We start from the raw sequence: 72,089 nt of genomic DNA, 5'->3' as shown, positions 1-72,089 counted from the left end.
CAAAGAATTTTACCTGAACTTTCTTGTAACTGCTGTCAACATCTATTTATTAAGAACACCATTTGAACTTAACGGATGTCCAGTGCAGTAAGTTCCAGATGGCGTACGGAAAATTACATTTTTTTTACTTTACTTTTTAAGTATTAGAAATCATTATTCGTAATTGTTTTGCATTGTTCAAATGGAACCGACAAAAGAACTATGTACAAGCTAACATTGAGCTAGATTTCTAGTAAGGTGTAGATGATCATTCGTAAGTTTTCTTTCGGTGGTAAAATAAATACTGAAGTGAAAGGGCATAGTCTGACTACTTTTGAAGCTTGCAATGCAAGTCTGCCACGTCTAGTAGGAAGTTGACTTCAAATTTGATGCTTCATATCGGGAAAGGCAATGCAGTCAGAAGGCTTTTTCAAATCAACAAACCTTCAGGGTTGCAAGTCAAAATGTCTGTTCCTATATAACATATGACAAAAAAAAACTTTGAACAGTTAAATTCAAGCTATGTTATTATTGTTTCATAACAAATATAAAAAAAAACTATATATCTTACTTAAGCTGGGTCACACATTGACGATTTCTACTATCGTCATTGATTGGGTTTATTCCAGATTAAAATTTGTAAAAGGTCTGATTTAAATCTTGTAAATCATGGTATGAAATTAAAATTCAATTAACAATTCATTTGATTATGACAACAACAAGATATTGATAAGGAAACGTAAAAAGTGAGGCGTTAACAGCCTTATTCGAGTCGATTATCCCTTTTCTTATCCGATTATTATATGCTGCAGCGTCCCGATTTAACCGAATATGATCCGTCATAGATCAGATAATGACAAGACAGTAGACGGACGCTGACGGAAGATATTAGAACACTGTTGTCATATTCGGGAAGAATAGGTACTATCGGAACGCAAACTTATCACAGTTTGTTGTACCGCACTGCAAACGGCTTTGTCTTGACTCAGTCGTATTGTGTTCTATTATTGTCCCCACTCTGACGTAGGTATTATTGCCGAATATCTTATTATTAACGGAACCGTTTTAGAACGGTTTTGCATTCGGTATGATCCGGCTGGAATCTGGACGCTTGATGTCTTGTATAACAGAAGATGTAACAACATTATCACGATTTAAACCTGACTAGACACAATTGGTTTACCTGAATGTAACGATACGCACCTAACTGTTGGGTGCTTTGCCTACCTCGCAAACGAACGTATTCGACTGTTTTCAGATACAGATAGTACATTCCAGACCATTTAGGATAATAATCCGATTTTTTCACTTTTTGTGGCCTAGCGATGCATCCGCGGTCTGATCTCAAACCGGAATCATAATCGGCACTGTTAAAACATCGCATAAACAATTATCTTTATTGCACATATAGTCCTAAATTTAAGCTAAAAACTGATACATACCAATTTTTTTTTTTCAAAATCACGAATACATTGAAGTTTAATAAATGGACGTCATCTTAACCCATTAAGATTAGTTTATTTTTGCCTTTATTTAACTGAAACGTTTCGTTAGTTTAAACACAATATAAATCTATTGCATCTTACATAAATATATGATACTTTCTTTCATTTAATAACAAAGATATGTTAGCCCTATATTCAGTTTTCATTCTATAAAAAAATAGTAAACCAATGTATCAGCCTAAATGTATATAATAACAAATCAAATATATACAAGACATAAACTATTTAATTCATAAGGAAATGTTCAACTCGACTTCCAATGTGCATAGTTCTGAACGCCAGCACGCACACAATTTATAAACTCGATAACACTTTTACGCGTTAATATACATGTATATGTACCAATATATTCGATTTTAACAACATCAACTGTTAATCATGAACACAATATTACCAAATAATACTTGAAAAAATCTAAAACAAAAAACAAAACAATTTATATCAATAATCATAAAAGCTATACAGAACCGCCCGCAGAGGGAAATAGTGCCGTGTTTCCATAAACAATACGCTTATGGTTAAAAATCATGGCAAATACACATCAATTACGTAAGTAATGTCGTAAAGTGTAAAAAAATCAAACGATAACATTATTTTCACAGCAAATTACATAATACTTCACGAATTGTACTCATGCTAGGTTGGTTTTTCAATATTTTAATATTTTTGTCACAAAAAGTCATAATACAGTCAAACCAAAAGAAATACAACTACAACTACGAAGGGGCTAAATAAAAAGCAAAAGCAATAATTTGATCTATACACCAAATATCTTTTCGGCATGTGGCGAAACCAAAGACATATTTTATATAAACAAATGACAGAGATACATCGTTCCGTGAAATGTTGCTTGTCACTCTCCAAAGAGGAATACAAATTTTATTAAACAGAAAATACATCGTATCTGTTTATATTTTGGGAAATACGTAGTACGCAGTCGTTTGTAACTGTTCATACGAATTTTTATCATGCAAGTTCTCATGAGATAGAACAGTGTTTTCATCACTGTTTTCGGTTTGTATTGGCTTGATTCCATCCTTGTTGCCTTCGTTTTGTTCAGTTTTTGTAAACACACTTCCCGTCATCTGAGTTACGTCTATTTCATCATACACACGTTCTTCTAGCTGGTACGATTGAGAATAGTCCTTCATTACTGATTTTTTCTTTGTCTTGCCTTGTTTATTTGTCCTCTTTTTTATCAAATAAATTAAACAGACTATCACCAACATAGATACCAAGGACACAGAACCAACAACACCGTAGACTGTGGCCTCATTCTTTTTTTCTACAATGTGAAAAGAAACATAAAAAACTATTTATATATATTTCATTCTGCCATTTAAAAACACAGTAATGTTAATTCTTAAAAAAAAATACCTTGTATTTAACAGACAGTCACAAAAATAAGGTCCAAATTACTGAACTATAAGGGATATAACATAAATATGTTTTTTGATTGGGAATGCGAGATTTACATAAATACGATCGGCGAAAGATACAAGAGGGATATTTAAACTCGTCATACAAATCAAGCTAGAAATCACACGACTAAAGAAAAAACACAAGCGACGATAATAATAAACGCACACAAAATACAACATAGAAAACTAAAGATTAAATGACACGAGGCCTACGAAAAATCGAGGATTATCTCATGTACTTCGCGAGGGTAATCAGATTAGCATCCTGTTACTCATGTAAGTACAAATCCGGTTGTAAGTCTATAACGGTATGCCTTCCTTAAAATAGGGAGATTGTGGTTACGCTACATAATAATAGTTAATACCTACATAGCTATATAATAATATAACGGTTACGATGTTCTAGCGAATAACATGAGTAATATTATAATATCCACAAAGCTCATACAAATCTTTAGCCGGTGTCGGTGTTTTATTGTGTATTCATGTAACATATACCTTTGGTAAGACACATTAAAAAAAATATGTGTACACAGTTGATTAATTATCAATTATAAATTAATATATAAATTAACTATACAAACATATACAAAACATCTTACTAAAGATTTTCAAATCGAACTCCTCCGTTTTATTACTGTCTCCAATTATATTTCGGGAAAACATTCTAAAACTGTATGAACGATCTTCATGAAGATTGCCTATCGTCCAAAACATTCTGTTATTCAAAGTTGTGGGTAAAGTTTTCACTTTTTCCCATTTCTTATCTCCTTGCTCACGATATTCTACAAAGAAGGATTGCTTGAACCCACCATTGAAATTTGTTGTCCATTCTACTCTGGCTCCGTTCGCAACAGGAACGAAGGTTACATTTAAAGGCGGTTCAGGAGTACCTGCAATATGATAGAAGTATTTATTTCGCAACATTGAAAAGTTTAGTTACAAAACTAATCTAGTGTAATTTCAAGACGCAAAATCCTTCATTAAACGGAAATCTAAAACTGAAACACATCATAACGAAAATGAAACAAGTGTCATATTTATAAATTGATACAGGCATTTCCTTCAGCAGAAAAATGTTGATTGAACCTAGTGTTATGGCTAGTTTGGCTAATATAAAAGTTGCATAGAATTCCATTATATTGACAACAGTTACAATTTGAAACGTTGATATTGTAGTAAAACATCATTATTACATGATTCTTCGTGAATGTAAATACAAACTATAGAAAGGAGAGGCATTGGTATTCGGAATTGATGTGTATTTGTACTCTGTCAGTCTGTTAACCTATATTTGTATCAAATGATTAAAACAAATAATCTTCTAATGCACGCCAAAAGTTTCATCCTTATTTGGACAGTATCTAATTAAACTCATCATGGATACCAGGATTAAATTTTGTATTTACGCAAAACGCGCGTTTAGTCTACATAAGACTCAAAATTATGATTGTTTTCTACTGAGTTGAAAAGGAGAAAAAACGTTTAACGCACACAGTACAGACATGTCCATCATTTATAGCAAGGCAAACAATTGAACCATATTAACACACTGGTTCATTCTTATTTGTTTTTGTAATTCGGCATTTTTACTGTGGAAACCCGATTAATGATATGCCACAATTTGAAAATTTGTCCTCTGATTGAGATTTAAACTCTTATTTTTCGACTATTAACACATGCATTTCAGAGAACGATAACAAAGAAAAACATGTTAAAAATGTATATGAATAAAAAACTTTAGACTTATGAGAAATTGCTTACCTGCAGAGAGTACTGATATCATGTGCACGCTTTGTCCAAAGTCGTTCTTTACTTTGAAAGTGTACGTGTCAATATTGTCATTTGTTAGCCGTTCTATTTTTACTGTTATTTTATAGCCTATTACTTTTATCTCTGTTCCAAGAAACCGATCCATCACTGACGTATTTTCTTCTATAAGTCTAAAATTACTTCCAAAAGTGATAGGTTGACTCCTTCCACCAAGCACTTCCAATTTGGTGTATTTTGGGATACTGAAGATGTTCACGACCAAAGAAATGGGACCAAGGTATGTACCATATACTTCGTCAACGTTGTCAGAAACAAAAACAGGTTTTCCTGAAATATGAAATTGACAAATAGAATAGAGAATGAAAAGGGGGAATTGTGTCAAAGAGACAAAAAAGGGAACCAAAGAGCGACAAAATTCACATGGCCCAAAGGGTTGAAAAAAACCCACACATGTCCCATTAACAGTAGTGTAGACTAGTTCAGCGAAATGGAAAGCGCAATAAACGCCGAAACATTACAATGACCCACAATTATTAAATCTCATAAGACAGCAATGTATTCTTTTTATCGATTCAACAGAACATGATTGAACTATTCAGTAAAACATTACAAAAAGGCATTTGAAAATGACCATATACTGTCCTCAGCATTTGAGGAATAATAATTAAACTACAACCATACATAAATTCGTTTTAATATTCCTTATTGTGGATTACTTTAATCATTTCAGCTGTAGTATTCCTATTTGTTCTCCGTGTTGGCTAAACTAACAAATTTCAAGCGTGTTTTATTGTACCTTCAACTACCAAATACACCTCAGCACTTTGTTTCACACGACCATTGGTGTCAGATATTCCGTTACTAGCAGTACATTTATAGTAGCCATTATCTTGATATCCAGAGTCTCTTACAGTATCTGTTGGTAAAGTGAGAGAACCACTTTGATTCCCAGACATATAACGGATATGGTCACCATAGTACGACTTATGTTCCCATTGGTAAAAGGTGTACTCCTCGGGAACTCCTTTTACTTTACAGACCAAGCACCTTTGCTTCGTGATTTCTGTATAATTTGTGTATATTATATCTACTTTCGGTGAATCTGTAAAGGATAAGAAAAGAGAGAGACGTTTTTTTACTGAATCTATCTAAGGTTACGATTGAAATAATAGAAAACTAAGTCCTCAATGTCTTTTATAACACTAAAAATCGCCACAAGACTTCTGTAGTTTTGGTTTGTTTCGTCGTTAGGTTTGATGTAGTCATTTGTAGAGAACTAGTAATATTTATATTACTTTGCGCCGTTTTCTTCATATCTAAAATTGTCGGTATACTTTCGAAAGTATACTGGTTACTTCGATATCTTTCTCTCCTGTATAAGAAGAAAGAGAGGTGTGTACAAGTGAAATACCGTAGCAACAATTTTTTGGCATTCGATGTATTCTATGATTGTCAAATGAGCATGATAATAGTAGAAATAATAGAAAGTTTCATGACAAAAGACACTACAGAATTTATATTTGAAAGCACTATACTTATACTGGTTGGCGATGTATGTGTACACGAGGTCAATTTAGACGTTTATGATATATTATTTGTTTTCTGTCTGTAAACTCTGCTAAAAGGTTATCAAAGGTACCAGGATTATAATTTTAATACGCCAGACGCGCGTTTCGTCTACATAAGACTTATCATTGACGCTCATATCAAAAATATAAAAAAGTACAAAGTTGAAGAGCATTGAGGACCCAACATTTCACAAAGTTGTGACGAATACGGTTAAGGTTATCTATTCCTTGGGTAAGAAAATCCTTAGTTTTCGAAAAAAATTCAAAGTTTTGTAAACAGGAAATTTATAAAGATTACCATATAAGTGATATTTATGTCAACACCGAAGAGCTGACAACTAGGCTGGTGATACTCTCGGGGACGAAACGTCTACCAGCAGTGGCATCGAACCAGTGGTGTAAAAAGTTATCAAAGGTACCAGTATTATAATTTAAAACGCCACACGCGCGCTTTGTTTACATAAGACTCATCACTAACGCTCGGATCGAAAAAGTTATATGCCAAGCCAATCATACAATTGAATATCTCATCTTCATAATTTTAAACATGCTTCACTTCATCCGATGTTGATATGTTTCGTCCGAACTTATAATATCATTCTCTTTCAATTTGCACATCAAACATGATAACTATGTCTATATCACAAAACAAACGAATACAATGAACTATATGATAGCCCATATAACATAATAGACCAGCTATATAAGTTTGGAAAACTGTCAGAAACTATCAATGATAGGTCATCCAAATCATATGTGCTTCATGATCAATAATTAAATATACAAGAAAATAACAGTCAACGTATCTGATATATTATACAAATGTTGTGTTTTTTTTCAAACTGACAAAGTCTAAACGTAATACTCGACTAAATCACCAACGTAATAGGTATGAATCTATCCTATTCCCGACTTGTTAAACGTGTTTACTACATTTTGATAAAGAAGATAAAAATAGAGGGTTATTCCTAATTAATTGGTGAAAGTTTTACAGATTAAAAAGGATATGTCAGAAATAAACAAAAAATAGAGTAAATACTTACACATTACAACAACATTTGTGTCTGCTCTTCCACTTCCTATTTTATTCGTAACAACACACGAATACAGCCCTGCATCTTTTCTTAGAATGCCGTTCATGATAAATGCAGGCAACGTTGAAATCAGCCGTGTCGTCTCACATATCTTAGTCCATGTATAATTGTAGGGCTTCGGGTTACCTTCAGCAATACAATTAACAGTCAGGTTGTTCCCTTCCTTAATCATTAATGATTCTCCAACTTTACCCAAGTTCACCTGTGGAGCATCTTTAAAATACAATATTAACAAAATTAGCACCAAACATTAAACGTGTCAGTCGTTAATCGTTAACTAACTGTACATTATATGACTACATGAAGTCTTATTATCAAGGCTGCATAATTTTATATTTCAATTTACTGTCATAAATGAATTTAAATGACTTAAAAATATTAAAAATATGAATGAAACACTAGATTGATAAAACACCCATGGCATTTGCTTTAAAACACAGAAATTAATCAGCTGCAATTTGAAAAACATTTCATAAATTATGAATATCCTTATACAAGAGATATATATGACACATGAACTAATCTTGACATAAAAATCATCATCTTCTTATTGAAAAAAACACACTTTTTTGTACACTTGTGTTCCTCTTTTTGAATATTTTTGGGACCAGCAGTCTGTGACTATCACAAACAAACAAAAGTATGCAAACTATGAAAATGCTGCATACTGAATGCTATTTTTATATCTTTTCAAATTTCAGTCACTAAATTGAATTCACTTAGGGAATACAATTGGAATACAGATAATGTTGGGGCTAGGGATATGCAATATTGTAAAAGAAGTTTTTAAAAACAAAAAGACGTGAATAAAACATTTACTAATCGTATCTGAATTCTCGGAACAGAATTATCGTCTTGTTAATTTATTGTGCTTGTTGAAATTTTTTTTTCAACAAAATGCACTGTATTTATAAAAATACAAATCCGGGTTGTCGCTGGACTAGAACAGATCAACTCGAATTGATAATGGTTGAGCAACGATACTAAATTTTGCTACACTTGGCTATAGTTTAGTTTTCTATCGTACATGGGAAACCGTACCATTCAGTTCCAACAATGTCTTCCTGATTTGATTTCATTAAATTGCACAATCAATATTGTTTTGCATACATTTCCTTCCTTTATATGATGTTGACGGTCTACCTACTTGTCTGATAAATGTAAACAATCCATAAAGTGCAAATTTACAAGTCGGATTCACAATCGATTTTCAAAAATTAGAATTCAAACGGAAATCGAAAATCAAGGATTGACTGCACAAGATAAATTCGGTTTCGTTTTTTAACATAAACGTTTAATAACATTTTTTTAAACAGAGTTTGTTTATATTTTGTTTATTTTCCAATCTGATAACTTTGTGAAAATACCAATTTTAATCTTATTTATTTAGCTAGGATTGTTGTTATTGGTCACTTATCGCATATTTCAGCAATTTGCTATGCATGTCTTAACGATGAATTACATTTCTTCATTCAATTTAATAAGAATAAACATAATGCAATCTTAACCTATGTATATATCATTTATATGACGATAAATAACCGTTAGACGATAAAAATACTCACAAAAAACATTAACGGTAATAGTTTGAGAAAGTGACACATTCAAAGCAGTGCTAATGGCTTTACAAATATACCGACTCTGGTGGTCTGTATGGCTTAGGGTGACAGTTAAATTTACAGTACTCGTATTACTTTCCTTGATGATGTTCCCATTCTTTTCGAATCGCAGGATCTCTTTTGGTTGACCACTTTCCACCGTACATTTTAATATTAATTCTTCTCCTTCTTTTTTTTGAACTGTGCTTTGATTTTCAAAATTTTCTATTCTTAGGTTCTTTGGGGGTTCTATAAATGAAATATAAAAACAAGTAACTTTCCGTATCAACCGTATTGAAACTACTACATTAACGGAAGCGGTCAATGTAAATCAATTAAAAGGTGTTATTCTTTTCCAGAAATTATTAGTTAAATAAATGGAGATCAGTTCACTGCTGATACAAAATCTACAAGAATACTTTCTTTACCGGTACAATCCAAACATGCATTAGGCATACAATGTTCTTTGATTTATAGGGGTTTACTTTTACAAATTATGACTTGGATATAAAACCGTCTCATTGGCACTCGTTTCTCATCTTCTTATATCTAGTTATAAAATAATTCAAAAAATATAGTCTTGATTTAAAAACCTGTACTTATCTTTATTTCGACAAACAAGACAACATTGTATGGCATCACAGTTTGTTTTTATTTTTATTACGGAAAGGTATATATTTTGTTATTTGTTGGAGGCCTTATTGCAATAGATATGATCGTTAGTTGTTCAAATGCTTGTAATGTGTATACATATTTATGATTTATTGGCAAGTATACTACGCCTTCTTTTTTTTCCATATATAATGCACACACATACATTTACACTACTGTTCAAGCTAAACTTGTAGTGTAACAAATAACACATTGAATAATAACAATATTTGCTCATAAGGTTCAAAGTTACTAAATAAAAGCCCGACATATCATTGTTTACTGCTAAAAAAACATGTTAGCTTATACGATCCTTATTTATGTTCAAGAAAGTCATTAGGATGTTTTAGAATAGTAACTTACTTCCTATGAGCAGGTTAAATTCATGCTGATAGGCTACATTCTGAATGGATACAGTACACTTGTAGATTCCTACGTCTGAAGTTTGAAAGTTTAAAATTCGTAGATTATATTCGCCTTTTGTGGGGTTACCAGTGATTCTAATTCGGTGATTTTCAGTATATAACGTGTTGTCTTTCGATATCGGGGGCACACTTCCGGGAACAAACCAATTCGTTGATGCGCTAGATGAATGGGTCGGACATTTCAAGTTAGCAGCTCCATTGATAGTCACTAGTACATCTAGTTTTGCATATGCTTATAATAGAAAAATAGACTTTTGTTTTGAATATCAATTAGAAAAGTCGGTCTATGAATTTGTTGACAAAACAACTTGTAAGTGCATTTTCAGCGTCATATTTAACTCTTGTTCAGATATAAAAAGAAAATACAATCTGATGTAAAAAAAAAAAAAAAACCACAACCGACGAGGGCATTGATTAACATCAAGTTTATGGTGTTTATTATGCATCCATCACATGTCCGGCTCCTCCACACTTTAAATTTCATTAACTGTAATAGAACTAGATCAGCTCATTTACACATATATCGACTTTTCGGTCATTTACAGATCAAAGATTTTTAACCATGTAATGGTCAAACTACAATGAACTATTTTAACAGATAAATCGATAATAGTTTGAAAAGGATTAGTTCATTCCATTGAAATGTACACCTAAAAACGATACATTATTTAATTACATTTTTCTCATTATGACTGATAAGGGGTTAACATCAATAGGCTTTATCCAGTTGTTTTATATATCAATCAATTTTGTATATTTATATATGAAGTAAATAATTACTCAGGAACATAAAATTCACTTCATCGTATACTGTAAACCGCATATTTTCGCGAATAATATTATCCTTTCTAGTCAACTTCACGGCTTTTTAATTTCGCGTTTTTATAATCAACACGATCAACTTGTCAATGATGTATTTTGAAAAGGAAAAATCTAAGTTTTACATATTCGCGGCAATGTATATGCGCGTTATTTTTTTACTCGGGAAATTCGCGAAAATAAAGAGCTCACAAAAATAAGTTGGTTTACATTATGCCTGGAATAGTCGTTGATTTGTAATGTCATTTTATATTTGTGGTGTTACGCTAAAAGATGAAACATAATGTTATTAACAAGTTTTATTGAATTTCGGGTCATATCTATAAAAAGAAAAATCACAAAAATACTTTACTCCGAGGAAAATTCAAAACGGAAAGTCTCTAATCAAATGACAAAATCAAATGATAAAACACATCAAACGAATTGACAACAATATATAACATGTATAAGTGAAACGAATTCTAATTACTTTTATATTTATCTATATAAGATATTAAGTCGCACATGCCTTATTTATTTTCGTAACAACATGATATCGTATGTAACAATATAATACTTATATGCTTTTAACATACATTTAACAGTATGAACTCACCGCAATATGACCATTGTTACTATTTTGGACCGTTAAAAAAATGTTCATATAAGATATATATATGTCGTAAATGAAAAAGAAATACTGAAAGCAATGCTTTATTTGATAATGATAATAAAGATCATATTTACATGTATCAATTGTTGACCATATAAGCAGTAATATCATGTGCTCCATAGATTTCATCTTCTGAAAAATGTGAAAAGGACAACAAGATTCGTTCATTTGTGTCAGAATATTACTGTTTATTCTGATAGTTAAACTAATATTAATCAAGGGATGTATTTTAATTCAATTTTTGATGTAGCTAAAATGCATGATGGTTGAATGCTAGCGCAAACAATATCAATACAGTTTCACTTATTATTACGACTTTTCAGGGTTTCTAAAGAGTAAAACAATAGGGTCCTATTGACGATAATGCAGTGTTGATTGTTTACTTGTGTTAAGATGATGTAATTAGGTACTAGCATTGACATATTGATATTTTGAAAAAAAAATATTATAAAAGAGGGACGAATGATACCAAAGGGACAGTCAAACTCATAAATCTAAAACAACTGACAACGCCATGGCTAAAAATGAAAAAGACAAACAAACAACAGAACACACGACACAACATAGAAAAATAAAGAATGAACAAAACGAACCCCACCAAAAAACTAGGGGTGATCTCAGGTGCCCCGGAAGGGTAAGTAGATCCTGCTCCACATGTGGCACCCGTCGTGTTGTTTATGTGATAACAAATCCGGTAAATAGTCTAATTCGGTAGGTCACATTCATGAAAGGGAAGGGGATTGTAGTTACGACGTAAGGAACATATCCGATATCATTTGTGAAACGGTTATTCCATAACGGTCAACCAACTCGTGATGGCGTCCGTAAAATTTACGAAGGGATGATTTCAACTTCACCATTTGGAACTCTTGGTTTAATAGCTTCCTTGTGAGCAGCAACCCTTTATCAAGAAAATCATGATAGGAAATGCAAGCACGGGAATATCGTATCAATTGGGAGATATATACCCCGTATGCAGGTGCTGTTGGAATGTTGCTACTTAGAAATGGAAAGTTCACGATTGGAAAGCTGAAATCGTCTCTTTTGTCGTAAAGTTTAGTTTTCAACCGACCCTCAATGTCAATTTCTAGATGTAAGTCAAGATATGAGGCCGACTTAACTGTATTTGTAGTATCCTTTATCTCTAGCTCGATTGGATAGATGCGTTCCACATAGTCACCAAATTTTGAATTATTTAGTGAAAGAACATCATCTATATAGCGAAAAGTGGAGTTAAAGGATATTACTAACTTCTTATCTTTCTTCCTAAGAAGTTCCTACATGAAGTCAACCTCATGATAATATAGAAACAAGTCGGCAAGTAGAGGGGCACAGTTTGTTCCCATTGGAATGCCGACAGTCTGTTGAAAAACACGTCCTCCGAACGAAACAAATATGTTGTCAATCAAGAAATCAAGCATCTTGATAATATTAGTTTCAGAGAATTTTTTGTTGGAATCAGAGTGATCCTTTACAAAGTAGGATTTATCCCTCCCTAAAACAAGATACTTGTATCTACGTTGGCCATTCCTTTTTACGAAGCAAAGAAATACCAACTCTTTCAATTTGTCTTTTAGTTTGGAATGTGGAATACTAGTGTAAAGAGTAGAAAATTCAAATGTTTTAATACTGTTACAAGATGAAAGAGAGTTAGATTGTATGTACTCTCAAAGATCTTTGGAATTTTTAAATATCCACATCTGATTCACGCCCCCTCTAGAATAGGCAGTTTCACAATTACTTTGAAGCCCGTCTTTGATTGCTGATAAAATAGATGTTAATAATTTAGAAAGAGGAGCGCTTTTAGCTATTAGTTACACAGTTTGTAATTGTCCTAATACGAGAATTTACCGGGTCAATAAAATTCATATCGGGTGAGGCGAAGCCAAACCCGATATGAATTTTATTGACCCGATAAATTCCGTATTAGGACAATTGAACACTGTGTAATGAATTTATCCTGATTTTGTTATATTACATATTATTATATTTAAATTCAGTATAAGGACAATATCAACCAAATATATTTAAGGTATTTAGTCATGTTAATCTAAAACTGTGAAAAATTAAAAAAATTAGGACTATAAAGCAACTCATTTTTTAATTTTTTTTTATTAGGTCAATGGTATAAGGGAGATAATCCCAATTGACGTAATAAATAAGGGAGATAATTCCTATTGACGTAATAAAAAATTGTACTGAAATTTATTAGGACAATATCAGCCAATCAAATTGCGAGAAATTACTCTAAATCAGGATAATGTTATTTATAAGGACACTTATTTAGTTTAGGTATCCAATACAGTGATGGCAGATCCAGTTCTTCATCTTTGGTTGAAATTCCAAAGGAACACAGAACAGACCTATGATTATCCAGGATTTCCTCTTTGGTAAGTGTCGTGAGGGTATAAGTTGAGTTATCAAGTGAATTATCAATACCTAATTCGTTTATCAAGCAGTTAATGTAATGAGTTTTACATAAAAAAACGATGTTGTTTGGGGCTTTATCTACGGGGACAACAACAGTTTTGTCATGGAGGTAGGATAGGTGTTTTGCAACATTTGGGTCTTTTAAAAATTGACGTAGCATGGGCATTGATAAATGATTTAAAACATTTGAAATTAACGAAGTTTCTTTTAGGAAGATTTTTTGTCTCAACAATGTATGATGTCCAGTTATCCTTAATATCTTTTCTTTATTATGTTAATTATACAGTTTCTAAACAACTGTACTTTTGTTTGCTTGCCAATTATTGTTTTCATAACTAGCAGATTTGTTGTCAACTTGTGAAACTAAATTACACAACTTGATGTAGTAGCAATCACGTGTTGATCCTCCTTTTGAAATGATTGGCCGTCATTTTCTTTTTTATTTTATAACTAAAAGTATGCATGTTGGCATCTGCAGTATATAGGAAATCCTTGTTTCTGTTATTGTATGTGTAAAATAATTTTGAGGGCCTGTCATTATTGATATATTTGTAATCACGTAAACATATTTCACACATGCAAGACATGTGCAAATTGAATATTTTTTATGGCAACAATTACGCATCGCTAGATCAAACAGTTTGATAAAACTAATCGAGGTGACACAATCAAACAATGTGAGTCGCAATAAATCCAAAAGTGGCGAGGCTATGCTGAAATGATAGTCGGGTGTATCATTGCGGTAAAACAATTCGAAATATCAGTCGAGATAACGTATGTAAGATAAATTGATGCAGTGTTGCTTTTTAAGGAGCAAAAGAATCCAGAGATTGTTATAAACTTAGAATGAATACCAGACTAAACATTGTGTTCGCTCGACGTGCGTTTTTATTATAAATCATTCAGAAAAACGGTATATACGAACCGTTAAATTATCCACATTTACATAATGGTCTTGAGAGGAAATAGATAATAGGTGTGTCCCAAGTAAACTTGTTTGATCTCACCATATCTTTTTGTTGTACCGGAAAAGGATTTGACATTTTTTGTTATGATTGTTCTTTTTTTAAACGTGTTTTGCATGGCATGCAATACTACAAGCATGACTAGTGTTTGTGATTTATGTATTTTGTTGAACTGCCCTTTATGTTATAATGTGTTCCCAATCTCTTGTTCAATTTGACTGGTCTGTCATCGTGTAGATGAATGTGTGGTTGTCCTAAATACCCACATATAAACACATGTATGATTTAAAGCATAGTTTTCTTCTTTTCCGTTTTCGAAAAAGATTTGTTTTTGCATAAGTTAGCACAAACTGAAACTTCAAGTTATTTAATGTATGGCTATTTTAGATATTTGTCTTCGAAACACATTTTGTAGCATCAAAAGAGGATATACAGATTATGTTCATAACCCTCCCCCCCCCCCCAAAAAAAAAATAAATAAAATACTTACTATTTTACAGTCATTGCCGTTTTTGATAATTGAATGAGTATCAAACATCCTTTTGGAGTGTTATATATTTTCGTTCAGGAAACATCACTTAATGTTTTTTGAAAATCATTCAAATTGAATAATTAATGTTTTAAGATGATTATCAAATTAGGCACCAAATATGGTGAACATTATTAATACTTTCATGAAAATATTTACATAAAAACATTTTGCGATTTGGTTCTGCGATGTTTTAAAACTGATAGCATGGTTTATTGACATTAACCATGTAATATATACTATCCTTTTTTTATGGTAAAATCTTTGTTTGCCGAGTGTGCATAATTTGTACTTTTTGATAAGATAAGATATTTTATACTTATAACGTAATGTATCTGTATTCAGTTATCTTTTTGAATCATGTATAAATGTTATAAGTAATATTTTATATGTAATACTTAAATTTGAAATCTCGCAAACAATCTGTTTTATCTATACTTCAAAAGGCGTTGAATAGAGATTTTGGAATGTTTATTAAATAAAAAATTATATCAATTTAGACTGAAAACAAATTTTTCATAGATCATTTAATAAAGTAAGATTGCAAATAGACCGTACTCCAAAAAATAATCGAACAGAAAGTCTCTCTTAGCAAATCAAAAGTTTAAATATATCAAACGATTAGAAAACAACTGTGGTATTCCTCACTTGGACGAAGCATGTCCTTGTGTAGTACGTTTTTGAATTAACCTGGTTTTCTAGCTGATTAAACCTCTCACATATAAGTCAGTCGCGTTAAATTCCATTTTATTGATTATAATACGTATGCAAAACAAACAGATATAATAGACAAACATGTACACATTTGGATAATGCAGTCAGCAGCAATGGATTAAAAAAACAAAACAAAATCAACTACATGTATGTGATCAAAGAAACACAAATTGGCATTTACCACTTAATGGACAGAGTACAATAGCACAAACATAAAGTAAAGACTACCAAAATTGACTTCCGCAAAATAGCATAATGACGGGATGTACATATTCCGAGTAACACAAATTGGGATACCACTAAAATTGGATTAAATAGTAAAGTGTAAATTATACTTGTTATACACTGGTGAAGTTTTAAAACGTTTGAGAAGCAGCTGCAAGGTCTCGAATACTGAATGAGAGGGAAATCTTCTCACTTCCCCGGAGCAAAGTCAGGTGTTAACAGTACACAATTTTGAAATTGTATGTTGCTTTCAGTGTATTTTGTTTAAAGTGATGGATATGACTTGCCTCCCCCTGGTTTTCAAAACATCACATACAATTTGACATAATAGATTATTTTACATTGGTGCAAGACTATGTTGTTCTTATGAAATTAAATACCCACTGTTTCGGTTCTTGGCTCTCAAACATTTGGTTTTATCGTTACTAATGGAACTTGAAAACCGCTTTCAATGCATACAATAGCTAAAGTGTTGTTTTCCTTTTTTGTGTTAATCAGAGCATGTGCTAGTTTTATGATGTCACTTTTGTTTAATCTTTCAAATCACCATTATCTACATTTTCCATAAGAGAAAAGAAACTTATTACCTTCAAACGACTCATTTCATTATTGATCTATAATGTCCTGTACCAAGTCAGGAATATGGCCATTGTTATATTATAGTTCGTTTCTATGTGTGTTACAATTTAACGTTGCGTCGTTTGTTTTCTCTTATTTTTGAGTGTAAATTGACATTGCGATAAGACGTGTCACGGTACTTGTCTATCCCAAATTCATGTATTTGGTTTTGATGTTATATTTGTTATTCTCGTGGGATTTTGTCTGATTCTTGGTCCGTTTCTGTGTGTGTTACATTGTAGTGTTGTGTCGTTGTTCTCCTCTTATATTTACGCGTTTCCCTCAGTTTTAGTTTGTTGTTTTTTGTCCATGGATTTATGAGTTTGAACAGTGGTATACTACTGTTGCCTTTGTCTATAAGGAGACCTTTTGTTTTTTTAAGAATATATATACACTTTATATTTTTCGTAATGATTTACCTGATTGAAATGAATGTTTTTCAATATTTAATGTGTCTAATCTTTAAGTTTAAATTGAGTCCTAAAACTAAAATTGTGTGTTCCTTTCCTTTACTTCAGATAACTGAATTGATTAGTAACTGCTCATATGTCAGATTATACCATGATCATTATTTATATACGGTCTTTTAAAATTACTTTTCTATGTGTATTTATTTGTTATCTATTTTATTGTTTCTAAACGATTATTGTTTTCTGTGTTTTTAAACTGTTTACTATCTTTGAAAACTTTTATGATTTTGGTATTTAAAACTGAGAGTAGATCATTTATATTTTTCCGTTTCATACAACAACTTGTGCTCTTCAACATACTAATATTATAATATTTGCTCTGTCTCTTTAATATGATTGATTTAATTGTAAGAATTTCATTAGGTTTGTACACGTTTCATAAGGTAAATATCTTATTTGAATATAAAATTACATTATTCTCCTTCATTGAAGAACAGTTTATGAAATAACAACGTTATTTGTTTATATTCCCCCTTTCTATGCCTTTTTACTTGTTGTATAGACTGGCTATTAGTCAGTCCAGGTCGTTGAAAACTTTATCATCATTAATATACTTTATCATATCTTTTGACAAGTAAGTTTCTTGTTACATTGAAACAAAGTATTTGTTATTATGATTCTGAGTGAACAATCTAATAAAATCAAATATCAAAAGCCATCGTGACCCGGATAAAAGCAATGTTAATTTTCTACCTTTAAATAGGATCGGTAAAGTTAATTTCTATTTTTAGCTTCATGTCTGACTTTCCGAAAATCATATTATCAACTAATAACATAATTATTTTTGTATTGACCTTGTCATTGACCTGGTTTCGACATAATAATACCGTTTAAATACAGTGTTTTCCTTATTTTTTATATCCTTTCACAATTTTTTGACATGTTTTAAATTGAACTTTCTAAATCTAAGTATTGTCATAATCTGCAGAGTCTGGTGCTGTTTAGACATGTTTTCTACATTTAATGATTACTTGTTTACTCTTTTCAGTCCCTATAAAGTGTTAAAATAAAGAATCAAACCCCAAACATAAATAATAATTGCAAATGTTATATATGTACCATTGCACTAATGGTAACGAAACTAAAGGTTAGATAAAACTAGGAGTCGGACATTTGATTATTATCCATTCAACAAAGAAATGAACAAAAGATTGAAAATCATCATCCTTCAAAAATTCATATACCTGGTTCGGGTTTAAAAATTGATACTTCACAAAGTACACAAGAAAGAAAATATCAAATTGAAATGCACCAATTGAACTGATAATTTTGTTTAATAGTTTTAGAATAATCTATGGTTTCGTTGCCCAAATTTTAAACAATTTTATTTACTGCTTATAAAATAGTTTTTAATAAATATGGCCGTCTTCAGCATGACACATTGCAACACCAGACATTTCGGCATTGGCACGGTAGGTATAAAAAAACAGCTTCTTTCAAACGACAGTTTGCATTGAGTTTGTGTTTATCATGACTCTCGATATAAAGGTAGAGACGTTCTTGAATTCTGTATAGACCGATTCAGAAGTCAGCAAATACGGCAACTATTCAAAGTGGAAGAATTATGTTGTATTGGCTTAGTTTGCTCTTGTGGAAGCAAAGAAAGTAATCATTATATAAAATCTAATAACAGAGTGTTAATAAATGAAACATATAATTATGTAACATTTTCTTGATATCAAGTTACAACCTGAAATTTCTGTAATATCTATCTTCATGCGTAATGATTTACAAGTTGCTTTTGTCGTCCGATATGACATAAATCGTACCTAATGCACTTACTTGAAAAATGGCTTTACACACATGTATATAATCAAAATGTGCAGTGTGAGCAATATATTTAGGGAACTTGTTTAACTAAGGAAAATACATTGTAGATTCAGCCAATACATTTTAGACTGATGACTTCAACTGATGTTTTCTATATATAAGAAATTGACGGTTTACATCATGAAGAAAATTACCTCCAAATTTGGACATTTGCAGTTAGAACTCTCTCACAGTCATGATACATTCTAATTGTTTGCTGAACTTAAAAATTGAGTTCAAGCTATAATTATTTTTTAAAAATGAGTGCCTCACAATAGAATGATTTCTGAAAAATAATAGTGAACTTTTTTAACATGTTGATGGTAAATATCTGGATTTAAGGTATATTTGTCTTTTGCTCTATTACGTTTTTGTAATGTCATTTGAATTGGAATTAATACCCTCTCGTTTACATATTTCATACGTGTAAAATAAAATGTCCCAATTATACATTACAACATGTACATGGCAAGCACGGACCTTAGAAAAATGTAAAATGTCATTGAAGGTTCAAGTTAAGTCATTCAACCCCTAATGTGTATGTGCATATGTACCTCAATGACTTTCAAATGAATTCAGAAAATTACATCGGACAGAACAAAAATGTTTAACATTAAATCAACCACGAACTCAGATATTTTGATTTATACAACACACTTTTTTTTATTTAGACGGTCTATCACATAATACTAAAATCGCAATTCGCTTAATAAACTAGTGAGACAAGTCGTTGCCGAATTGAGTTATTGTATATCTCTCTTCGTAATTAGTGTTAAGAATTGCAATTTTGACTCAAATATTGTGTTTTTCCAAATTAAAGTGAAAGTAAACTGGTACTATTTTACGCGTTGATTTATCATCTTTTAAGTCCGCATTCAAACACTTTAAGTATCCTGGGAAACTGAATTAAAATTAATTATTAAAATTTTCCTCAGTTTTAAATTGACGACAATTTTAGTCAACTGAAAGCAATATACAGCTAGCTTATATCATATCGGAAACAGTATGACCATATATGCAAAACATTTACGTCATGTATGTAGTCTTTACGCAGTGAAGTATGTAGACAAAAATAGAATGACAGGTATTTTCGAAGTACCTGAACCTAATGGACGATAATGGTTTGAATGTTTGCTCTATTTAGCTATCGATCAGGTAGGATACATTGTTTGACGACTGTATTGTATTGTCTACTAACATTCAGATGGTAACAGTTTGTTTTTCAGTATACGATTTCATCAAAAGTATTAATATAGTATATGAAAATATAAGATCATATTTCAGATGTCTTAAAATAGCAACAATGATATCAAGTGATAACAATGATATAACAATGAATAAAGACCATTTATTCATAAAATGTATTAGAAGAATATATAAAAAATTCACAAATAGGTTTATGTTATGCAATGCAATATAATAATTCTAAGTATTTGATATTACCGTTAAGGTTGGTTTTAACAATTATCGATTTTGACACCGACCATTTTTAATAAATAACAAACATATGGGAAATAATTTGATTTCTGTTGAAATATATTACTTCCCAGTCAATTTAATTGTTTATGTAAAAGTCAAGCTATAACAATATAGACTATATCAGTTGTTTTAAATATGTTGAACAATTAAGTTTACTCTCTGTTTAATAATTTTTGTTAGTCTACTATTAATTAAACGGATAAAACTATTCATCCCAAACAGGTTAAATCGAATATGTCGACACTTGTTTTTTTTTGGTTTTTTTTTTAAATCGGAGGTATTTTAAAATAAAATAGATCAATGTGTATAAGAGACGTGTGAATTATAGGTGTGGGTCATTTATGATACGGGTTGACTTTGTCATTGCGCAACCTTATTTGTGTGTTTTTATTATGAATCATTATGTAGTAAGTAACAAATAATAGTCAAAAATGATTTAATGTTAGCCTGACAGAGTCAGTTGATGGGATACAAACAATATACTTATAAATATGAAGACTTAATCAATGTTTAACAAAAATATTGAACAAATTAAAAGTTTCTTATGTAGCTGTCAATAGTTTAGCTTTGTATGTTAAATACACATTGTTTTTGTTATGCTTTTGTCCATTTGTCTGCTGTATTTGTTCATTATTCTCTAATCTGTAAACCCATTCTAGATTGTAAAATATCTTATTATATAGATTGTTACTTGTTTGTTGTCATTGTTGAAGGTCATACTATGACTTCTAGTTACTCACTTATATGTCATTCGGTCTCTTGTGGGTAGTTTACTCATTGTCAAAAGTATTTCATACGCCTTCGTTTATGAAATTGTTGCAATTTGATTACTGTAAACACATGGTTTTGTTTTCTAATATTACTTATAAAAAAAATGTGGAATGAGACAACTCCACAAAAGACCAAGATGACACAGAAATTTACAACTTTAGATCACTATACGGCCTTCAACAATAAGCCAAGCCCATACCGCATAGTCTGCTATAAAATCATCCCTCTTACAGGCGACATCACGAGTTGATTTACCGTTATGAAATATGTGTTTCACAATTATTATTGGATGTGTTTCTAATGTTATTACCACACTCCCGTTGTTTTTTTTCCGATTTAAAACTGATAATTAAATGGTGTAGGCGATATATATTTTCGTCATGTTTATTAAAAAACAATAAAAAGAAAGTTATGTCAACTTTTCACAAGTGTGACCTACCGAATTAGACTATTTACCGAATTTGTAATAACAGATCCACGCAAAGGGTGCCACATGTGGAGTAGGATTTGCTTACCCTTCCAGTTCACCTGATATCACCTCATGCCTGTGTCGGGGTTCGTGTTGCTTAGTCTTAGTTGTCTATGTTGTGTCTCGTGTTGCTTAGTCTTTAGTTATCTATGTTGTGTCTTGTTTCTTATTATTTTTCAGTTTCTGTTTTTCTTTTTTAGCCAAGGCGTTGTCAGTTTAATTTGGATCTATGAGTTTGACTGTCTCTTTGGAATCTTTCGCTTCTCTTTTGATGTTATTAACATATGGTGAAAACACTTTCTTTTTATGATAATTATAAGAATAGCCTATATAAACCAGAAGTGTAATTTTGATGCACGAAAGAAGCAACGTATTTGCCTGATTTGAAGTAAAAGTAAATATCAAATATTTGTTTAATTATTTAAAGTAATAGTGAACAAGTGATTGGTGAAAAATAATTTTTATCGAATTATTGAACCAATGCATATATATATCATAAACTCAGTCTTCTGTGCACGATTTAATCATTTTTTACTCAAAAACATATCGTATAGTCATCAATTTTATTCTCTCTATCTGTAATAATGTGAAGATATGGCAGCTATCTTATTGTCGTGTTTTTAAGTTGTAGTTTACCGATTGTCACCGTATATATTGTAAACAATACACAAAGAAGCATGGATATTGAGCAAGTGAATAACATTTACAATTAGGTACAAGTTATCCAGATCCATGGGAATTGCGATCACTGGATTTTACGAGAGGGGTCACTTTAAGGTTACTTGCATACGGAAACGATGTCGGCGAATTGCTTCCTCGAAAACTTCTTTTAAATAAGGACAAAGTAAACAATTTTTCTTCAGTAAACAGTATATGTACATAAGTTTTATAGTGAACACTATCCATTTAGTTATAAAAAACATAGGCATCATTTTTTTTGTTAAATTGAGGTCTCATGACTTTAATAATAACATGCATATTATCTACTATTCTCAGAAAACAAAATCACTAAATATTACAATTTTAGAACCAGTTTAAAATAATCTATCTTAAATCCCCTTGACCTTCAATTTTCTATCAAAATGTTCCGGATCAAAACGTGTTTGTCTACAAAAAAAAAAGACCTCTAATTGTTCTCTGAATAATTGTTTATTCATCTATTGAAGTTAAGCAAATAGTTTGAATATATCTACAACTTGGAAAATAGCAATTCAAATCTAAGTTTTTGGAACTATGCCATTCATGAAATATTTTGTCAAATATTATTAACAATGTACTTGATTTTATTGAAAATTGTGAAATTACTTAAATTCTTTAATTGGAAATATTAAAATCTTTAAAGTCAATAATTGACATGTTTCATTTTTTTGGGGCTTCAAATTCAAAAATGAAAAATAAAGTGCGGAAGATGTTGATTCCCCCGCTTTACATCGTGTTTTATAATGCAGCTTACCATAGGATGATATGCATGTACGTATATACTACACACTACATTTATATCCTAGTAGTTGTTGATAAAAAAATCCCTTACATGAACAGAAACAGTTTTGTAATACTTGCTCACAACTGTACCAATCAAAGTAACTATATTCATTTTTTTCAGGATGGCAGTCCACACAAGTAAGAAAAATATAGGAGCTGTAGGATGTTTTTCATTTATACCGATATGCCTTAACCTAGGTGAATATGATGTATAGCTGTAAAACTGTTTAAAAGTAAAATGAAAATACAAATACTGAACTACGTGGAAAATCAAATCTTAAAACACATCAAACGAAAGGAAACCAACTGTTATATTCTTAACTTGGTGCATGCAATGTCTTAGGTAGAACATGTTGGATTAAACAGGGTTCATAGCTTGCTTAACCGTTGACTTGTATGGCAGTCGTATACAATTCCATTATATTGACAACGATGTGTAAACAAAACAAACAGATGTTATAGATAAAATGTCACAGATAGGGATACAGTAGTCAACGTAATGTTATTATCCTAATCATTCTAAAAATAAATAGATATATGAACAAACATATACTATGACATAATAACCCAATGACGGAATGTTTCAGTACAGAGCACCGGCAAATACCAGAACTGATCAAGATACTCATACATGTTGAAAGCCTTGCATTGCATAGTCATTTAAGTTTTTTTGTTATAATTGTTATTGTTTAAAAGTTGTAAACGTTATGAGCGAAAAAACGTCCTTACTTTTGTTTGTTAAATAGGGGTATTGAAAATGAAATACAGAACTGGAAGCAACTTTTTATTCTGAAAATTTTCTTTATGGTGAAATAGGACAGTTGCAAATATACAACAAGGAAGGTCGTGTAACCGAAGACATTTTTTACGAGCCCCAATGGATCACAAGGGACTTATCAAATTAGCACTAGTGCACACATTGTAAAATTGTTATTTACATTTTGTTGTAGTCGTTGCCACTTCGCACTGCGACATATGATAACGAGACTCACAAGAGCCTTTGACGCTTACCTCTCATACCTTGGTTTAAGAAATAATGTATCAGTAGGTTACGATCATAACATATACCCAAATATTGATTGAGGCCAAGTTTGTTTTTATATGGACTCGGTAATTCAATCAAAAGTAGGAGACTTTTGTAAATTTACAGATACTACCAATACATTCATTGAAATTGTAGAAAATTACAAATCAGCTACAAGATATCAAGACTTGGTCAGCACATAAAAAAATACGCACCACATGTTTGATTTCAATCTATTAAGCAGTTTTCTAGATGAAGACATGTGTTTAATTTTCAAGTCATTCGTAAAATTTTCAATAAGGTCTTTTCTTAAACTATGTCCCCCGTTGACAGCCATCTCTGTTGATTTCATGAACAATCAGCAAATTTGAATAGTCTATATTTGTCATGGAAAATTAATACATTGTAAATGTGAACAACCATTTAAAACAAAATAAATACATACAAGATTTGTTATTCTTAGAATAACAGCTTTTAAATTACTGATTGTACTCCACATTAATCAACGTAGTGTTTACAATTTCAGCATTATTCACAGTTCCAACGAAATGTGCAGATACTTCTGAGCTGAGACAGCTAAATGGTATATGTATTTAAGATATAGCAAGTGCATTAATGGCACGACTTCGTCACACCTGCACTTTTTACAAAGCAAATGACATCCGTTGGGATAATATCAGTTACAGCAAATGCGTTTTTCGAAATAAAAAATGTAAATGTTTGTGCATACACAATTGTGTTTAAGAGGACTACAAGGGCTTATTTGTTTACTCAGAGATAGTGTAACCGTTTTCTCGATGGACATGCTAATTAAATGCGTACGTATTCTTCAAAACGTAAAGATTGGTGTATTTATCAGAAAATAACACTTAATATATTGATTGCGTTGAAGGTGTACTTCATCAGGAATGTTCTAGCTTCAACCTTATAAAGCCAATGGTGCGGCTAATTGAGCCCACGTTGTCAGTTTATGAACAACATAGTCATACACAGTGTAACCAAATTTATTTAACATTTCTTGTGTGACTTCCATCTTAATTTTCCAATGGCTTGATATCTATGCAACAGGAAATTTAATAAAGAAAAAGAAATATGCCTTTACTGAATATATGCTAGTGAATGAAAAAAACATAACACAATATCAAATGTGCCTCGGAAGCTTTTTCTTGTTTCCGTTATTCAATTACACTTGCATTATGTAAAGTTTATGACAAATATACTTTTTACGGTGCGGGTTTGTAATCCCTGTGTATATGCTTTGCGCTCGTTATTGATCTGAGTTTCATATAAACAGCCACCAATATTCAAACGAAGAAGCACTTAATGAAGCAATATAAGGCAATCTTACGGCGTTCAACAATGAGATGCACCTATAAATACGTTTTAATAAGTTCTTCTTAAATTTCATGGTTTTTTTTTCTCTTTCTTTTTCATGGTGTATGTCGAGAACAGGAAGTTATTGTAGGTTCTGCACTACTTTTACTTGTATTTAGTAGTTAACTGTGTTTTAGTTTCAGTAAACCTGACCTTAATGACAGACTTGGTCTTTACAAATACAGTAAGCTTTAGATGTACCAGTAATAATGGTAACGGAACCTGGTTTGTGTTTAAAGGATCCAATCGTGATGTTCTATTTCAAGATAAAGCAATTGGAAGTGGATACAAGGAATCAAAATTTACCATGGACTATTTTTCTAAAGACAGTATACAAATTAGTATACGAAAGTTTGATGAAAACGACATAGATGTGTATATGTGTAGTCACAAAGACAAGTCATCAAACCAACTGATTATGGGGACGATTGAACATTATCAAAGTACGTGCAAGTTATATTGTGAACACTGCACATTGTACCTGTTGTAATAGAAATACAAAGGATATGGGGTATCTATCCGTTAACCAAAATAAGTGCATGAACAACACAAAAACTAATTTGAAATGATTGTGCCCCGGAAACATATGCATAGTATAACTATTTTAAAGTAAAATCACAAAATACTGAACTCCAATGAAAATTGAAACAGAAAGTCCCTAATCAAAGGCAAAATCAAAAGCTCAAACATATCAAACGAATTCCTGACTTGGTCCAGGCATATTCTTACGTAGAAAATTGTGGATAAAACTTAGTTTTATATCTTATTTGCAACATCTTTTTTACGTACAAAATATGAGATCAACGAAGTATATTAAATAAAAAGCCGTATCTGTGTATGTCCTGGTTTTACTGGAAATGGCTGAATTGCCCTATGAATATTTTAATACCTTAATTTATTTCAATATTTGTTATTCATTTAAGTATAATCACACCTTTTTGTTATTCAATGATAAACAAAGTAAATAACTGGGGAGTAAGCTTCTTGTAATCCTTGACATGTATAATGATGTATTCACAACATTCTTAATTGCTTCAGCTTCAGTAAATTTGACATTAATGACAGACTTGGTCTTGGAAAATACAGTGAAATTAAGATGTACAAGTAACACTGGTAATGGAACCTGGTTTGTGTATAAGGGTTCAGGCCACGATGTCATGTTTCAGGATAAGGCACTTGGTAGTGCTTACAATAAATCCAAATTTAAGATGGAATACATCCCTCCTGAAACTATAGAAATCGAAATCAGAAGTTTTGATAAGACCGACATTGATGTTTATATGTGTAGCCACAAAGACAAATCATCTAAAAATCTTGATTTGAGAAACATGGAAATTTATGAACGTACGTACATTATATGTTTTATCTACGTCCATTGCAATTTAATTAGAAAGGCGGCAACAAACATTTTATAATAATGTCTGTAAAGTTTATAAGTCGATGATTTTGATTCTGTGTATTTCTAAAACTAAACTTTTTTCCGTCAGCTTTTGTTTTCGCTTTTTTTTCCTCCATTTGAATTTTTCTTACAAGGTTTTTCTTTAATTGCTATACTGAACATAAGATTCGGACAAGTATTAATACGTGTATGTTCATTCTTTATGATTTTAAATGTTTCTGTTATATGATGTATTCAATACTCAATTTTATCTGACTGTTCTGTTTTATTGTTTTTTGGGCAATACTAATAATGTGTGTTCCTATTTTGTTCAATCTGTTTACCATTTTTACTGCTCTAACAGTCACTGATAGCATACACATGATGATAAGATTAAAACATTACCTGTCATGATTAGTTTTTGTAATTTTCTCAACTTTACACAGTAGCATATGCAACACTCTCATGAATTTTTAGTCCACCTGCAGAGATAATGACTCAATGGTAGGAAAAACGATATACTAATACTTAAATATTCTGTTTGATACGATTGTGTGGTAAAGTAGTGTACATAGTCATAAACTATAACTGTAAACTGAATTGAACTAACCACCAAAAGTGTTTTCATCCAAAACACTCAACCATCATATGATTTATCACAACCAATGATAAGAAGTGCTCTCATAGAAATAAGGGCACTTGTTAACAGTACACTTAGACATATTATAACAAACTAACTAAGAGCAAACAGTGAAATTACATCCGAAAGAATTCTGAAGTAAATTAGGAACGCCAATATAATAGAATCTTTGATTTGTTCAGCAGCCCTTAATCTGATCATAGTTTTCCTTGATTGTTAAGTAGTTGTACCCCATTGTAGTTATTTTCACACATCTTAAGTTTTAGCATATTTTTCCTGATGAATTGTTTTGTTTGTTACTTCTAATCACCGAGGACGAATGATTTGAATATATAAAACAATGTGATAAACATATGATGGTATTCTCAATTCACAGCTGTTGTCAATATGTTTAAATGTTTTATTGATATTAGGTATTAAATATTATAGTACCATAAAATAAGTAGGTTCATTTCGTTATCATGAACTACGTCTGTTTGTTAATTTTGACTGTATCATATAAAAAAAACTCATTTGAATATGGAAAAAATGGCAGTAATTTGTTTATCCTTTCGTTAAAGATGTGAGTATCCAATGTATATAATATTGCATACTGGATTTGTATACCATTGGATAAGTATAAAGAAGACAGTTTAACTAACGTATTGATCCAGAAGTGAGAGACAATTATAACATGGTGTATATTTTGTAGACTCTAGATAACATCCATACATTTTTTTATGTTTTTCAGCTTCAGTTAATTTGACATTAATGACAAACTTGGTCTCAAACAGCACAGTAAAATTAAGATGTACCAGTAACAATGGTTATGGAACTTGGTTTATGTATAAAGGAACCAGTCATGACGTTCTGTTTCAAGATGAAGTAATTGGTAGTGGATATAATACGTCAAAGTACAGCATTCAATATCTTTCTCAAGATAGTTTAGAAATGTCAATTCATCAGTTCAGTATGAATGACATTGATGAATATATGTGCAGTCATAACGAAAAGTCATCAAATCTACTTGATTTGAGAATGATAAAAAATATCACTGGTATGTGTCAGATATATAGTTTAAATGATTCAGTGATGATTTTTTCAATCATCGTTAATTAGAAATATTGACATTAGGACATTATTTTTGGGGTTTCCATATTTAATTTAATCTCAGAATCAATGTTTTAAAAAAATATCGACGAACAGAGGAAGAAAATAGATAGACAAAAATGACCGAACAGCATAAAACGAAAAACAGAGTAATTAGAAGTACATCAATCTTGTCCCTTTAGGAGTCTTTATCCTTGATTTATGAGTTTTAACTGTTGTGTTGTTTTCTTCTTCAATGGTTAAACATTTATACTAAGAGATCAAACAATTTCTTTCAGACCAAAAACCTAAAATTTCCTTCATCGTCAGTCAAATCATCAATGACAATTTGACTTGACAAAATAAAGTTGAGAATAAACTGTAAACAGTTACATGTAGCATGATAAAAACAAAATGTTCAGTAACATGCTAAAGTTTTCATGACTCCTTATATACTATTAAGTGATTGTATGTATGCATTTGTTATGTATTTAGCTAAATAAATTAAAAAAATGAGCTTTATTAATGTTAATTCTGCTATTTTTTCTGTCAATTATTTTAAACTTATTTGATGTCTTACCTATTCTAACTTTTTCGGAGTTTATTGTAACCAAACATCAATCCCAAATACAGCAGAGCCATTTCTGTAGTATAAAACGAATTGACAAAACTAAATCGTTTCAGAAATACCTTCAGACATGCATGAAACAAAGACACATGCAGTAGTGATAGCTACTGTAGTAACAGTTATTATAATTGCAATAGTTGTTATTGTTATATGCATCATACGACGAAGACAAGGTAAGCAATTATTTACAAAAAAGTTTTCAGATATAAATATCACTGGTCTCTAGAATTTTACGTACATATATTGCAGCAACTGCGTTTATCTGAAACTCAGCTAATGTATAGGTTGTACAACATGGTTTCTCTCGGGGTTTACATTTTTGTGATTTGATTTTTTTGCTAGATTTCGGTCTATGCTGACTGTTATTTTATATTTTTCGTGTAAATTCAACATTTAAGTCGCCGATTATGAATTCTGTCAATTTAAAATGTTTGTAAATATGTTAGCATTTCATGTCGTTTATAAATTGATTTGGATAATTCCTCATGAAAAAGGGAATTGATTTTGAGTGTAGACCATCTTATTATGTCATACGTTTTAGTGTTTTTGCAAGACATATTTTAATTCTATAACTCAGCGGTTTAGATTTTAATTATATTTAATATGGTGAGGTCGAAATCATCCCTTCGTAAATTTTACGGACGCCATCACGAGTTGGTTGACCGTTATGGAATAACCGTTTCACAAATGATATCGGATATGTTCCTTACGTCGTAACTACAATCCCCTTCCCTTTCATGAATATGACCTACCGAATTAGACTATTTACCGGATTTGTAATCACTTAAGCAACACGACGGGTGCCACATGTGGAGCAGGATCTGCTTACCCTTCCGGAGCACCTGAGATCACCCCTAGTTTTTGGTGGGGTTCGTGTTGTTTATTCTTTAGTTTTCTATGTTGTGTCGTGTGTACTATTGTTTTTCTGTTTGTCTTTTTTATTTTTAGCCATGGCGTTGTCAGTTTGTTTTAGATTTATGAGTTTGACTGTCCCTTTGGTATCCTTCGTCCCTCTTTTACATGACATATCATAATAATAAATGTTTTGTTCCGTTTTTTACTTTAGACATATCAAATAGTATACACGTTTATTTGTTTTAAAATTGTGCATGAGTCCAAAGTTGTAGAATAGTGTTTCTTTTTTTTTATTTCTTCACTGTACATTTTTGAATACTTCAATTTTGACTACTTTCATATTGGATTAAAATGAAATTGATAAAAAATATTTTTTTCGAATTTTACTTCAATATTTTCAACTCACTACATCTACATTGTTGTCTGTATAGCACCACAACTGAATAAATGATAAAAAAAAAACAACAAATAAATAAATAAATAAATAAATAAATAAATACATACATATATGAATAACTAAATACATACATAAATAAAGATAAATTCATAAGTAAAGAAATATGTAAATGAAGATAAATAGATAGATTTTGGATTTGAAAAATTGAATTTTTTTTAAAGCGCTTTTTCATATATACAAATCAAATATTCATCATGTTAAAACGTGGAGAAGATTAAACCAAGAGGCCGTTAACACATTTCCTAACGTCTATAAAAAAAAGGTTATAGATAATTAAAGTTTTAATATCGAGGCCAACTTTGAAATTTAACACTGTCTTCTCATTATCATGATAATTGGTTAATTCTATTTTACAGTCATATATTTAGCTTACCAACAGACTATACTTTTATTTATCTCTTTAGTTGTTCTAATATTCTTCTTAAAAACTATTTTTAACATTTACTGCATACACATGCCGTATTGATTAATTCAATCAACATGCATTTCAGAAATGCTCGATAGGGTATTACATTTCACATAATGCATACATTGTTGCTTACTGTTCTCTATTTTTAGTTTTATCACGTCGAAGGCAGAATGAACTGTGAGTAATTACTTTATTTTGCTAACAGCATTCTGTTTGATTTAACAGTGGTGTGTGATATTATACATAAAATAATATTTTGAATACATCAAAAAGCCTTATAGAATTAATTTCAATTTGATCGTTAAATGTGTTGTATTTCTGATCTCGTGACTTCAGCAAAGTATAATATGTAATTTAACAGAGAAATAAGTTGATTTACAGCTATAAATGAAATTATAGTTGCCAATACGTATCTGACCATTTTCATCTATGCCTGTGGTATTAATAAACATAAGTTAAGCAGATAACGCCGATTTAATTTTTACAAATCTGCATTTCACAAGTCATGAATACAGAAATAGAATTAACGAATTCTCCTATAAAACTTAGCCAGTGTAAATGACTGTTTATAATTTTAATAGGAACAATACAAACTATTCATTACTTAATTAAAACATTTTCGTTCTTCTATTGTTGTTTTTCTTTTCTTTTCAAATGAAACTTTTAACAAGGATTCTACATAAATTCCAAGTTCCTAAGCTTTAATCTAATAAGAAAATCAACCAAATATTTTACTTGTTGACAAAGTAATTGATGTGAGAAGGAACTATTTTGATTAAAACATTTTCACCTTTCTTGCATGTTTCTTCTAAACGTGTCCGAATCGGTGTGTAAACCATAATTGCATATTAGTTATATATATTAGTTTGCCAATTATCGTTTAACTATAGTAAATGTAGATAGAGCAAACATGATCAGCAAAATATGATCTAGAAATCATTTCAATGGCCAGAATTGGTTAATGATGTACACGAAAAGATACAAAAAGTAGTCATCGTAGCCAAAATCGTCAGTCTATATTTAGAGGCATTCTTACTCTGATATGACGATTTTATCAAGATTTGCATTGTTGACTATTATATTGAAAACAATAACAGATAGATATACAATAAAGCTTTTCTTATACACATATCAATGCAATTATTAAAGAACATTCATATACATGTATTGACTTCTACATAATAAGATTCATGTATTTAGACACTTTACACATGTTCGTATTATATTGACATGCTTAAGAATAGTGTTATTAGATATTTATGACCACGTACTTTCCTTAGATACAGAGCGAGAGACCAACCGTCCACTCATTGATAAAAAAATCTTCAATCTTATAAACATGTACATTTGTAATTACAACTTATTGAATTTACGGATTGACGTATAACATTTTGATCGTTTAACTGAAATAAAAACTTAAAACATAATGTAAATGTTTTTTTTTTTTTTTAACATAATGTATAATATAAATGTTATGTACTAAATAGATGTTCTTTACTGACATGTTATCTATATACAACAGTTTATATCTAAATTTAAGGTACATGTATGATTTGTAACCCGTGTTTCCGAAAGTCTATCGATAGTATTTGTACTGAATAAGGTAAGCGATTTACATAGTCATCAGGCGTATACAGAGGTGAAGTAGTTTCAAATAATTAGTTTATACATGTTTGCAATTTGTTATATAGAATATTTAAATAGAAAACCTCCGTCCTTTACTTTGTAGCGATATCCTTTGATTCCCAACAACGCTTTTGATGTTCTCATCATACACATGCATCCATGGTGTTGCTTATGCTAATACAAATGCGGCAAATAAGTTTGATTCGGTAGGTCACATTCAAATATGATGTTTTGCCAAGAAAATTAACAAAGAAAAGCGAAATATTTCAAAGTGACATTCAAACTCATGATTCGAATACCGACCGACAATACCATGGCTGAAAACGATATTATATGTATTTTGGATAACTGTGAACCAAATAAAGTGCACAATTTGCAACAAGTAAACTAATTATTTGTCTATTTCTGTACTAGCTGTATAAGGTATTCCTTGAATTTCAAGTTATATAGATTCCTAAACATTTAAACAAAACAAAAAATGTGTTATTCTAGAACATTTAGTTTGTTTAGCTAGTTAATCACAGCATGCACTAACCTATATTTTATTGATATTGTTCTTGAATATGCATTATTTTTCAATAACTAAGAGGTCAGTAACTATTTGATAAAAAAGGTCAATTAAGTTCATTGTTTACTTTGCAGTTTGTATTTGTACCTTTAAAATCTGACAAATTAAATAAGTCCCATTAAATATTGTGCATCTGTCATAGAAACCTCAACTAGATTTAGATGTTTACTCAAAATGAATTTTAGAAAACATATTCCTATGAACATATTTTACAACTTTTCATGTCAGTTTTCTTTAATTGTAGATATTGAATTGAAATATTTAAGTCAGACAACTGAGGGATCAAGTAAAACACTAATGTGTAATACGATACGATGACATGAAGGATTCACGGATGAAGTGTGGAAAGCTATAGATATCCAACAGTATTTACAATTACACGTTTATTATCTGTTCAGTATATAAACAAACTTGATAATTTTGGGAAGAAGTTATGTTTTACCGAAAACAATCGTAATTGATGGATATGTTTATCATACTTCAAGATCTATATGTGTGTTGTGCTAAATTGTATGAATTAGATAAATGAGTTACTATAATTTACAGAGTGATATCAACTTTGTTTAATGAGATATTAGTTGGACTTAATAATTATATGCTGTATTTCTTTTGGAATAAAAAAAAAAACGTATGAAAACTCAAAATGGTTAAAGACATTATGATCTATATTTTTATTATAGGATTAAACACATTTTTGCCAGAGGTTATTGATGTGTAAACCTGGGCGATTAACTCACAAACTGAATATTCGGACTTTTATGTTGAGTTTGTTAGTAAGAGCCCCGATTTACACACCAATAACCTCTAGAAAAAATGTGTTTAATCCTTATAATTCTTCAGTCAAACATTTGTGATATTTAATAAACATTTGTTTTGTTGATGGCTACTATATATATTTACCATCAAAAGCACAATTTGGCAAGTCGTAACTAAGGAGTACGCCGCCTTCTTAACTTTCTAAAAACCATAAATGTCCGATAAATAAAACGGAATTTTAAATGAAATAGCACCTACCTCAAAAACTTCATTTTAATTAAATGTTAGCGTACACGTAACGAAATAATTTTTCCCTAGAAAATCTCCATTCGTATGACGTCGTGTTTTGCCATGACGTAAATTCGCCAAATCCTTCATGAAATTTCGCTGAATTTTATTAAATTTTATTTTTATACATTTTCGAAGCTTTAGTGCTTTAATTTTATTTCTTTTTTTTGTTATATATTATGCACTAAAATAGTCACAACTGTTATGCAATTGTTTTTAAATCTCAATTTGCCTAAAATCCCGGGATCACTGCAAGCTTGTGTATCGTGCATGAATAGATTACAAAAGTAGTTTCGGAAACATGGTTTATCGAAGTGTAAACTTAGAGAAAAATTCTAATTGACCAATCCAATTCAAGTATTTATAGATATGCAAATCATATAAAAATTATATGGAAATTAAATATAACGAAGGACGGAAAACAAATTGCTTATTTAAATTTGATAATTTTTACCAGTATATGATTAGTGCATGGATTATTCAGATTTGACTCTTATCCAGTAACACAATGCACATAAATAAAATAAATATTATTATTTTCTTATTATTGTATGTCTTTTGGAGAGAAAAGATGAGAGCCCTACAACTTTGCAAGCGGAAACAGCATGACAATTCATTGCATATTTGTCAAATGGTTTTAATTGACTGATTTGCAGTTATTCTTAGATATTAAATGTAAGCCAGAAAACTGAGTGACCAAGTAAAACAATGAAATGTAATACACTCAATAAATTAGGATTGTCATACATATTTTATAAGAGTGATCAATCTTTATTTTGTTATGCTGACAATACTGCTATTTTCAGATTAAATAAATAATTGAAAGATACTGATAAAAAATATGTTCTAATGGGTATTATCCGCAGATATTTGTTTGAAAAACTAACAATGTTGTACTTTGAGTTGTTATCAATCCAGAAAACATAGAAATATTCATTAATATTAATACTATTGAGTTATGTGATGCATATATATGTATTTGCGTATGTTGTTTAATTGTAATTGTAAAAAGATGCTAAAAAAACAAGGTAAAACAATGGTTCTCACTTTATTTGGTAAAATTCAAGAATATAAAAGAAAGAAAATGTTATTTGATTGCCAATGAGACAACTCATCACAAGAGACCATATAACACACAAATAAACATCTTTCGGTCAATTCACGGCCTGACTAAAACCGATACCGCAAAGTCAGGTTAAAGTACCCCGAAATGTCGTGAAGCAATTCGAACGAGAAAACATACAGCCTTATTTATGTACAAAAAATAAACGTAAAACAAATATTTAACACAGCAACAAACGACAACCGTTTAATTATAGGCTACCGACTTGGGACAGAGTCATACATACAGAATGTTGTGGGGTTTAACATGACGGGATCCCGACCTCCCCCTGAGTTCTATGACAGTTGTTTAACAGTACAAAAATAGTAAAAAAATGAGTTGAAAAAGGCTTAACTCGTCAGATGGATACAAAAAGAAACATAGGATGGACGTGTCCCCGGTACTTGTATATCTTAACATAAAATAGTATAGATCTGAGAGTACTTGACTATTTCAATACAGAGACACTACTGCTTTAATTTTTTTGATACATATGTTTCAAGCATAGTGAATTATAGTCGCAAGTGTTGGCATGTTTAAAAAATAGACATAAATGTACAAAAAACACCTCTGAATCACATTAAGCGACATGCAATAAACACAGCTTTTACAGAGGACTACGGATATGTTATATGTATCGCAATCACAAATTTGTCCTCTGATTGTCTAATATGACCTACCATTTTAGACTTTTCATCAAGGTTGTAATAACAAGAAGAAAAAGGGACAGGATTAGCTTACTCTGGCGGGTCATCTAATAGTTCCACAGCTGTTTGACAGATTTTATGTTGATAAGTCTTTTGTTATCGATGTTGTATTTTGTGCTGTTGTTTGAATCTTTAACCACTCTTTTTTGGACAGATAAACATGTTTACAAAATATAATGATTTTCCCTTATTAGTCTTTGTTAAATATGCACTTTTACAGAAATATCTATCACTGGAAGTTAACCAATCAAAATGTCCCCTTATTTAACCTGTAACAAGCTATAGTAACCATGTAATCTCAAGTTTCCAAAATTTTCTATAGAAACTCTAAATGAAAACATAGTGGTGCTTTGAAATACCAAAAATAGGAATGTTTATGACCCAGAAATGTTTTAATGCCAAAAAATGCAGGATTAATTACATACAACTGTCAAATTCAAGGGAATAGTTTGGTTTTTTTTCCACCGATTTTCGTTTGCAACCGGATGTGGCATACTACTTAAAGAAGACATTTTTGTAGAAGTTACTGAATGTGACTTTTTTCCTTTGTAAAACAACTAACTGGTTATTTCAATCATTCCTGTCAAGTTTTGTCAAACTCATTCTAATAGTTAGGGTAAAATCTAGTATAATGTAAGATCATTACATCTGCAGCGTCTAAAATGTTTTCGAAAAAATCAAACCAAGCCGTATAAAGATAGAATATAGTATGAACCAATAAAAGATAAAATATTTATCTCATCTGCCTACAAACAGTTGAAAATGATACAATTGATAAATACCACTGATGGACCTCTTGGTTTTCATTATGAAATCTCTTTTCGTCCAGTTATACCTCTCATTTCCCCCAAATTTCAATTCTTAAAGCCAATAAATAAAAATCATGGGTTAACTTTCACTTATTTATGCTAAAATGTTATTAGAAATGAGAAATTGAAGTATTCAAGCAGAAGAATGAACAATCCATACAAAAGTTCACTGTCTCCATTAGGTTTGAATAAATCCGTCGTAAAACTTAAATTGACGCCGCGTTCTAAGTAATGTTTTATTACAAAAAATGTAGGATTTACTACCTACATATACATGTACAATTGTCAAATTCAAGGGACTACTTTTTTACGTATTTTCGTCTGCAACGGGTTGTGACATACCATGATTTGGTGGTAATACATTGTACACATATAGCTTAACATAAAAAGAAACGGTATATTCAGTTAAAAAGCTTGATTCATCAGCCGATGCACAGCAAAATATATTTAAAAAAAGGAGTAAATTATCGATCGCACAGTAATTACTGTAGATAAAATGAAGTTCAAATTTTATGTCAACTTAAACATACTCATTTATCTCCGATTAAACATCACTTAACAGTGATTAGTACACATCTACTGGATTTTGTGTAAAGCCATCAAGTTTGGTCACATAAATATCTTTTGAAGATATGAGAAAATGTGGTATGATGGCCTATGTGTGACTGTATTTTATCATTTTTTTGTCGATTTTCATGATATTGATAGTTTTCGTCGACAACTAGTGTATGTGTGTGCCTTTCATCATGTTCATAGTGTTATCGTTAAGTTTTCTGTTCATCTGCATGTCATGATTTCAAATACTAAGGCAGAATCTTCTGAAACTACTGAGTCCGCCCACGGTTGTTAGCCACGAAGTTGAGAGTTTACTGTCGACTTAAGTTTTTGTTTTGCAAATGTTCAAATGTTACTATACGTAACTTTTAATAATGAAAACACCTTATGACTTTATTGGCACCAACTATAACTTATCCAAAATTCCTAGACCAAGATCCTCTGAACCTTTCTTTACTGTTTATAATGTTGATAAGGAAAAGTCAAAAGCAAGCTTCCTATTTTGAAAATTTCGAAACATTTATAAATCAGAGTAGGTTTAATTCATTTTTTTTTGTAATTTGTGTCAATTTGTTTTGATTTGCATGATACAGAAAACATGTATGACAGCTATTTTTGCCGAAAATCAAACACAAAGCAGCAAAAATGAAAACTTTGAATTATCTTTTGAAGTCATTATTTGACATTGTAACTGTGGATATCTGTCATAAACATCAACGTATCTACTATTCTTAATTATTAGTTCCCCTTCTTATTCCTATATTGTTTTTGGTGTTGGCTACTGTAATAATTCATTTACAAAATCTCTGTGTAACGCATATTTATTTGAAGTGGTGGACAACATGAAGTGTATTTTTGAACGGCTCAGGGACAAACTAAAGTATTTGAAGATGATATTATTGTGCAGGTTTTGATTTAAAGTGAGTTTTTTTATGTTATCTTCAATTTAAGAGTGAACAAATTCGAACTTAAGTGTAAGTTTTCTCTTTGAACACTATTCCGGTTGTTAAAATGTGCAAGTTTTATGTATGTTTCTGTAATATAGGTATTTCGTTTTCCGGTCAATGATCAGTTCATTGTTTTAAAAAAAGATGTTTTAATAATTGATCTTTGTCTGACATATTTTGATAAACTATCGTAAAAATAGAAGTACATACACAATTTTATATAAAAACTTCAATATGCAACCCTCTTCACAGGTGAATATGTAAAACAATTGCAGAATGCCTTTACGTCATTTAAAAAAAAAGCAAGTATCATTCAAACCAAATACGTTAACTAACTATTTTTGTGTCAGATAAAGAAACCAGTAAATTTGAGATTTGTGTTATGAAAACAACCCACATGCTTACAAGCTTAGGGATAATTTGTACTGCGTTGCACATTTAAAATCGTGGTTGACCGGTATTCACAAAATCAACGAAAATTGGTATCCCGCGAATGATAATGAATCCAAAGAATCGTTAAACTAAAAAGTCATCATCTTTAGAGTCTTACGTTGTTGTCAGCTACTTAAAGATGTCAGTTTAACATTTGAGACAACGTGAAGTTACAAATAGCATCGTTAAATGAAAAAATACATATTGAAAGTTCCACCTTGAATTATAGTACCAGCAGGAAACAGTTGGTTATAGTTCATTTGGCTAGAATTTTTCATTTTCTGTTGAAAGTTATTGTTACATTTATTTGTATTTGAGCTGTCCATGTTATTGGCAACATTTTGTCCATTGTTTTGTACATTAAAAATTGTTTTATCTTGAATTGGAAGAAGAACAGCAGTTTCATTTTCATTAGTTGCTGTACATGGTTTATTACAACTTAAGACAGGTCCAGTTTGTTGTTCATTTTGGACAAGTTGGTTGTGCAGTAAGAGATGACACAGTACTTTCATTGGTTGAAGTACATGTAGATGAACTATTTCTACGCAAGATGGACGACATTTTCTTTTTGGTTTTTAGGCTGCTCTTTGCTTAATTATTTAAGCTTTGCACCGACTTGTGGCCAGTGTGTTGCTGTACCGAACTTATCTTGTTATTGTAGTTTTTCTGCCAGAATGATTGGTTAATTTCTTATTCTTTTCTAGATTTGATTTAGCCACAGCTTGTTTCATTAAATTCTTAAGGGATTTTTCACCCAAAGGTTGATTCTTGTACCAATGTTTTGCATTATCAGATCTGTTGACACCTAAATAGACGGGTGAATCAAGTTGGCAGGTTTCTGTTGGTCTATTGCTACGATACTGAAAAAGAAGGACTATTTATAAGTGGACATTCATTGATGCATGAACATGTACATGTATATTGCAGGTTATTATTGGTACATGTACAAATAAGAGTAATACAATGCATATAAAGAATAAATTTACTGGTATTTTAGATTTTCTGTACTTGTAATAATTGTTTTGATATACATAAATAACTTTTGCTGAATTATATCTTGTATACCTAATCCATATTTGTCACCTATCTTTAAGTGACCTGTCAAATTCGAAATAACAATCACAATTATTTGTTGACGCACCAATTGAAATTTTGATGTTTGTAAGACAATGATATGACAAGAAGGGATTTTTTTCTTATTTTTATTTTTTTTTATACAGGGAGTAAAATTGTTTCTTTATTAGTGCTTGTTTTCAACTGTGAGTGTCACATCTTTCCAAATAAGGTTAGGTTTTTAGGCCAAACAAAAAAGTATAAGTGTTTACTGTTACATGCTGAAAAAAATAGGGTTGGTAGTGATTCTTTTTTCCGTTGAGACTATCTGAGCAAAGGTGCTATTAAAATAGTGATTTGAATCAAAAACGGTAAAACAAATGGAAGGGGATAAAAATAAGGTTACAGTAAACACCTTTACATTGTTGGTCTGCGCTACAGGTAAAAATGCATCACAGATCTGCTAGTAATAGAAAAACAACAATGACAGTTTTCTCGATTGAATTGTTTTACATTGTCATAATGGGGTGTTTTATAGCTGACTATGCAGTATGGGCTTTGCTAATTGTTGAAGGCCGAATGTTGACCTATAGTTAATAATGTCTATGTCATTTGGTCTTTTGTGGACAGTTGTCTCATTTGCAATCATACCACATCTCTTTTTTATAATGAATGAAAAGTGTGAAATTTAATCATTGCTTGTTTTCTAAATTTTCTGTTGGGTGCGTAATTATTTAACATTGAATATAAATGGTTTTCACAAGTTCGTGTCAAAATTCTACAATTGTCAATTCATCCTGGTTACTGTTTATGAGCTTCATTTATATTTGATTGTAGTACTTCTCAGTTACTGGATAGATTGCAATTGTTCATCAAAGGAGTTATATGTTGATAATAAATGCAGTTCCAAATTTATTGATTTGAATAATAGGGCGTGGCAACAGGTCTTTTTCATTTACATGTAATTTCTATTTGATTTAAATTTGCTGTGGAATGGATATGGATATTGATTGGATTTTTTTTTTGTTTACTTGATGACTACATGTAGTTGTCTCATTTGTAATCACATAACATATATATTTTTTGTGTTATTGAAATTTATGAATGTTGTTTTTGTATGAATACCTTGGCAAATAAAATTTTTATTGAAATATATTGATAATAATGACCTTTAGATATGTTGATATGTGACATTTCCTCTCATCATGGCGATTGCTCCAGGATTTAGGAGCATATGCTCTTGTATTTTTTGTATTTGAGCCATCTCTTGTTTTAGTTAGTCTTTCATTGTAGGTTAAGCACTGGTTTTCATGTTTGTCAGTTTCCAGTTTCAAATCTCCCCACTTCAATTGTCTATGTTCGTGAGAACCACGTAGTCCGAAATGAATGGTATTCACATATCAAACGGTACTTAACAAACTGTCCGGATCATCAGTACCAAAACCCCCTGATCTGTACAATTCCTCCTCGTCTTCAAACTCCAAAGCTTCTGCAGCATTGGGATGGTTTCCAAGACCTAGCTGTTTTAAATGCTTTTTTGGCGGTTAAGCAATCCCTCGATTTCTTGAATTGGTCATCCCTCATGATATCCAATGGATATTCTTTCATTTTTACTTCCATGTTGATATTCTCTTTCAATTTCTTGAATGTCATTATTGCTTTTTACTTTTACTTCTTTCCGACTACCTACAAAAAAATCTTACAGGTACTGGTCTAACTCTTGCGGTTGCATCGTATGTATTTTTCTAAATTCTGCTTTGTCATTTATCAGATATTGTTGGAAAGTTTTAACAGCTAAATTCATTTACCTAATGGTATTTAAATTTTCTCTTTGTTCAATAAAAGTTGCCTTTTCATTTTCATCATTTGTAACAAATCTACTGTGAAATTTTGCGTTTTGTTCAGCCATAACGTTGAGATTTTCTTCGGATGTATTGCTTAAAAACTTTTCAAAATCACAATTTGGTAGCTCTGAAATTTGTTCTGTAAAACTATCATCAAGGAAATCTAGATCAGGTATTTGTGGTATTTGTTGGAGTTGTAATGTTTGTGGCTGGGTTTCAGTTTCAGGAATATTGACTTCATTTTCTTTATTTTCATTTGGTTTTATTGGCGAGGGGGTTTTAGCTGGTTTAAAGGTGTAATACTTAATTTGTGGCTGTGCATATTGAACATCAAATTGTGAAACTTCATCGTCATCTTCCAAGTATAATGGGTCTAGATATTCGTTAAAGACGGCAGAGTAGGGATCCATGTTTATGAAAGCAGACGATTTTTTAAGAACGTGACTTACAATACTATTTAGTTTTTTTTTTAATTATCAGTAATTTTGTGTTAAATTTTAAAGAATTTATCTTTTTCATACATGTATCATGAATCATTTTTTTTCAAATACTTTTAGTCTTCGTTTGAAGTAACTCGGTGTTTCGATTTGTTTACATTAGTTACGAGAATGACATAACTTTATAGTTCCGGCAAAGCGGTTAATGATATGCGTGACGTAACGCGTTTTCATTGGTTGCCAAAAAAAAATTCTTCCGCACTACTTTAGCGCATGTCAATTACGAACTGACCCAATAATTTTCATATCGAGGACAGTACACTGATACTGACATTATTAGCGAGTACACATCAAAGGAAAAATGCCCAAATTACCGATAAAGTGCATTGTTTTGCCTCTAATAATAACACCTAGGTTTTATCATGTTTCTAGCACTATATCGTCTCCAGTCTAGACAATTTGCAATAAAAAAAATATTTCCCTTTAAAGTGCAAAATCCGATGAAAAGTCATATCAACAAAAAAATATTCTCGATTTTTTTTCGTTATTATTATTCTGGTATTTTTAACTTAATCATTCCACTTCAATTTTGATCAACAGTTCAAAGCAAAATACACACAAAGCCCAAGTACAAATAAAAAAAAAATGTATTTATCTCAGTTATCAGAACATGAATTAACAGACACAACAAACTCCAAGATAAATTTAAAAATTAGATAAGGAGATTGACCATAAAACATGACATTAAAAATCAAAAGCTACACTTTATCAACAACAAAAGCAAATTGTAAAAACATTTCATATTTCTGAAGACAAACTAAAAAGAATAACTGTTGACTATAAAATGTCCTAATATTAGAAATTTGATGTCACTAAATGCCTTTTTATAGTAAACATTTAATTTCAAACATCATGCCAAAGATAGTTTATGAATTTCTGTTTTGCTGTTAGAATGTAACCATTGAGAGTTTATCATCATGAGTCGATAAAATAAAATCATTTAACCAGAATATGACTTGAGATAATGAAGCTATCGGACAAACATTGCAATAAAATAATAATATATACTCTAAAAAAACATAGTTAATATAAAACGAATTAGTCGAAGGTCGGCATACAAAATAATATCACAAAGACAACACACATAGCAGACTAATTGCATCAACGAAAAACGGAAACGGAAAATATAAGTAATACGATTGTCAGCACACATTAAGTGAACTCGTATCTTCAAAAGTGTAGGCAGTTTCTTTTCCATCAATAATACATTTCCTTGTGTGAACATGTAATGTTTTTAAATATAACCTTAACCGAAGCAATTACAAAGATATGTTAATATCTAATTTTGAACGTTTTCTTTCCGAAACCATATAAAACTATGAATTATAATATCAACACTCGTGTCTTTGCTCATTAAACATTGATATAACGTCATTCTAGTGTAGGACCCGTTATTTGTATTTCAGTGATTATACTGTTGATTTTGTTCTGCTTCTTGTTTTATTTATTATATTTCTGTTGTAGAGTGCAATGCCTTGTTAAAGTACATAACATACAGTTCCCGAGTTATTCGGAATTAAAAAAATGAGGTTCAACGTTATCATTACATACATTTGGATACCTTCTGATAGTGACATGAGAAACTAAACACCAAAAATACTTAACACACTTATAGTCCATAGCTTACAAGATAGTCAGAACCTTCTTTCCTTCTCAGTTTTTATTTTTCAATAACTTGTCAAACCCATTATTTGATCTGTTAGATATTAAAAGCTTCTTAAAATCAAAGATATATGGTGTTTATCTTTTGATACTGACTTTTATCAGTAAGAACATCAAGTGAAAAACATTGGAATTGGTTATCAAAGGTACCAGGATTAGAATTTAGTACGCCAGACGCGAGTTTCGTCTACATAAGACTCATCAGTGATGCTCATGTCAAAATATTTATAAAGCCAAACAAGTACAAAGTTGAAAAATTCCAAAAAGTTGTGCCAAATACGGCTAAGGTAATCTATTCCTGGGACAGGAACATCCTAAGTTTTTCGAAAATTTCAAAGGTTTGTAAACAGGAAATTTATAGAATAGATACATCATTAATTTTCATGTCAACACTGAAGTGCTGACTACTGGGCTAGTGATACCCTTGAGGACGAAACGTCCAACAATATTGGCATCGACCCAGTGGTGTAAATAGTTATCAAACGTACCAGGAGTATAATCTAGTACGCCGACATTCGAGCAGACATTGTCAGCATCAAGGTATAAAATACCATTATTCATTTTGTCGGAAATTTCTTTTAACACTATGCCTTTTCTTTGGTTCAGAATATGCATCAGGTACATGATATAAACTTAAAATAATTAGTTAGTTGAACTTTTTCCACGCTCGGAAAACGTTGCGAAGTTGTTCTTGAAGTTGTTTGTGTGGTGAATAATTCGACACTAATGCAAATGAACTCGTGATGTTGCTGCAATGACAAATGACTTTCGAGTATAAGGTTCTGTCCAGGATTTAGAAAATATAATTCAATAAGAACACTTGGAAATTGTGTATATTGCTAATCGTCAAGTGTGCTCCAGGTATCCGATAGTCAGTATGATATCGTCGATACTTTATTGTCCATCAGTGACAGAACTCTTTATGAAGATTTAAGAATTTAGGGAATATTTTTTTACGAATTACCCTACAAATATAAAACGCAACCGTTCATATATGCTGGATACATTTTGTTTAACTGATTATTAGCAGATCGTGTAACACATGTAACGATGATATTTAAATCTTAAATAATTAAAGCATAAAAGGAATAAGTAGAATTTTTATGTATGGTGTTGACAATAGTGTGAACATAAAATGAGATAATAACATGTATTTATAATGTCAGTCTCTAGATTAACAGGTATCTCAAAATTGTCTACGACAATCAAACTATCAAAGTAAATGTGTGTTATTACATCAAGACAACACATCAGTCTTTAAATCATGCAGATGAATAAATTATAATCTGTTATACACTGCACAATTCAAAAAATCGACAAATATGTCTAGCAATGTCCAAGGCAACATTTCGATATCAGATTGATTGTATGTTGTTGGCCCAACTAAAACAGTGGTGAATGAGTTTAAGTTAAAAGGGTTTCATATGACTAACATAGCTTACAGACTTTAAAGTTTCATTCTAAATTTTATTTAAAGTATTCATTAAAACAATTTTGCAAAGCATTATACGCTCCCTTTATTCTTATCGGTAGATTACAATACGTTGTCCTTAAAAGTATTCATACAAAACGCAAATTTAATTTTCGTTCAAAGGTACTTAAACATTATAGTACTGTCAAAAGTACTTATTAGAGCTAGTGCTGTATTCAATACTCTAATGTTTGACGCAAAATTGAAGGACGTATGAGGTCTGTCCTCTAGGTGTTTCAAGAGCTTGTAATAAATACAGACTTAGTATGCTAATTAGATATGTGCACATAAAAGTAGGAACACATTGCAGTGTGTAATTTCAAATTCTCACTTTGCGTTTTTTCGGTTTATTTCATCTCCGAATTCCTTTTTGAAATCTCCATGTGTGATTTTCAATTATCAGTATGTGTTTTTTTTTCGTTTTGTTTGTTTTGTAATCTCAGTGTGTTTTTTCTTTTTTATTATTTATTCCCAGTGTGTAGTTAGAGGTTAACTTTTCCAACCTCATTGATACATAAGGTATAATTTTCACTGGACGAAAAACAGAGTATTTTCGTAATTGGAATTTTCTATTAAATTGTAAGTTTAAATTCAAAGCATCTGATTTTCTAGATCAATATTTAGGATTGTTATCTAGGATTGTTCTCGGATCCATCTAATTTTAATGTAACAAGCAATCATAGTGTTATTAGCATTGACAGTCGTTAGAAATCTCACGGATGTTTAGAAGTTCATGAACAGGGCATAGGATATTGACATGTCTTTTTTATTTCCGTCGTTAAATTAATCGATATCACAATTCTTTTCTTTACCAATTATAGTACTACTTTGATTTGAAGTGTTATATTCTGTATTTGTTATACTATACAAAGGAAAATTACGTCAATCAAGAATGCAAATTGATTGCAGTGTACAAAATTAAAACTAATCAAAGACCGAAGGTGGTGGTCATTATATACAGCAAAGGAGGGGATGTAACGTTCTAACTTGTCTAAAGCTGTTTATTAACCAAGCTCAATACCAAAGAGAGTCATCAACCCGTGTACCATATGCTAAATCTATCTTGAAGGTGATGTGTGGACTTTTCCTATCTATTTGTCTTTTTTATTGTTAACAAATTGTTTCGTCAGTTCAATATAAATCTTCATTAAATTCTAAATTATTTTTGTACATCTGGAATTATTGCTATCTGTAAAATAAGATGAATATAGTGTGAATATACTTTATAGTGTGTTAGCACTTTGGTAGAACTTTTAAACTTCTCCTTAAAAGAGGGACGAAATTACTAGAAGGGACAGTCAAACTCATAAATCGAAAAAAAAAACTGACAACGTCTGGCTAAAAATCAAAGAAAACAAACAAACAAACACTAGAACATATGACACAACATAGAAAACTAAAGAATAAGCAACACGAACCTAACCAAAAGCTAGGGGTGCTCGCAGGTGCTCCAGAAGGGTAAGAAGATCCTCCTCCATGTGTGGCAAATGTTGTGTTGTTTATGTTATAACAATTCCGGTAAATAGTCTAATTTGGTAGGTCATATTCATGAAAGAGACGGGAATTGTAGTTACGACGTAAGGAACATATTCGATATCATTTGTTAAACGGTTATTTCTTAACGGTCAACCAACTCGTGATGGCGTCCGTAAAATTAACAAAGGGATGATTTCAACTTCACCATTTGGAACTCTTGGTTTAATAACTTCTTTGTGAGCAGTAACCCTCTATCAAGAAAATCATGATACGGGAATATCGTATCAATTGGGAGATATATACCCCGTTTGCAGGTGCTGCTGGAATGTTGTACTTAGAAATGGAAAGTTCACAATTTGAAAGCTGAAATTATCTCTTTTGTCGTTATATTTTTGTTTCAACCGACCCTCTTTTTCGAGAACATTATTTGACTTTAGGTTTTGCATTTCGATTTCAAACGTAATTTCAAAAATATATGACGTGAATATGTATAGTACTCATGTTACAATAAATACACAATCTCAGTTAAATATTAATTTGGTAATTATACATACAACCATAGCAAAGTAGATAAAATATACTGAGCTACAAAAAAGAAGGATACACTTACGTATAATCACATTTAACAAAAATAGGTTTAACAAATTATCATTGTATCATCATGATAATGCATGATTTATTTAGCCTGTAATAATCCAATTCGATGATTATAATGAGATATCGTGCTTATGTTCCTCGACTATGCATGGACCAATGACAAATGTGATCACTATCATTAGCAGAATACAAAGACAAATCACATCATTACGAAATAGAAATAAACTGCAAATGCATTACATGTCATTACAACGACAATCTGAAACGGCCATCGAATATAACGGTTAATGGTTTATGGAAAACGACAACCAAACCAGTTTTGAATGTAACAAAAAACAGACGACACTATGATCATCAGATTAAAAACCACGGAGAATACAAGTACTAACAGAAAGGACAAAATTCACATAATCAATATTATAAAGACAGACAAAAGCCTAAAAAAAAAACACCAAATTTCAAGGGTGAAATTGCATGCTCTAGTAGCGTTCGTTGTGTATTTGATATTTAATGTCATTGTTGACTTTCGTCGTATATATTTTAATCCGCCGAAACCATCCAACCCTTCACAGCACATTGTCTGTATGATTTTCGACCTTCTGGTATGTGTGAGAATGATGATGAATATCATAGTGCTGTTTAATCATTAGAGATTAGATTAACGTGGAAAATACCTTCACATAAGTAAACTATTTAACAATAACATTGTCTACAAGAACAAAGTATTAGATACCAATGGGCGATACAACTCATTAGTCAAATGCCATCATACAAATTATAGTCGCAAATAGCAACATATAACTGAAAACTAATATAAACATCCACGTATGCATCTCTCTCAGTACTTAACGCATCATTATGTCAATAATTGATAGCAAACTTTCAGAAAAAATTCTCCAAAGGATTCAATCTTAAGTTATTATGAGTCATTTAAATGGCATCGTGTTTTTCGTCGTGATTATTCTTATTATTTTACACCTGTGTATAATAATGTCATCTGTAGAATTGAGCTAAATGCACTTTGCCGTAAGAATTAGAGAAGCAAAATATATCAAAGGGACATTCAAACTAAAAGTCGAAAAATGAACTGACGACGCCACGGCTTAAAAAAACCCAAACGAATCTTTGTATATAAAACACAACATGCACATCATAGAAATCTTAAGACCGAGCAACACGAACGCCATCAAAACTGGGATGATACAAGGCGCTCCGGGAGGTTAGGCAGATCCTGCTCCACATATGGCAACCGTTTCATTGCTCATTTTGGTGAAAATATCTTTGTTCCGTAGTATAAACTAAAATGAATACTTCCGTTATTTAAATAGGATTAAATACAAATATTTGAAAATCAAGAACGCATAAAACGTTGCTTGTAACAAAACAATATCTGTGATCTGCCATTCTATTATAAATCAAAAAACGATTTTGGTTACAATGATAACGGGCACTGAATATATATTCCAAAACCTATCAAATTCAACCATATTTGCACTTTTAATATCATTTATATCTATGAAAGGACGATTAGATGTTAGTTATATGTCATTGTTAGTTAAAGGTCCTTTATCTATGTAGCCATAATTAGCAACATTTTAATTTCTGTATTAAATTAATTATACAAAATGAAAGCATCATTTAAACACATGACTAGAAATTTGTGTCCGCATAAATTTAGGCTGCCATCGTGTTCCCTTTTATTCAAAATATTGATACGTAACAAAATTTCAGTAGTTTTGGTACCTCATGCTGACCTTACAACACAATTATTTGACCGCATCGACCAAAACTGACCATTAGTGCACTTTAATTTGTAAATTTATATACCGCATAGTAAAATCAGCCACATTTTTATGTCAGGATTCAATGTGTAATACAATGGACAGCAATATTGCAATAAATTTAGGGTGCCAGCATGTCCTCCTTGTATTCAACATGTAGATACGTAACAAAATGTCCGTAGTTTTGATGCTAATTTGTATAACAACATTATATTTGACCGATTCGAAATTCCAATATAAAGTATATTTTGTTTTCTCTAACTCTTCATCAATTTATCCCTTTCCGCGCCCATTGTAAAACAAAATTTAATCAACGTGTGGTTCGTTTCATCTCAGTTCTTCATTGGTTAAAATCCGATTATGACGTCGAATGTTCTTGCTTTCCTCTGAATTTTTTATTGTGACGGCACGAAAAAAGGCGACCATGCCTGATGACGTCACATAGAAAGAACACATCTTTTTGCAGATCATTCGAAAAGAATGAATACGTTTGCCTGCATATTGCATGAAAATCATTAGAGAAACAGATTCTACCACCAAATCTCGTGTAATACGATATTTATCCACTCTCGACAGTTAAATTTTAAATATTTTAAACGCTCGGCGAGCCTCGCGTTTTAAATTTGAAAATTTAACTGTCTCGAGTGGATAAATATCGTATCACACTCGATGCAGTGGTAGAATCTATATTTTATTTTCTGTAACATAGACTTCATTTGACTTTATATACCTAGGTCCTGCTATTCCTTAAAATTTAACTAGATGCATCCGTTTGTCTGTACACATTCATTGCAGTAGATTTGTTGATGTAAAAACGACTACACTTTTCAATTCCTATGAACCTTGAATATACAAAGCTAGTCAAAAATCACCTAAGTCAAGAAACTGTTGTTCAGTGGTTGTTGTGTATTCATGTGTTTCATAAGTGTTTCTCGTTTTTCGTTTTTTTATATATAATAGACTGTTGGTTTTCCGATTTGAATGGTTTTACGCTAGTCATTTGTGGGACCCTTTATAGCTTGTTGATCGGTTTGAGCCAAGGCTTCACTTTGAAGACCGTTCTTTGACCTATAATATTTGTCTTTAACAAATTATGACTTGCACGTACATGTAATGTTGTCTATTTAACATTTACACAAACTCTTCATATATCTATATATATTATCAAAGTATTAGATATTAGATATGTTGTTTATTGTACATATTCCATCAATGACCAACTATCCATTTAGGCTTTGAAGCATTGCTGTTTTAACTGCGCATGTCATATGAGGTCCAATATGTAAATAACATGAATTTTAGACCAAATTTCATTAACGCTCTATCCCATTGAACTGGATATACCACAGATACAGTAAGAATACCATATAGTTTGACCAACATCTTGAAACGTGCGTCTGGCGTAAATATAAAATTTTAATCCTTGTATCTATAATGAGTCTATTAGATATATATCAATATGATTGTACTTTTGATATTATACTTAAGGATAAAAAGGAGGCGTTTATATTATGAATTTCAAACGCAGTCATTAACTATTTTTTATCACTAAAGGACTTGTTTTATATTAAAATTTTAAGCACAATGTGAACAATTGGCCTTATTGACGCATCAAATGATAATCATGTTTAAAATAGAATGTATAGAACATGGGTAAATAACCTGTCTTTAAAATTTATGTCGCTAAATTAACCGATATCTCAAGTGTGTTTTCAACGATTGCATTGCAAAAATAAGTCGTTTAATTTTATTGAATCCAGACAATTATTCAGTCTTAAACTGTGACACTTTTACTATGAGTTTCGTGAAAAAAATATATTATAGAAGAGATATGCACTACTATTTTATTAAAAACATAGGGCTGTGCGGCATATGTTCATCATTTATAAGCCCTGAACTTGTTAGTGTTTAAACTTATGCTTAAATTGTGTGCGCTTTAATTTTTGCCTTCTTCAGAATTCATGTTTCACTCCAATAATATGTTTTATACTGGGAACAGTCCCAAATTGTATCTCTATGAGATGAAACATAGAGATCATATCTAGCAACTAGTATGTCAACAAATCAAATTATCTATGAATATTATATATCTCCCAAAAAAGAGTCGTAGTTTGTATAACGGCTGTATTCACAAAATGCAGCCTATAATTGATGTAGATGGATTGATTATGAGCTGTAACCTATATTTCGTTACTGTCAGCAAAAGATGTGATACACTTTGTATCAGTTCTATATCCTCAAACAGTATGAACTAACAGACATTATCAAAATTCGCAGTATGATTCATTATTTAGTAATTGTGGAGACATCTTATCTTTTTGCATGAACTTTTTTTTTATATCTTGTACATTTTTTTATTTGATCTTTTTGTAAATGCCTATAAGTCATCTTGAGAAAGATTGTAATGATGTAATGAAATTAGTAGAAGAAATCTATTGAGTAATTCCTGAATGACCCTATATTCAGAATATCGACATACAGTTTTAACATTTAACCTTAAGATTAACATCAAAGTGACAGTGTCTGATGTAACCATTTATATTCTGTTTGTTTTTAATTTAACGATAAAATGATATTTGTGCCAGTTCAAAGGTAAGGGCAGATAATTCAGATACAGTTGCTTTTAGATGTTATGCATTTACCTTTTTTTATCATGCAGCAAGAAAACGAGTTCCGTGATCAATTTTATTCTTTTTCTTATCTGAAAGCATATAATTAGAGCTACCTTCTCATACTTTATCTCAAAATTCTATGGCGCAGATTTTGTTGATGGCACAACATTTGCTTTTCCATGCATAATTTATACAACAGCTGACAACTTTGCAGGGTGAAAATAAGCCTCGTGACCCATATGTTTTATTATATCTTTGAGAAAAGCATGCTTTCAACTACATTTTTTTGGAAGAGTTATATGGATTTAATTTAGATGCTCCATCAACCTAAAATAACGTTTGAAGCAAATATTTGTTATTCTATATCAAAACAAAATCACTCTGAAAATAATAAGAATAATATTTGTGTATCAAAGGAAACAAAACCATACCGGGTAAAAATTTTCACTCGACGAAAAAGTAAGAGAATATTGTTGCAATTACGACTATCTAAAAAATTCGAGTTTTCTTATCACTGCATATGTTGTTATAGATATAAAACACTGAACCTATTGATACTAATATTTGGATATGAGAATATGAAATAGCTAGTGACTTGTGTTCTCCAAATGTATAAGCAGCATAACTGTTTATTCTATATACGTAACCAGTTGTACATTAAGGTCAGTGTAACACACCCAGGAAAACATTGAACAAAAGGCATTGCCATTGGTTTGAATTATTCCCGGATGTTTAGAATTCATACATGGAATAGTATTGTAACATCTTCCTCTTTTTTGTTGCTAAGTTGACCGATATCAAAGTTTTCTCTTAACGGTTAAAGAACTTAGTTCATTAAAAGGGTGATATTATTTAGGTGATACAATCTGAATTATAATTCGGTAATTAAAGATGCAAATGGATAGACGACCAGCATAAAACTCTCGAAATATCGAAAAATGATACCTGCACATTATTATCGGGAAAATTTAAAATGAGGGATATGATAAATTACTTGTAATACATACATGGCTATTCTTCGTTATAATGAACAATTTAAACGAGATACTTAAACTATAAATCAAAACCCTAATTTTAAAGCAAATTATAAAGGACACTAATTTAAAGATAAACATTTTTACAACCCTTATCTCGCAGGCTTAACATGGACAGCATATTTTAGTTTTTTTTTGCCTATAGATTTAGTTTTTCCAATATATTTTCTTTTTTGAAGAGGCAGAATAATTGCGTTGTAACACGTCGTTTACGGAATTATACACAGAAGCAGTTAACCAGAGGTCTAAGTTGAGTTTATACTTTTCAAACTTTCGTTTTTAGCATTTGCTTTATTACTTTTTTCATATGTCTTTTTTTCTCTTTTCCTTTGATGTAATCTTTCCTTCTTATTGATTATAGTTACCTCCTTGATATATCTTTTTTTTTGGATTACCTGCACATTATTATCGGGAAAATACAGTTGCATCACAAAAAAGGCGATAAGATATAGGAACATGATTCTTAAACAATTAATCGTCCTAGAAAGTTTTAAATGATTGTAGTACTCTTGTTAGGGATATCGGTTAATTTAGCGACGGAAAAATTAAATGTTAGTTACCCATCTTACATGCATGCGATTTCATTACGAGTAAAAACAACTGCCGATGTCAATTGTTCCATTCATGCTTTGAATGTTATATTCAAACAAATGGTTTAAGATTATTGTTATCAAATTCTATTACAGCGTTAAAGTTTAAAAATAATTTTTTTTTGTACTTTTGAAAGACCTATTTCTTAAAAAAAAGCATTATCTTATTTTGTTGTAATAAATTGATAAATAACGGATGATTTCTCTGAGAGCAGTTAACCCTAGGCGTTACAACTTGTTGCGTTTTCAACTCCGTCATCAATCCGTCAGACTTATATCAAAATCTTTGGCCAATCGAATTGGTCCGACGACTTGACCTCCTTGCGGCTTGAACTTTTCTATATCATATGTTGAACTTTTACGATTTACGTAATTTTAGTTTTGTAATAGATCTCAAACTATTAATCGGTCCATCAATAATTTGAATTGATATACTCAAACCATATACTCACGAAAGATCGAGGAAAAAATGCTTTAAGTAAAATGGAAATGAAAGAACATAACGTATTTTGATACAAATGTGTTCCTCGTCTTAATTCAAAGCTAAAACGGGGACGCCAACCTCCAATCAAAACTTTAACTTAACGATAAACTTGTCCAATCCACTAACTACTACATATTCAAGTTGTATGTGACTTTCAATAAAACAAAAAATTTGAAATTGTAACACACATTTTAATTTGCTAGGGAACGTAAAACGTAAACCAACAATAAAAATACTAGTCCTAAAAGTCACATATAGTATACTCAGTCTTTTTTTTTTATTTCAACTTTAAGATATTTAAATTAGCAAAATATTTCAGTTTTTGCTGAGTTAGCTAAAATATATATATATATATATATATATACATAGTATGAAATATCATCTACATATGGTTGACCAACGTATAATGTGTGCATTACTGTATTTGCGTAGAACATACACCTGATAACCGTTGAAATAATAATTGGGATCTACATTCGATGTTTGCTTACGTCAACGTCTGCCGAAACGCTTGAAAAACGATAACTTTGCTTGTTGAAGTTAATGAAGTGGAATTAACACCTGATTCTGTTGAATATGTCATTCATTTAGTACAAAAATGATAAATTCACAAACAAAAAATAACTAGAACAAATTACTTCAGTCAAATATTATACACAACCAATATAAAAAACGAACTTTCATTGAGTTGTATTAATAGTTTTCAATTAATCAACGTAATTATAGATTAATATTGATTGTTAATGTTCAGAACGGAACTTATATCCTGTTTACAGAAATTGTACATAGATTAATTGCAATGAACATGAATCATCCATCTATGTATGGACGAACAACGAGTATCTAGAAGTCAAGAGTGTCACATTTCTTTTATCTAATATGTAATTTGTCAGTCAACACGAGGGTAATTTATTTTAAAAAAAATCAATGACTAACTTAGATTAACACTAATGATAAGAAATGTTTGCGATGTAAAGTTTACATTTGAGGTTAAAACAATTATAATTGTGTTATATTTTTGCTCTGTATAGAGCACAATAATATATATACCATGCATGTTAGATTTTTATAAACGTATTCTTAAAGAATCATTTTCAAGAAACAGCAAACAGTCTTAATCATGCTAATTGACTAGTATTGGTCCTATGATACTTACTCTGCATACATATACACTGTAATGCAGTCAGTATGTGTACACGTCCTTATCGATTATACTGAATATACGACGCGTACACGAGCTTTTAGATGTCATAGGAAATAGGTTAAGTATTAGATGACAGCAATATGACGTATTGAACGAGTTTTACATAAGATAGCGACAAATGGTATATACACGCGCGTATTTTAAACCATGTCTTACATGTACATTCAGGCATACATATCAATGATGGCCTGTGTGAAATATTTTAATAGTGGTATTAGAATGAAAGTCAGAATTTAATAAGTCTTAAACACAATTATTCAAATATATAAGCAAGTAACTCGCACTAAAACAAACTCTATAAAACTAAATGTTGTAACACGGATTTATAAAAAATAAATGTAACAACACCATAATTTGAGCAATTAGCATTGACAGTATTTTGAAATGATAACTGATGATTGGAATTCCTTACAGGAAATAGATTTATAACATGTCTTGTTCATTTCCGTCGCTAAATTAACCAATACCATAATTGCATTCTCAAGGACGATAGTGATGCCATCATAATCATCAGGTTTATATTATATTTTGTTACAACAATCGAGGTAAGACGGATAGAAAATCGGCTTTTAATCGTCGAATATATTTTCGATCTATTTTTTTCTTAAAGTTTAATCAAAACGGAAGGTTAATAAACTTTGACACAAAATATTCCTTCTTGCATTTATTAAAACCAATGACAAAGAAAGCATTTCGTTACTAAACCTCGAATTATTATTTTTTTATATTACAAAGTTTTTATTTCTAAATAAATAAGGCAAATGTGAACACCGATATTTCCCCTAACCAAAAGTATATCACAGCATTCAAAACAGACTATCGAGATAACATGACCAGCGGATTTATTTACATGTTTTTCAAATTTAATTCACCAAAGAAAAAATGCAAAAGAAATGCCCCTTTGCCATGAAAGAAGACATTATAGGGGTTTTACGTCATAGTCTTGATTTCTTGTATTTAATATTATTTTTTATGGTCCCTTTGAGATCAAAATGATGGGCGTGGCAAGGGAAACAACTGTTATCATTTAAACTGTGGTGAATTAGCATAAAAATAAAACAAAGTCGATTGGACCTCAGACGTGAAAACATTGTCCTACACCTGCACTTTTAGTAGTTTGAATATAAATGGAAGTGAACTTTCCCTGTCGATTCATTTGTTCAAATCACATTAACTAAACTCTATAAAACACATTTTGATTCTCGTTTTATTGTTCATGCTGATAAATCATAATATATTAGTTTAAAAGATTATATACTTAAAAAATAATATAATTTTATATATTTTGACCTGGTATAAAATTTCAATTAGACAATTAATCTAAGAATCATTAACTGAAATTAAGATTCATCAAAACATATTGTTATCTTCAAATCTTTATACATAAATGGACTAGATTGTGGATTGAAAGCCATCCTTACAAAACATCTAAAAAGAACATACTAGTATTAAATAATACACAAATCAATTGAAAACACAAGAAAACCAAGCAAAATGGAACTGTACCAAATTTCTAAAACCAAGTTCTACACCGACTTTTTAAATTTGACTGCATTATTCAAGTTTTTGTAACTGTGTCTATCTGAACAAATATTCAATCCTTCAATTCTTAAATAAAATATATCGCTTTGCTCAGTAACAATAATCAAGTCTAAAAACAAAATATACATTAGATGAAATGTCTATGCATGATTAGATTTCCAATAGAGTAAGATTGAAATATAGTTCGTGTTAGATAAAGTACAAAGAGATTATTTGGTTATTGTTATGGTTCTCAAATGTAATTCTAGGTCATAGTTACATAACTATGCAAATTGGTGTAAATTATAATCCATGATTAAATTGGTTATCAAACAGTAAAGGATTAATTTAATCTGACAATCTAAAATCTTGTTTAGATTTGTTTATCGTCAAGGAAATAAAGACGAACACGTGAATGACGTGCATAATGTTTAAAGTGCAATGTCGTTAATATCTAATATGCAGATTTTGAACATGTTGAACGCGAAAAAATATTCGAAAACAAAAGTTTCCATACAATTTTGAGCCGGATTGAGTATCGGGATATCTGTGTTTTTTACTTTCTGAAATCCAGAGCAGTTTTCTTAAATATTTGAATGAAAGTAATAGCTTAATTGTTTCTTTATTCCAAGGTATAGATGTATGTACAGTAGTTTGTAATAACAGTCGTCAAACTGGTACATTTTATTTGACAAAAAGAAACATATTTTTTTTCAAATTGATATTCCACGTACATCAACTCAATATTTTTGCAGCATTACTACGTTACATAGAGTACACATTTTTAAATAAGAATTTCATTAATTCCCAAGTCAGTGTTTCAATAAAATCTCAGTCAATTGTGATATACATTGAGTTAGTCAATATCCGGTGACGTTAGCATACAATGATTTTTTAAACAATAGTTGTAAATGACTCATCCGATCGTTTCGATGCAAAAAAAAAAAGAAAAAAAAATTACCTGAAGACATACGAAAGAAAACCTATAAGTAAAGTTTAATCTCGTTGTAAGAATGTTATATATGATAATTCTGTACACTATCGTAAGAGTAAAAGGGTTACCTTATTAATTTATATAAAACATTGTAGTTACGTATTGCAATATTTTGTGCTTATTCTATCAACTCTATAAATAGCATAATATGTAATCTAATATACAACTAATGGTTGTATGTCATATAAGTGTCGGATGACACGAAAGCAAGATGTAAAAACTCTATTTGAAAAAGATACAAACCGGATGATTGAAATACAATTCAAATCTTTAACCGCTTGCTTCAGGTTCTGTCGCAAACAGCTGAAAAATAATTGTTCTGACGGTTTACCTTAATGATGTGAAAGTAGCATCTGATTCTCTTCAATTTTTCATGAAACTGAATGAAAAATAAACAACACTATTGACAACAACGACAGCGACAAATTGTTTTTCTAAAATAAAAACACTTTTATAAAAGTTGTTTATATTTGTGTTCATTACCGTTATCCTAGATATAAATGGATAGCTAACGTATCTGATGGAACTTAAAACAAACTTAAACATGTGTTTTACATTGATAAATAGTTTTAGTAATACAAACCTAGAGTTCAAGAACGTTTTTGTTTGTGTATTGCAACCTCAGTGATACAACAGGAATGCGGAGTAAAATTCATAATCTAGTATAAACTAGTAAGATAAATGTCTACGTTGCATCGAGCCCTTTTAATTTGATTTTTAAACTTTGCTGTACTGTTTGACAACTGTCCAAGGTAAGGGGAGGATTGTCGCCTCTTCAAACAAGTTTAACTCCGTTGTCATATACTGTATTTGCCTATTCCAAGTCAGGAGCATGTACTTAAGTGGTTGCCATTTGTTGATGTATATCTTAAATGCTTTCCGTTCATCATTTTGTAAAGAAAACAGGCAGATAGTTTTCTCGTTTGATTTGTTTTGCTTTTTTTCTCTTATAGCAGATACTGAGGTATGAGCCAAGCGTTGACCTATAATTGTGAAAAGTAAGATCACAAAAATACTGAACTTAGAGGAAAATCAATTCGGAAAGTCCATAATCACATGGCAAAATCAAATTACAAAACGCATCAAAAACGAATGGACAAGAACTGTCATATTCCTGACTTAGTACAGGCATTTTCAAATGTAGAAAATATTGGATTAAACCTGGTTTTATAGCGCTAACCTTCTCACTTTGATGACAGTCTCATCTAATTCCGTTATATTTACATTGATGCGTAAACTAAACAGACACAATAAATAAAATAGTCAAAATATGGGTACATCAGTCATCATCGTATACCAATTTAACAGAACACAAAAACATCTATCTACAAACACATTCATTGATTTGTGTGTCTGACGTCTGAAAATTTTTATACGTCACACAAATTTGTCGTTCAATGTGCATGCAAGCAATTTTAAAATTTACATAGGCAATGTTAGTATGTAGGGTTAAAAAATCAAAAATATGTAAGAATAAATATCAGAAATAGACCGAGACTGAAAACAGTCCAAAAGTTATATATAGAATTTATAAGAAACCACAAATAGTTAATTCCACTATCAGTCATCATCGTATAACCATTTTAAAAGGAACAATTTAACAGAAAACACAAACATCTATCTACAAACACATTCATTGATTTGAGTGTCTGACGTCAGAAAATTTTATACGTCACATAAATTTGTCGTTCAATGTGCATACAATCAATTTTCAAATTTACAAAGGCAATGTTAGCATATAGGGTTAAAAAATCAAATGTCTGTGTCATTCGATCTCCTTTGTTGAGTCGTACCATGTCGTTTTATGTGTATGCGTAATAAGATACAATAATTGTATTTAAGAACAATTAAATAAAATACAAAAATTTCCAGCACGACAATCATGAAAAATAAAAAAGATAGTCATGTTTGCTTATGTGTAACCATACCATGATTCATCTAAATAGTCCTACCTTACTATTTGTTTTATATGATTGCAATGCAACACATTCACGTTTACATGTGTACAGCGTATACATGTAGCTATCTATCAAATATCGGTGCAAATTACATATAATGTGTTGATGACAGGCGCATTTCACTAGCCGGCTGTTTTTTTTAATGTTGTCCGTTGTTATACAATGTCAATTTTGTCTTTTTATCCATTTACATCATTAATTTGATGATGGTTTTAATCTACGCTTGCCTTTAACTGTTTGATATAGAACAAGGAAGAATATGAAAACGAGATCACAGCAGTGTCCGGAAAGAGCTGTCTTGTACTCAATAGTTGACGTAAATTAAAAATAGTTTGCCTAAATGACTTTTGTTGGGTAATGAAAAAAAAAAAAAAAAACAAGTTGAATTATGGACTTTTTTTATTTGTTTCTTTTTGTTATTTTGTACAACAGCAAACATTGTGACTATTCCAACAATAGATCTTACCGAAAGACAAAACTCGTAAATGAATTTGGTTAAAAAAAACCAAGAGCACTCATTTGTTTAGGGAATTCAATGAAACTAGGAATGGCCTATTCGGAAACCACGCAGTCATGCAAACAAAATCTACGTAAGGGTAAAGGAAAATGCAGAGGCTGTGGAGATCTAATAGTATCGAATCATGATCTATTAGAGATATGTAGAACCGACAAATCTAACCTGAAGCACAACTAATTGCTGGACCATCAATATCAGCTGACGATGCTTTAGTGAACGATAGAAGGGATGACACAGATGCATCAAGCATGATTGATCCGTTGGAAGATAAAGGACAAGAGGTCCAAATCACAAACAGACAAACAAAAGCTAGTGAGCTTTTATAAATGTATATATATGACAATGACAATGAGCATGATGATCGTAGTATGAACTTAGTCAAGTCGTATGAACAGTGCGATGAGGCGGCATGGGCGTGTTAAAATCTTACTTTGTTCTTACAAAGAGTGGTATAAACGTGGTATAGTTGTAGTGGAAGCCTATTTGGGTCGCGGTAAGAACGGGATTGTTGTAGTGATGTCGCAGTACAGCGACCATTGTGATCTTACCATGATATTACCGCGCTTCAACTACGACCATCATGATCATGAAAACCTCACTACGACCGTTCTACGACCTAACTGCGATCAGTTCGGTTGCACTACGATCTTCAAAATGTTTTTTTTCACAAATCGTAGTGCAATTGTGGTCTAGTGCACTGCGGTATTGGGTATAAATGCTAATTAGACAATTCTCCTTTTAAGCCACATAAAAACTTTACAATTATAGGTCACAGTTCGTCTTTTAACATTAACCCGCAGCTCACACCAAATGAATATTAATGTCAATTTAGTATATAGTGCCAGTCTTTTATTAGACGTATGTACTCAACTAGTTGTATGGTAGATGAAACATAAACCAAAATAAAAATGCTATCTCTGATTCACTATAATTGTCGTATTTAATTTTTAATGATGAAAGGTTTCTCCCCAGAAAACTGAAATCGCTTCAGACAGGATTTATTTTACAACTGGATTGTATTGGGAAATATTGGTAAATCGGTTGCATCGTAAATCAATGTCTTGTGACATTTTCTTTTTTCTGTAATTCTCTCGAATTAAATACATGCATCGGATGAAATTTTATAAGAATTTTCTTTTTTATACTATAGTCGGAAAAATATAAAATGAAAAACTTCCGATTTGAAACCAATTCAAACTTATATTTAGAAATTATCGCGCAATAACTAATGGTTGTCTATGAATATCAAAAAAACTTACAGCGGATACCATTTAAATCATATGATGACAAATTGATCAACTGTGCTGTGTAAATGACTGAAACGAATAAGATCTCATGTACAAAAATGTACCAATGAGTAAAATACATTGTGAATATAAACATTTTCTTTGAAACAAAAAATAGTTAACTTGGTTAAGGTATATCCTGTTGAAACGAAATTGTGATCTAAAGGTTAACTGGCATAGACTTGTATTGTTGTAAGAGTGTAACGAGCATGCTTAGTATATATTATCATTATCGTGCAACTTGTCAATCTGAATAATATATTACCCTGTACTGAACTGTTTTGAAGTGCTTGGTTTCCCAAATACCAAATTGACCTACTGAAAGGGTAATTTCACATAGATTGTTTTCATTAGCATATAAGATTACCAAGCTTCGTATACATGTAACGAATCAAAAATTAAAACTTTACTATCGTGCATTATTTATGGTATATCTGTTCTCACTTTGTACTTATTTCGTTACCATCTACTGCTTTTATTTTTGGGATTTCTCGAAAACAAAATTTTTACGAAGCTTATTTTATATTGAGACTGGTAGGAATTTATTGCATAATGATATTACAAAAATAGCTTCATTCACAATGCGTACAATGAAACAAGCTGAATGCTATCTTACTTTAGTATATAAAAGGTTTGATAGATATATAAGAAAACACTGTATCAGAAATATATTCCTCTCAGCAACAGGTATGTTTTAAATTGAAATATTTCACTATGTGAAAGAACTCAATGAGTTAGTAAATTTTTTGATCAAGTGCTTTAACAATCCGTTGTATGTATTGCTGTAGTCTTTAACTTGCTTTATGATTATCAGAACATTATAATTAATAAAGTGGTGTCTTTTTTAATATCCTGAGTGCCAATAAAAACCCTTAGTTTTTCAAAAAATAAATTTATATTAGATCAAAATAAATTGCTCTTGAAAATTAACAATTTTAACAATAGATCGATATCAAACAAAACTGTTTCATTGTCATCTTTCGGGTGCAATAGATAAACGAAACAGCCAATGTCGAATCATCACAGTCCCAACAAAAAATGTTTCAACCCCGTGGTGCAGCGTAATCTCGACAGCGCCGTGGAATTGATCATCCCGGACGTTTAATGTGATCCGGAAGAATGTTATTCCACTTGTCCCGCAAAGCAAACTGAAACTGACTTTATGATATTGGTGGTTGTTTTCATCGTCTAAAACATGTAAAATATGATGCAAAATTTGCTCGATAGGACCAAAACCCGGCGAAAAGCATGACGGGTGCCAAATGTCTATGTAACCAGCACTGACGGTTTTTGGTATCTAATGAATGATTTTGGGTCTAAAGAATTCGATATTTACATCAGACGGATGTTTAGATGTCACTTAGGAAAGACTGTGGTGTTCTTTAACAATTTCTGCGCAAATGGTGCTTTACTGAAATTGTTCTAAAGATTATACCGTGACCACCATTGAGCTCTCTTGACCTTTGAACAGACATTAGAGTTGATATCGGATATGTTAAAGACCAAATGTATCGGTCTTGCTGAGCGTATCTAGCATTTTGTACCCCTAGATGTGGCTTATCATTGAATGATCCATTGTGGTTGAATTTGTGGATGATTTGGGTTATTGTAGAGGCTACAACTTCAGTCTTTTCGTAATTGTATGCCCTGAAAGGCTTCATTGGATCATGCCCAAAACTGCATGTCGCTAGGTGTCAGAACGTCCTGGCATTTACTCAGATGTTTATTGCAGTTTTTTAACAACAAGGGCGGGAAAATTCCTGACACTAGCCAAGCTTTAAATGACAAAATCATGAAAATGGTGAGTATGTTGAAAAGTGGTGAACTCAGTTTATGTCCGTTTAAAATAACGCTTACTTCGCATTTGTCATTTGCCAAAAATCACTCAACAGTAAAGTTGTCGACAATTGTCTTTAAAGTCATTTTCAACCAACTATACAAAGTTCTAATATAAATAAAATAAAAAAATTATAAGATCTTTTTAAAAAACAAGAGCGGTATGATATTGAAGTAATGCATAAATTGTCTTTAATATAGATTAGTTACGTGCAAAATAATGATTAAAGATCAAAGTTGATGAAATACATGTAATTGTCGAGGCATTGAGACCTGAAAATTTGATTGCATTGTAAAATGAACTTTATGACACTTTTATCAATACTGTGTTACATAATAATCATCTAATTCTGATCACTTACGGATGTTCATTCAAGCAGTCGCACAATGATGCATTTTTTTTCTCAAATAATTAGATAACAACTTCCATTCTTCTGACTAGTTATATGACATTTAAAGAATAAAAATGACGGGTTGTACCTTGTGTTGTGTGTAGCCAAACCTCGCGCTTCTATCGCAATGTTAAATTTAACACTAAAATGACAAAATTACATGACAGAACTACGGTTCAAATAGATGCAAGAGCATTCATGATAAAGAACGACACAAATGAACAATGCAATAGTACATTTTGACATGCTTATAGTTATCAGGCTTACACAAGACTAATCAACGACTCTCAGATCAAAATATTAAAGAAGCCAAATTATTATTTTTTTATGTGTAAATCATTACACAAATATTAGTATTTTTAGAGCATTTTGTGCCATAAATGTAATTAAATTGAATGTTAAATGAAAGAATTGCTTTGTTTTATGTTCAATCGTAAAGATGATTTATTGGATCTGCATCTGTAATGGCTCTGATTTCTATGTAATGTCAGATTTGCCTAGTTTTAGTTCTCAACGATTGATAAAACATAAAAAAAATTAAAAAAAAATCATTTTATCAGTAGCAAATATATTAACATTGTTCCTTTATTGACATTTTGAACAATGAGTATGAATATAAGAGATTTGTTTTGTTACTGTTTCTGTCAAACTTAATTTAACAGTGCACTATTTTTACATGTTCATAAATTTAGATTAAAGTCAGCTTAGTTGTATCATTTGTTTGATGCGTCTAGCAAATATCAAGGATTATCATTTGTATAACAAATGTATTGATAATCAATTAATCATATCATTTTTCAAAGTGTTTCTTCTTTAAAAAGCATTACTAAGTTTCAGTTTCAATATGTATATTGCGTAAAATCCGGCTCATGTTTGACAAATTTGTACAAATATACATTAATACTGAAATATTATACTGAAATGCTACAAAATACATCAGATAAAAAATAGTAATAACAGGGGTACTACAAATGTACAAATGTACTGAACAAACCACAAAAGCTACTGGCATTCAATAATTCCATGACATACAACACAGACCAGACTAATATTACCCTTTTAAGATGGCCAACGATACATCCACCCACTAAGCCAGAATATATTTGTTGTATTTCACCAAACATGTCTTGTGGTTTTAGTAAAAATAAAAACAAGTCATATACCAATACGATGCTCAACAGCTTCAAAAATGTAAATAAGAATATATGACAAGAGTGCCAATGAGAAAACTCTCCATCCAAGTCACAATGTATAAAAAGTCAACTAGTATAAATTGTAGGTCAAAGTGTCGCCTTCAACACGTATCATTGATTCAAGATGAATAGCAAGCTATAACGGGGCTCAAAATGACTAGTGAAAAATAATTCAATAACGGTTCGGTTGAAAATACATAGGTTTACATATATTCCAAAAATGAAGCAAGCTTTTTGAAATCATATCAATAAAACACACACCAATGTCAAACTAAACCATCAAGATAAAAATGATTAATGAAAAACGTCTCAGAAAAACAGAAATGTTATTGAAAAAAAATAATTAACGTAAACTTGATGCAATCGAATTCTGTGTGAGTATCATATGTGTTTTTAATGGGGATTGTTATGTCATCCGTTGATAATTGTGTTTCAAAGATTTAAAGGCGTATGGGTCAATTAAAAATCAGATTAATCTTGCAAACAGATTCATATAATACCTTGTTAGAACAATTTATAGTATTTAAACTTAACATTTATCATTTAAATGAGAGCAATGGGATTCAGAAATGCTATTTGTATTATGTACATTATTATCAAAACACAATAATGATCTGTTGTGAGCTTTGTATCAATCATTTAACTGTCTTTATGATTCATTGTACATAAATTTAGGCGACAGTAGTTTACCAATGATCTTAATATACAAGATGAAAATCAAAGTATAACGTGTAACAGTCTGAAACCTTATCATATCTGATATTCTTCCTCAGTCATAATAACATTCCATCATTAGCGAACCGAACACAGAAATAACACGACTGGTGCCGTTTACGGTGCTTACCCTTTCTTCCGAAGCACCTGATTTCACTCCCCGTTTTAAGTGGAGTTTCTTATTTAATAATTATAACTGTTGATGTAAATGTCCTTGTTTGCTCCTTGGTTTTGATTGTTACTGTCTATGGAAAACTACATCAATTCATACACGTGAGAGGTTTATCTAGCTATAAAACTAGGTTAAATCCTTCATTGTCTACATTAGGAAATACATAGAATCAGGAACATGGCGGTTGTTTTCCATTCATAGGATATACATCAGCTGTAGATTTTGCCAGTTGGTTAAGGACTTTCCGTTTATAATCTTCATCAGAGTTCAGTATGTTTTGTTTTTTAACGTTTTACATATTCAAATTACTGTTAGAATCATTTTTAAACAAATTCTTCCTTTAACTTGAATGTTAGAACAACTGTTTTAGATACAACTTTTGAAAACACTTTAATATTACTTTTTTAGTAACTATCTACCCATTTTATATGTCAAAGATATTTTGGGCTTTATCGAATAAGATTTTTTTATAATTGCTGCTTCATACCTCTTATATATTTAATTCTTGTTTCAGACTCTTCTATTAAGGTTTGAATCCTGTTATATTTTCAATTTAACGGTACAATGACAGAACTTTGCCCTCATTTCATTTCTGATAATCAAGTTGTATACATATACAAAACATGACATGTGGTAAATACATTTTGTTTTATTACTTCATGAACAACTCCGACCAGAGGTAACTCCCTTTACAAGCATATTGCAAACGGATACATCTATTTACGGCGCTTTTACGGTTAAATGGTACGTCCAGAAGAAACCCGGAGATCCATTAACCTAAAAAAAAAACAAACAAAAAGGTATATATAAAATACAAAACAACCAAACATAGAATGCAAAATAAAAGATATCTTACTCTTACAATTAATACTTTAATTTTGTATCAGTATCTTTTTGTTTTTGTTTTTTTTTGTTATTTTACGAGTATTTGCTTCTCCTGTCTATTATTTTTCCAGATACTTGGAGTCCACTGATTTTATCTGTCATGTCTGAGTAGTGCCATTAAACAGTTTGCCATTTATAATTTATTACGCATCGATAAATTAATTTCAATGTCATTTAGTTTTTGGCGGAGAATTGCATTGGCAATTAAACCACATTTTCTTATTTTATACCATCATATAACCCATGTAAGATTACTTTTACGCATAATCATGTATCGTTTATTCGGCTATACACCGAATTAAACACAATAACATTTCTCTTGTTCTGTTGTTGTGATTAATAAATTGAACATCAATTTTTATATCGTTCACGTCCTGTTTATTTCAAGTATTTTTTCTATCTGATAATAAGCTAGTGTTGACCTATGTGATCACTCCATTTTGTCTTGTCGTAATCTACTTCTAGATACGATAAGTTGATAGTAATGGTAACAGACGGTTCTCATTCAAATTCGTTAGCTTAGACAAAACAAATCTTGTAAATACTATCAGTCTCTGCATTCATATTATGATAATATCATGATTATTTTAAAGTATAAACGGATTGCTCCCATTTCGTTTATCCAAATGGGCAATGTACTGGTGCTTTTTTAATTATTATTATCTTTGATCGCAATAACCTAGTTTGAAACGTTTATTAAGTAGCCATAGCCTTTTTAAAAAGAATTAGAAACTATAGGATTATGAAACAGTTTCATAAAGTATACACAAATAAAACAGTAAAACATAAAAAAAAAACGTAACGACAAGCTTACAATTCTTATATTAACGATAAGACGTTTAACATTTATTTTTCTTTTAAGGTGTTGGAGCTTTATCCAAAAATTTAAAAAAAATTCTAGTGGCATTTATCCATAGTGACACGAGAAATATTGGAAGGGGACGACACACACAAAGAAATAGGCCACATGCAAAACTCAACAATAAAATTCAGTTTCAGTACTTTTCTGGTAATATATCCCAGGTGTATCAGTTAGAATTATGTCATTACAACTGATTATAATTGATGATCATTTCAAGTATTTCATGCAACGCTAAGACGAAGACGAATTAGTATTTGACCAGAAAGTTATACGTATTTCTGTGACACTTGGAAATCTACGTATTTAAAAGGAGATTGACATTTTCTGTAATAGAGGAACACATAAGGACCGATTTGCGATTTTAGAAGGTTTTATCATTCAATAGAGAGTCTCCAGCCTCCCCAACGGGAGGCGCTAAATTAACAGTCCTCGTTTTGACTGAGTGTTTCTGCACAGGTACATGTTTTTCATAACACAAATGATATTCCAGATTTGCTGTCAAGCATTTTGAAATTATAGACATTTTTGCTGTTTCCATTGTAACGGCGGCCATTTTGAAAATTCTAACTTCACCATGCTTCTCCCCATGCCAGTTACCATTTCTGTAAAGTTTCATCAAATTTGCAACATTTTGATTTTTTAGCTATTTTGGAAATTTGTGCTGATTCCATGGTTACAGTAGATAATTCAAAAACTCTAAAAACAGACGTCTCATTGCCACATAATGTTATATAAAAATACAGTTCCATTGACTTTGGTGGAATACTCTTTATGAAAATGATGATTTTATGCATTTTCCCATAAACATAATGTAAAACTTTTCCCCAGTTCCCATGACAATGTCAGCCATTTTGGACTATCCAAATATAATCTTGACATCTTGGCATAATGGGTAACATTTTTATAAAAAATTACCAGTTGGTACTTATAACGAAGGAATAAGAATTTTGATATTTCAGCTGTTTCCATTGTAACGACAGCCATTTTGAAAATTCCGAAGTCAAACTGCAAATCAGCACTTGCCATTCCTGTGGAGTTTCTTCCAGTCTGGAACACTTTGATTTTTTTTTCGCATTTTTGCGATTTACATGGACACGGTAGCCATCTTGAAAATGACAACCCCCGATTGCACATCTCCACATGGTGGTCAACATTATGGTACTGCGTTAAGGGTGTCATAAATATACATTCAATATTGTTAAACGAAGAATGGCGTAAGTATATCTTATAGTCTTACATACAAACAATTTAAAGGATGAAATATCGAAGTGCATATCAATCTGTAAAATAATACAAAATAACAATACAATACAAAAATGTAAAGCGAAGAATGGCAATTAATGACGTGTAACGATCTATTATGCTTACTTCCAAACAATTAAATGTACTTATCAATCGATTAAAAAAGCAAAATGACAATATTTTGAAAATTACGAAAAAAAGAATGGCGTGTGGCGATCTATTATGTTTATCTACGCTCTACTAGATGTACTATCGGAGTACTTATCTATCAATACAAAAAAAAAAAAAAAAACCAAGATAACAAAAATAATATACATTCAATATTATTAAACGTGTTTATATCTATTATCATTACATACAAAAAAATTTATGACTGCAATATCGAAGTACATATCAACCGAAAGAAAAAAAAATGACAATACTTTAAAAATTGTCAAGCAAAGAATGGTAATGAATTAAGTGAAACGATCTATTATGCTTACTTACAAATAATTAAAAATAATATCGGAGTACATATCACTCGATAAAAAACTAGAAAACAATATATTAGACATGGTTAAACGAAAAAGTGCATGTGCAGATCTATTTAGCTTACATATCGACAGTAAAACGCACTATAAATATATTATATAGTACATATATTACGAAAAGTCTTCTATCAAAATCGAAATATTTAGTTACATAACAACAACATTTGAAGGAAATAGCAAATGCCAAAACACTCAATATAACAGGTATTCTGGTAAAAAAAATCTATTATTTGTGAAGGATAACCATCTAGTAATGCTACTTATTGTAGGCAAGTGTAAGGCTTAGTTTATTTACAAAACAAAAATGAACTAAAGGATAAGAATTATTTCATGCATCTATTTTTTAAGCTCGCTTTAATGTAGTAACGTTAACACTACAGCAAATCTCATCTGTCAAACTACAAAGAAAAACGTAAACATATTGAAAAGAACGCCACAAAAATGAACGTACAAATTAGACTTTTTTTATATAGATATTTTCATTAAAATTTGTAATGCATGACTTATTGTCACAGGACACTTTATATTATAAAAGATTTAACGATTGTCATTTTGTACGCCAAACTCACGCTTTTTCTATGAAAGATTCATCAGTGACACTTGAATTAAGTATAAACCACAGGTCATACAACAGTGATATTTGGGAATCATATGTCGCTTTGTATTTCAACTTATTATTTGATATGGCAACACACAGTTTGAAAAGCAGGAGTTCAATATAAGTTTGTACATTTACATGGATCGTAGTAAGGTTATACATTAAGATCCAATAAGAGTACACCGTTATACACTTCTTCTGAATCTTTAAATATAAAGTAAGCTATTCACAATTATGAATAAAACAACGCAAATTGGTTATTGTCAAATACAAGAAGAACAATGCATTAGAAAAAGGCTGTTTTTATAAGTCTTCAAAGCTGACTAACGTTAAATTTATCAATGGATGTATGCAAATGTTATTTGAGGATCGTATTACTTTTTTGTATTTCCGCTGATTGTTTCATTGACGATATATATGTTTTTCTTCTATTATGTGTCTAATTTGTGGTTTAATAATAAGCGGATTTAATCAGGAACTTGCAGCAGAACCACTTGATTTTCATTGTACGTTTACTGAACCGCAAAAGAAACGTCGCAGTAATTTAGGGCAAACATAATGGAAGAATAAATGCTATGTTTTTTATTGAATGGGCGTATATATACCCTTGTTATTTAACAAATTCGTATCATTTCAGTTCAATTACTGTTCATTAATAAAGTTTTCCACTATCATATCACATATTTCTTTAATTCAGGTCCGCCATTATCGTTGAGTACGTGGACGGTCATTACTACTGTTTGTTGCATTGTGGCGTTCATATAGACTTTGAATGGTGTGTACATTACAGTTAAATGCATTTGCAACGACTTTGGGTCGCTGTCCAGCATCCAAACGTCCTATTGGCTGTTATTTTTATCGTGGGTTAAGTCATAGCATCAGTACTGTATAAAAACAGATTTTGATGACACAAACACTTCGCATCTCTAAAATACCCTTATAGAGGCACGGATTCAACATGCATCTCATCATCATAAAATGTAACTGCGAAACGTTTCCCACGGACTTATCGAGATCACTATTAGAACGACTGAATTAATGAACGCTGTCAGCCATAACGCAGATTGAAACATAATCTTAGCATCATTTGAAGGTAAGTTACCTAAACCAAAAGAAATACATATTTTTTTTTCTCAATGCATTTGAAAATTTAAGCTTTCGAAAAATACGACGTTTTTTATTGCGGTTCAGGATATTTGTTGTATTCAAATTACAAATGATTGAATTTTAAGACACCTTAGATATTCGACAATAAATTAGCCACATAAACGTAGGAAATACTTGTTTCAGTTTCTTTTACAAAAAACGTTGATTGATAACGTTTAGTAGACTAGTTATTTGTTGCTGGAAGCATTGCATCCCCCGTTATTAAGACGCTTCTTTTTCTGAAATATCATCATACAAATGTGGGTCTATTTACTGTATTTCATGTACGGTATGCTATTTAACTGAATTCAAAAAGACATAATTGCAATGTATTATATGCTGTCGTAAATTTTAAAAAATGATAAATTGGATCTGCATTTCTGTTTGTGTTGGTGTCTACCTTAGGTCAGAATTGATCAGTTTAAGTATGCTCAAAATGATAGCTACAATATATATTACCCAAAAGGAATAAAAGTGCAATGTTTCTAGTAATTCTATAAGATGGTTACTTTTCGACATTTCAAACAATGAGCATGACTAGAACATGTGGAAGAGATTTGTTATGTATTTTTTTCAATCGAAAACAAGCCTCGCATAATAAATAATATTTGTGTTGTACCGATTGAAGTCAAAGTCATATTTTTGTGGCGTCATAATTGTTTTTTTTTTTTAACTTTTTTAATAGATTAATAGACATTAGTTGGATAATATCTTGTAAATATCTTTCGTACATATTATTGTGGATCTCATTTAATATCTGACACAAAGGTGTATTTGAATAAAATAAAAAGTACTTAGACAATTTATATTGAAATTTGATTTTGAAACATCGCAAAATAAATATGTTATAAAAAAAATCGAACAACACG

The 72,089-nt window shown here is 30.9% G+C and overlaps 2 protein-coding genes across 2 annotated transcripts; one reads left to right on the top strand and one right to left on the bottom strand.

The window, feature by feature from the left end:
* Positions 1-1,493: 1,493 nt before the first annotated feature.
* LOC143058725 (protein turtle-like) lies at positions 1,494-11,688 on the bottom strand. The gene is made up of 8 exons (XM_076232174.1): positions 11,560-11,688; positions 9,953-10,246; positions 8,906-9,187; positions 7,290-7,553; positions 5,475-5,780; positions 4,670-5,005; positions 3,508-3,798; positions 1,494-2,769 (listed from the first exon to the last, which is right to left on the bottom strand). The coding sequence occupies exons 1-8, from the start codon at positions 11,651-11,653 to the stop codon at positions 2,393-2,395; spliced, it is 2,244 nt and encodes a 747-aa protein (XP_076088289.1). The 5' UTR covers positions 11,654-11,688; the 3' UTR covers positions 1,494-2,392.
* An 8,587-nt stretch (positions 11,689-20,275) lies between these two features.
* LOC143058279 (uncharacterized) lies at positions 20,276-35,554 on the top strand. Its single transcript, XM_076231751.1, has 10 exons — positions 20,276-20,400; positions 23,568-23,644; positions 24,997-25,053; positions 25,982-26,287; positions 26,883-27,188; positions 28,593-28,898; positions 29,615-29,731; positions 31,429-31,456; positions 32,820-32,882; positions 33,718-35,554. The coding sequence occupies exons 2-9, from the start codon at positions 23,569-23,571 to the stop codon at positions 32,836-32,838; spliced, it is 1,215 nt and encodes a 404-aa protein (XP_076087866.1). The 5' UTR covers positions 20,276-20,400; position 23,568; the 3' UTR covers positions 32,839-32,882; positions 33,718-35,554.
* The last annotated feature ends 36,535 nt before the right edge of the window (positions 35,555-72,089 follow it).

Source organism: Mytilus galloprovincialis, chromosome 14, assembly GCF_965363235.1.
Source record: "Mytilus galloprovincialis chromosome 14, xbMytGall1.hap1.1, whole genome shotgun sequence".
Taxonomy (NCBI): Eukaryota; Metazoa; Mollusca; class Bivalvia; order Mytilida; family Mytilidae; genus Mytilus; species Mytilus galloprovincialis.
This window is presented reverse-complemented; position numbering and strand designations above follow the sequence as displayed.

Excerpts from the sequence above, each read along its gene's own strand:
- LOC143058725 (XM_076232174.1), bottom strand. The coding sequence starts at position 11,653 with ATGAACGAATCTTGTTGTCCTTTTCACATTTTTCAGAAGATGAAATCT. Across the intron at positions 5,781-7,289 it reads CACAAATGTTGTTGTAATGT|ATTCACCGAAAGTAGATATA; the intron begins GTAAGTATTTAC and ends TATCCTTTACAG. Across the intron at positions 2,770-3,507 it reads GTTCGATTTGAAAATCTTTA|AAAAAAAGAATGAGGCCACA; the intron begins GTAAGATGTTTT and ends TTCACATTGTAG.
- LOC143058279 (XM_076231751.1), top strand. The coding sequence starts at position 23,569 with ATGGCAGTCCACACAAGTAAGAAAAATATAGGAGCTGTAGGATGTTTT. Across the intron at positions 25,054-25,981 it reads TGAGCTGAGACAGCTAAATG|TTTCAGTAAACCTGACCTTA; the intron begins GTATATGTATTT and ends ACTGTGTTTTAG. Across the intron at positions 26,288-26,882 it reads GACGATTGAACATTATCAAA|CTTCAGTAAATTTGACATTA; the intron begins GTACGTGCAAGT and ends TAATTGCTTCAG.